Below are 72,089 nucleotides of genomic sequence, written 5' to 3' on the forward strand. Positions count from 1 at the left end.
TGCCCAACTGACTGATGCCGCTTTGGGTTTTTCTTTTCTTTTTTTTTTTTTAGAGGAAATTATTCCATATGTAGTTGTAGATTTGGTGTGTCTGTGGAAGGAGGTGGAGTTTTCTTCTTCTTTCTATTGATGAGGTGAATTATATCAATTGATTTTCCAATTTTAAGCAATCTCGTGTTCTCAGGATAAATTCCACTTTGCTATGATGTATTATCATTTCAAAATATTGCTGGATTTCTTTTGTTGCTATATTTTTGAGAACTTTTTCTGTGTTGATGGGGCATACTGGCCTGTAGTTTTCTTGAAATATTTTTGTCTAATTTTGGTGTCAGAGTAATGCTGGCCTCATAAAATAAGTTTGGAGTGTTTCTTCCTATTCTGTCTTGTGTGCGAATTTGTGTAGAATTGGCATGAAAACTTTTCTTATATGTTTGGTAGATTTTCCAGTGAAGTATTTGGGCCTGGAATTTTTGGGGGAAGATTTTAAACTGAAAAATCAAATACACATAATTTTTTTAAAATTAAAATGAAATGTTTACTAAAAATATATCTCAGAATTTATCATTGCACATCACTGGGTGTTGGCAGCATGGTTGATAAATAAGATGTCCTAAAATATTCTGCACTCTATTTCCAATTGTTAAAAACAATTTTGATCATGTCAATCTTTTTTAAAATTTAAATTCAATTAATTAACATATAATTATTATTTGTTTCAGGGTTACAGGTCTGTGATTTATCAGTCTTATATAACACCCAGTGCTCATTACAACACATACCCTCCCCAATGTCCATCGCCCAGTTGCCCCATCCCCTCACCCTCCTACCCCCCTCTCCTCCAGCAACCTTTAGTTTGTTTCCTGAGATTAAGAGTCTCTTATGGCTTGTCACCCTCTCTGGTTACATCTTGTTTCATATAATTTTGAATATATAGACGTCAAATATATATCTATATAGATCACAAACTTAATGGCTTAAAGTAACACAAATTGTTGTATTGTTCTTGAGGTCAGAAGTCTAAAATAAGTCTCATTGGTTTAAAATAAAGGTGTTGGCAAGGCTGTGTTCCCTTCTGGAAGCTCTAGGGGAGAATCCCATTTCCTTGTCTATTTCAGCTTCTAGAGGACCCTTGCATTCCTTAGCTCTTGGGTGCTTCCTCCATCTTCAAAGCCATCAATCGATTCACTTTAATTTCTGCTTTCTGTCCTCACATTTCTTTCTCTTACTCTCTTTCCATTTTAAAGGACCCTTGTCAATTACATTGGGCCCACCCGCATAATTCAGGATAATCTCCCCATCTCAGGATCACATCTGCAAATTCCCTTTTGTCATTCGAGGCGAGGTCACAGATTCTGAGGTTTAAGACAAGGACAATATATTTTTTGGCTGGGGGACATTTTACAGATGGTCTCAGGAAATGATTCTGTAGCATACACAGCACTGCCTCTGTTAGGGTAGTAGCGCTGCTGTACGTGCCAGGTGTGAGCAGAACTGCCGAATAGTAGACCCCTAGTTAATTCTGCTGACATAAATGGGGAAAAGCATTTCTTTACTTGATTTTTTGACTTGTATTTAGTTTCAATCATCGAAACCCTCCTGGGACAAGTTTTTCCTTCCTCATATGCCTGTGTGTGTGTTTGTGTGTGTGTGTTTCACATAAGAAGTTAAGAATCAATTTGTCAATTTGTGTGCGCTCACCCTGGAGACTCTCCTGCCAAGCCTGCTGCAGTCTATCTTATGCCCAGTGGGTGGTGCTGTTGGCACAAATTTACTTTCATCACAGTCAAACCGCTTCTATTTAATAGTAGCAAACTTCAAAAATTTTCATCAGACGGCATTCCTATACACTCGTCCTTACTCAAACACACAGACAAAAAGTCAATCTAAATCTTAATCCCCTTTTTGACTACTTATCTGTCACTAGGTTTAGAATCATCCTGTTTTCCTGGGCTTAGGGCATTCTTTTTTTTTTTTTTTTTTCCTTTTTCGTCAAGTACTAGTTTGTCCTTTGCCCCCCATTTTTTTTTTAACGTTCAGTTAGCCAACATACAGTACATCATCAGTGTTTGATGCAGTGTTCAACGATTCATTAGTTGCATATAACACCCAGTGCTCATCCCAACACGTGCCCTCCTTAATACCCATCACCTAGTTGCCCCAAGATATTTTGAAGTCTAATTCCTACCTTCTTTCCAGGTAGTTCCACCCATATTCCTGTGTTATATATAGAAACTACTCTTTCCTTCTTCATTCAAGTTTTCCTATTGGTTTCCTGCTGTAATAGATGACTACTTAAGGTCATTTACTCTATTCCGTCTTCTCTCCTACCTCCTCTCAGCATTCTTAAGTTCCTCTTTTTGGTGCCTTTCGTATTGATCTATGTTAACTTTAAGCAATGTGTTTACATTTTTATTTCTTGTTCCAACAATTATAGAATCTCTGGACTCCTCATTTTGAAAGGCTAGGGTACAAGAGACTCTATGTTTCTTCTCTCCTCTCCCCTTTCCATCTTCCAATTCTGGTGAACTGTAATTTTGCTTTTCAAGTTGTCAGCGTTGATTCTGTTTACATTCTGTTCTATAATCCCAATTAAGTCAGTGTATTTGTTAGTATATTGATTCTACAATTTGGAAATAAAGTTCATATTATCAACTCACAGCTAACCTACCTGCATTCCATGATTTCATTTCCCTTCTTTTATACTTGTATTTCCTGACCTCATGAGAGCAGCCTTTATTGTTTCTTGTTTGTAACATCCAAGCATTGTGTGAAATCTGTGACACCTTCCCCACATTTCTTTTTTATTTTTATTAAAATTTTTTTTATTATGTTATGTGAGTCACCATACAGTACATCATTAGTTTTTATGTAGCGTTCCATGATTCATTATTTGCGTATAATACCCAGTGCTGTTGCAATACGTGCCCTCCTTAACACCCATCACTGGGCTAACCCATCCGCCACCCCCTCCCCTCTGAAAGCCTCGGTTTGTTCTCCTCCTGGGATTTCTTTCTGGCAGCTCCATCCTTTGATTAGACTGTTTTCTTTCTAGGCCTCCTGCCTGCCTGCCTGCCTTCTTTCCTTCCTCCCTTCCTTCCTCCCTCCCTTCCTTCCTCCTTCCTAGTTTCTGTTCTTTCCGGCTGAGGGTAGGGGTAGGAAGTTGGTGAGAGAGGTTCTGAGCTTGAGGGTAGAATGTCTACACGAGCCTTGTTTCATATACAGATTTTCAATTAATTCTTCTGTTTTAGGTCCTGCATGTCAGCCTTACCTCCATGCTACTTGATATCTGTGGCACAGGCTTTTCTGGGGTGCCATAGAGAAGACTGCCTTTCTCTACACTTGCAGCCTCTTTTCTGTGTATTTTCAGTTAGGGCTTCATCACTTTCCATCACTTTTCCTTCAGCATTCCATTTCCTAGAAATTTGGTGACATTTTTCTTGTGCTGGTGGCTTCCCCATCATTCTTTTTATTGTGAAATTTTTAACGCCTTGATTCTCATTTTAATAGTGTCTGGGGGCTCATAATTGCTCAGACTGCCCTCTTGAACTGGATGTCCTGAAATGACTTCTCAAGTGCCCATGCTGTTCATAGTGCCTTCTACCAATCCTGCCTCATCCCCTGTGCCCTTGTCATCCTTCTTTCCCTTTGAGTGACTGCTGTGCCTTCTTCCCACAAGCCCCAGCCCTATTCCTATTGCCAGGTCAGTGAGGTTGACAAGAAGAAGGTATAGTTGACCCTTGAACAACATGGGTGTGAACTACATGGGCCTATTTTTATGTGGATTTTTTCTATAAATACAGTACAGTACTGTTTATGTATTTTCTCTTGTTTATGATTTTCTAAATAAGAAAATTGCTTAACATTTTCTTTTCTCTGGCTTACTTTATTATAAGAATACAATCTATAATTCATGAAACATACAAAATGTATTAATTGACTGTTACGAGTAAGTCTTCCAATCAACAGCAGGGAGTCAGTAGTTAAGTTTTTGGGGAGTCAAAAGTTAAGATGGTGATTTTTGACTGCACAGGGGTCAGAACTGCTAACCCCCACATCATTCAAGTGTCAACTGTAGTACTTAAACCACCTTTGTACCTCACAGGATGATCCTAGCTGCCCTGCTGGGCTATGGACAGGAGTCCTAGTTCTGATCTCTGGGTCCCAGATTTGTCCTGAAGACATGACTTCTCCTGCCCCTTATGCCCCAGATTCCTGGGACTTCACTTCTGCTTGCTTTCTGTTTCTAGCAACTTTGTCTTGTTTTGGCCACTTCTCTTTTCCTGTTGGTAGTCTCATGAGTCAACCAGAGCATAGCACACCTTCCAGATAATCATGGTCAGTGGGCCCCGATCACCATCTCAGATTCCCTGTTACTGTGGACCTTCTGTGTCACTGGACCCTGACTACCTTCTCCTGGAAACCTAGCTGCAAGCTGCTGTCTGCTTGTCCCCTGAGGGGGCCACCTCTCCACCACTTCCTTGTCCTCCTGGTTGCCCTTCCTGCTGTTCATTCAGTCTGCCTCCAGCTGTGCTCTGACCTAACACATTGTCTGTCATTAGGCGCCATCTCCTCCGCTGTTGCCTGCTTGTGCTGCTGCAAGAAAAACAGAGATACTTTGTACTTTCCTCTGTTCGCAGGCACCCTCCAATTCTCACATCCTACAATCTATACGTCCTTAATAGGGGCAATATCATCGCTAAGAAGATAGAAATTGGTTTTGGGGAGCTGAAAAATAATTACTCTTTTTGTGTCTAAAGTGCAGATATATCACATAGTACACGAACAGATAAGTGGCATATCTGTGGCATTAAAATTTCATGGGCAGTGGGCATTAGGGAAAAAAAAGCTTATGAAAATCCGTTGTGTGCTGGGGCGCAGTAATTTTTTAAAAAGTTTAAGGAACACTGCTATGATCTTTGCCAGATCAGAATTGGGCTTGTACTCTCCTCCTGGGTCCTGGGAGGTGCCCTGGAATGTAGTAAGGCCTTTGGTGGGACAGCTAATGGAGGGCAGTAGAGGGTGGGGATTAGGTAAGTGCTGGAATTGCTCCTTCAAATGAACCACCTAAACAGCATCATTCAGGAGAATTGGGATGAACCGATCACCACGGAAGTCCTTAAAACTTATTTATTTATTTATTTATTTATTTATTTATTTATTTATTTATTTTTGGTGTTGTGTAAGCCCTGCCAGTTCTTGTGTGATATCAAGGGAAGGGGAGTAATTTACAAAGCATGATGAAATTTGAAATTCTTATCAATATGAAAGATGGGGAATTTAAATTAATATTTAACTTGATTTAGGAAAAAGGAAAAAGACAGAATTGAAATTTCTGTCCGTTAGTGTTGTGAGGCACATTTGAAGCATCTACGGTATTCAGTTCAGCTGCTGATTAACTGAAGGTGGACATAAATGAAAGATTTTAAAACTATTTTTATAATAGACATTGCTTTGTAAATTTGCAGTTTTAAGGTGTATGTTCACAGATTATTTTCTCCTTAGAGGGAAGGTTGCTATTTGTGTAAGTTATTATAAGGCAGGCAGAAAGTCTGGAACATGCCATAGTGATTTAACAGAGTGCTGTAATGTTTGCTAGGTGGTTGATTTGAAGGGGCATCTCTGGAACATTCCCCATCCCCTATTGTCCCCATCAGCTGCTATATCAAAGACCTTGCCACATTCCAGGGTACCTCATGGGAACTGAAAGTAGGGCACAGTCTCAAGGCTGTCAAGAAGGGTGCTCTCTATCCCTGCCCTTCTATGTCCTCACCTCATCTTCCTCTCCCTAAGGCGTGAAAATATATGGCATTCATACTTCAAATATAAAAGTACAATTTAGCATCAAATTAGCTAGATATAAAAATGACTTATTTTCAATTATATATTTATAAGAGAGATATAATCTGGAAAAGATGTAACATGACTCACTGATGTATGTGCCAGAAACAGAGCCTGGTCTGTAGTGGGCACCCAATGACTGCTTGTTGAATTAATAAACCATAATACCTATGTATTTTATAGAGTCCCTGCATAGATACTTATAGGAGGCAGCATGAGAAAATGCAGTGAGCATGGGTTTTGTTGTCAGAGGAAAGAGATTTAAATTCTGACTCTTCCTGGACAAATCACTTATCTTTAAGATGATATTAATAAGACCTACTGTATAGAATTGCTATAAGGATTAAATAAGAAAACATAAGTAACACATTTAACGAAGTGACTAGAATGTAGTTATTGCTCAAATATTTTGTGATGGTTAGGGTAAATAATCCTAGCTGCTGTAACATACAAACCCACTACTCTCAGATACTTAACTCTATAACATTCATTCCTTTCTCATTTCCATATGAGTATTTCTGGGTGGATGGTATTCGATGTGATCATTTTGGAATTAAGGCTTCTTCCATTTGGTGACTCGGTGCTACTCTATGTCCTTGGAGTTATCTCCATTCAGCCAATGGATGGGGAAAGAAGAGGCAGGATGGAGCGTGGGAGGCTTTAGTGACATACATCACCATCTCCACATTCCAGTGGCTAACAGTCTGTTATGGATCCAGCTATAATGAAGACTAGTTAATATAATCTTGTGTGCTCAGAAGAGGAAATGTATTTGGTGAGCTTCTGGTCAGTCTCTGCTACAACTTTATTCCCCTCTCCTCTTCTATTTTTCTCTCCTCTTAAAATACAGTGGTATTTTAATTTTTATTTATTATTAATTACTACTAAGTCTAATGTTCTTTCTTTTTGAAGATCTAATTCACTTAGTCATTTCTTGTACATGATAAGCCTTTTTTTGTACTTGACTAGGCTCTAGGACAAAGTTTGCATCAAAACCCTTGAAGAAGATTGAAAGGAGGTAGGGCTAGAGGGATTGAGGGAGAGAGGGAAAGAGTAAGGAAGGGAGAGAGGGTAGGAGGGAGGAAGGGAGGGAGGGAAGGAGTGAGGCAGAGAGAGAGAGAACAAGTTAGAGTGCAAGTGTGCATGAGAGCGTGAGCACATATTTAATGCTGGAAGGAGGGGTGAAATATGCACTCTCATTCACTCCTGATTAATACCACCCTTCTGGAGAGAACTTTCACTTTAAAATATTTATACTATTTGATATAGTGTTTCTATTTTGGGGAAATGACCTAAGGAAATGCTTTGAAATACAGATAAAAATTCTTATGTGTAAAATGTTAACCATAACATTACCTGTAGTAACAAATAATTGGAAACAATCTAAGTGAGAACCCTAGAGGGATGGTTGAAAAATTACAGTACATACATATAATGAAATATGGTATAGAAATTAGATATAATATTTCTAAATAACTTCTAATCACAAGAGAAAATACACTACAATGTTAAATGATGAAAGTAGAATATACAATTCTAGAGTTAGTATAATTCCACTATAGAAAGAAAATATTCAAGAAATATACTGGATATAACCAATATGTCTATATAGAGTAGAATGGATATATTAAATTTTTATATATCATGCAATGGATTATTATACAGCAATGAAAATAAATGAACGCCAGCTACATTCAATAATGTGGATTAATCTGGCATACATATCGTTGAGTGAAAAAATCAAGACATAAAATACATAAAGTATGATTTAATTTATATAAAGTTTAAAAACAGACAAAATTAAAATCAAATTTTTGGTAACATACTTAGGTTATAAAATTATAATAAAAAGCAACAGAAATAATCACAAAAGATAAGTTGGTCATTACTTATGGAAGAGGAAGAAGGTTATAATTGGGGTTATAATGTTTGGGAGCTTCTGAAGTGATGGTAATTTTCTATTTCTTTCTATTTCTTGGCCTGTGATGTTAAGGAACTATATATTTTGTGACCACACTTAATCCTTCCGCCAGGCAGTGAGCTTGGCTGAGGATGGAGTCCAGACATGACTTCCAAGCAATGTTAGTCAACACCCTTTTTAAATTTTAATATGGATCCTGGGGAAAACAGGTTTTTATCTTTTCTCTGAATTTGTATGCTGAGACCACCATTTAAACCAGGACCTGCTGGTGGCTATCATTGCCAGTGAATGGAAGAAAGCCTGCTGAGAATGAAGCCAACACAAAAAAGAGCAGAGCAGAGAGATGGGAAAGATGAACTCCTGATGAAGCATTCTAAGCAATTTGATCCATCCCCGCCTAAAGCTACATCAACCCTGCACAAGCTAGTTTCTTTCATAGTAACCATGAGTGCTGATCAACGTACGTCTTCTGTTTCATTCTGTGTCAGTGCAAAAGAAAATGGAGAGAGTATGAAGTGGGTGTGATGCCAGTTTATGCATGAAAGTCCCAACAAGAAAGCAGTTTGTTTTCCCTGTTGCTAGCTCTATTAAGGTAATAGCATCATACAATATTTAGCTAATGCAAATATAACCGAGAGAAGGAAAAATATTGAGGGGAAGGGCTTTGGGTGATTCCACATAACATTATCTGTAAGACTTCTTTACCTATAATGGGAAAGGGTGGGGAAGATCCATTCCCTTGTGTTCGCATAGCCTGAGCACCTCGCCACAATGAATCTGATTCTAACATTTAATAACACATGCTTTTCATAAAACATGGTTCTACATGAAGAAATAACATTTGTTTCAAAGCTCAGAAAAATTGCCTGCTTGAAAGAAAGAACTTTATCAAACCTTGATATCAAGGTAAAAATGCTAAGCTGAATAACAAGTGTTGAATAAGATGTTAGTGAGGACTTTTGGTTGCAAAATTAAATCACAAAGATGAATTGATTGAAAACAGCATATTTCTACAAAGGCCTCTTGCTTTCAGATCTCTTGCTTAACGAGGTAAACAGGAATTCCAAGGCAACTAAGGTAGGCACAAATGTTTCAAAATTTGCTTCAACCTCAGGATACATAACACTTTATTTTTTAAAGATTTATTTATTTATTTCAGAGAAAGAAAACACATGCGTGTGCATGCAAGAATGGGGGGAGGGGTACGGGGAGAGGGAGAGAGAGAAACTCAAGCAGACTCTCTGCTGAGCATGGAGCCCAACGTGGGGCTCGATCTCACAACCCTGAGATCATGACCTGAGTCAAAATCAAGAGTTGGACCCTTAACCAACTGAGCCACCCAGGCATCCTGCATAAAGCTTTATAATTTAGTTATCCATCTAAGCACATATATCCTATATCTTATGTGATTATGATTTAATGAGTATTCAGTGTTATTCTTGTGATTTTTGCCCTGTTTACTGAAGATTAGCTATAGTTCCTCTCTGATTTTAAAGACACCAGGAACTTTTTCTGAGCATAAAATTTTCATTTACTTATTATGAAAATAATATTTCATGATTATAAGATAATAGGATCATATTTTTGAGGATTAAGGATATAAAGAAAGGAAAAAAATACCACTCTAACAGCTAATGTGTACCATTTTCAAAATAATCTTTCCTTCTCTTTGTTGAGGTCTCCCAGGGGATTCTAACGTACAGAAACCCTCTTCTCTACTTGGTTCTGATCAAGTTAGTAAATTACAACAAAAAATAAGGCAGAAGAGGCCCAAAAGTTACCTGTGTTGCTGAGATAAGGACTCTAGACCTATCACGAGTTTGCTAATATTGAACCCCAGAATGAGGCAGAGAAACCAGCAGTATTGGATGGAGGAGGCCTCCCCAGGAAGCGGACATATTCCTTGATATGCTCCTCAGAGAAGCATCATGAGCCTGAAGCCAATTTAGGGTGGTCCAAGCCAAGCAAGCCCAGTTATTTTTCCTAAACTAGCAATCAGTTAACTCACTCTACCTCTCCTAGACCAGTATGGGTAAAGGGAAAAGGGGAGAAGTTAACAGGGGAGCTTAGAGAAAAATCTTCCTTATGGAAAATGTGAGTAGAAAAGGTGTTTCCTTTTTACAAGTAAAAAAACAAACAAACATACAACAAGAACAATAAAACCCCAAAACCCCAGTGGAGTGTAATATTCCAAAACTCAAAGAGAACAATTCATTGGTTGTAATGGAGTCATGATTATTGTTGTATCAAGAAATACGCACAGAAAGCAGTTAACATAGTAGCACTGAGACTGCCCTCCTTAAAAAGGCCTGCTTGCAAGACTGGCCTCTGGTTACCCTCTGGCAACCTGGGTTTTGAGGGGTTCCTGTCATGCCTACAAATGATAAGAATTGTTCACTGTGCCTAAACTGTCCAATGTGGTTTATGTCGAACACCTCCTTCCTTCTGGGAGCCTGCATTTTGGTATATGCTAGGCAGAGAGTGCCTACATGACCAATCCCCCATAAGAACCCAGAGCAGTGAGCCCTTAATGAGTTTCCCTGGCACACAATACCTCACGTGTTGATAAAACTTATTGCTGGGATAATTAAATGCATTCTGTGGGACTTCACTGGAAGAGGACTCTTGGACATTTGTACCTGTTTTTTCCACATCTTCCCATACTTTTCCTTTGCTGATTTTGCTTTGTATCCTTTCACTATAATCAATTTTTAGCTGTGACTATGACGATGCTGCGACCTGTGAGCCCTCCTAGAGAATCACCGAACCTGGGGGTGCTCCTAGGGACCCCTGAAATAACATGGCTAGTGGTTTCAATTGTCCTTTGATCCTCAGCCATTCCTCCATGAAACAAGAATGATAGGAATTGCCCAAAGGTGGACCGTGAGACGTAACAGACTCAGAAGGAAGATAACATGGAGGCCATTTGTCTATGGCCTGTGTAGATTGTATTAGGTTAATTTAGCTAATCTGAAATTGTGTGTTCTAGAATTCCTTTTCCTGTATGGTTTTGGGTTAGCATGAGTCAGGAGAGAGATTTTGTATAAGGTTTGGAAGGCAAAAGTGGGACAACAGGTATCTTGCTTTTTATGCTCTGCTGTTGCAGATCATGTGTGTTGTCACTTGTCCACTGGTTCATCTGGTCTGCAACAGGTCAGCATCTGGGCTGGCATCAGCTGCAGCTCCTGCCTCAGCCTCCCTGACTCCTGGGCCAAATGCATGGTTAGCTTTATGATGAAAGGCACCAGTGTCTCCTGGAGGACACATTTATCATCAAAGCTGAAGACTTGGAGGTAGTGAAAGACCAAGGCAGGTTCAAGTTCATCTAATGGGTTCCAGCTCAGCCTCAAAAATGTTGAAAGAGGCAATCCCCCATGGTCTCTGAGTGTCCCTTGATGTTCTTGCTGGGTATGCCGAGAATACAAGTCTCTTCCTACCTGGGCACTTCTCAGGGTTGTGTTTATTTACTGTGAGCAACCTTGAGTATTAGATAATATTTTACTCTGGGATAAAGAACAGACTTGCTTACTGCTTACTGTATGTGCTTACTTTGGTGAATCTCTCAACTCAGGGTTTCTTAACTGTGATGCAAATTCCCGGTAGGTGCAGTGTCTGAGTACCTCTGCGTTGCACCCATGGGACTTGGGGGCGAGAGGAACTGAGACAAGCATGATGTTTCTGCTGCTTGCTGTACTGTGAGTAAAGAGTTTTTTCTCTCTGACCCTGGAATATAGTGTTTCCACCAGGATTTATGGAGCAGTAAAAGGCGAACTTTTTAGCTTGAATGTTGGTTAAAATCTTAGACTCTGACAGCAGGTTCTAGTTTGTCCTTGCTTACCCCACTTGATGTTCATCTTCCCTTCCCAGCTGCCTGCCCTGTGAACTTCAGGCACCAGACATAGAAGCAACAGATTCACATAGAGTGAATTTTGTCCACTCCCCAACCCTCTTCTCCTCCAGTAACCATCAACCTGATCTGTTCTCTGTATCTGTGAGGGGTTTTTTTTTTTTAGTATTGTTTTGTTTGTTTGTTTTTAGATGACACATATAAGTGAAATCATATGATATTTGTCTTTGTCTGACTTATTTCACTTAGCATGATACCCTCTATGTCCATCCATGTTGTCGCAAATGGCAAGATTTCATTCTTATTTATGGCTGAGTAGTATTCCTCTGTGTGTGTGTGTGTATGTGTGTGTGTGTGTGTGTGTGTGTGTGTAGAAATAATCCTCTTTATCCATTCATCCATCAGTGGACACTTACATTATTTCTATGTGTTGGCTATTGTAAATAATGTTGCTATGAACATGGGGGTGCAGATATCTCTTCAACATAGTGTTTTCATTTCCTTTGGATATATTGCCAGAAGTGGAATTGCTGGATCATGTAGTTTTATTTTTAATTTTTTGAGGAAACTCCATACTATTTTCCATAGTGACTGTACCAATTTACCATCCTACCAACGGTGCACAAGAGTTCCCTTTTCTCCACATCCTCACCAGCATTTGTTATCTCGTCTTTTTTTTTTAAGATTTTATTTATTTGAGAGAGATAGCTAGAGAGAGCATGAGGAGGGAGGTGAGGAAGAAGCAGATTCCCCACTGAGCAGAGAGCTCTCAGCTGGGCTCGACCCGAGGACCCCGGGATCATGACCTGAACCTAAGGCAGGTGTTTAACTGACTGAGCCACCCCGGCGCCCCTCTATTGTCTTTTGGTTTGATTTGTGGCTCCCTAATGATCTGTGGTGTTGAGTACCTTCTCATGTACCTGTTGGTTATTTGTATAACTTCTTTGGAAAAATGTCTATTCACATCCTTTGTGTTTTAATCAGATTTTTTTTTTTTTTTTTGCTCTCGAGTCGTATGAGTTCTTCATATATCTTGGGTGATACTAACCACTTATCAGATATATGGTTTGCAAATATTTTTCCCATTTCATATGTTATCTTTTTATTCTGTTCATTTCTTTTGCTATGCGGATGCTTTTTAGTTTGATGTAGTCCCGTATGTTTATTTTTTATGTTGTTGCTTGTGCTTTAGGTGTTACATACAAAATATCATTGCCAAGGCCTATGTCAAAACACTTTTTATTCTTCTGCGTTTTCATCTAGAAGTTTTGTGGTTTTCAGTCTTACATTTAAGTCTTTTTGAGTTAATCCATTTTGAGGTAATCTTTGCGAGTGGTGTAAGGTAGGGCGACTGTATCATATTAAGGGAAGACTGTGTATCCCAGCAGGTGTATGCAGGCCATGGATATGGAGTCTAGAAATAGGTGGTCATTAAAAGTTGGGAAAGATGAATGTAGGTAGTAGAGACTTCTTTTTATAATCTTGAATTGAGGTGGCAAAGTAGCTGGGAAGGAGAATCTAATGGTAGTAGCTAGGTGGACCACCTGTTTTAGAGAGCTAGGTCAGTCATCAGGGAGGTTCCTAAAATAGGACAGATAAGAGATAGAGACCAATGACTAGAATTGGGGATAAAAGGAACTGGGCTTGGCTTGATACTGAATGCCAAAGTTCAGCTTGCCCCAGAGTGCCAAGGTCTGGATTGTCCTTTGAGATGGGAAGGGGAGAGCCAGCAAGTAGTTCAAGTGGTTCTGGGTGTGGTGAAGTGAAGCCTCCGGATTAGATGCAGAAGTGTTATACACAAGTAATGAACCATGGAACTTTACATCAAAAACTAGGGATGTACTGTATGGTGACTAACGTAATATAATAAAAAATTATTATAAAAAAAAGATGCAGAGACCCCAGTCTGAAAATGCAACGCACCTGCCATTAGTCATGCTAACGTAAATAATATTATGTTGTTGCTGCAGCTTTATTCTAGAAAGTCTATTGTACATCAGAGATCTGGATTTTATAGTTTTCTTTCTTCCTTCCCTTCCCTTTCTCTCTCTTTTTCTTTCTTCCTTCCTTTTCTTCCTTCCTCCCTCCCTCCTTCCTTTCTTCCTTTCCTTATTTCCTTCTTTCTTTCCTTTCCCTCTTTACTTTTCTCCCCTTCTGTGTCCTTCTCTTTTTTTCCTGTTTTTTGGTGTGACTATATGTCCAAGCTGAATAAGAAAGGTAGAACTGCTTAGGATCTCTAATTCGTGCTTGTGGTGATAAGAAAGGCCCTGGGCCTTCTACCCACCTAGACTATCTCAAGTAGTCCTATTACATTAACTACTCCACAGATGCAGGTTATATTTCTACTCTGACTTTTCCAGTGAGGTTGGAGGCAGATCCACCTGTCCACCCATCATTCCCACTACCCTTTCACTTGAAACCTGCTCCTTTTTCAGTATTTTCCAACTCAGTAAATACCATTCATCCTGGTCTATAATCGTTCTCCACAGAGCAGCTGAAGTGATCTTTTAAAGCACAATTACATTATGGCACTTTGCTATTTTAAAACCTTCCAGTGGCTTCTCCAACAATTAATAATAAAATAGTCCTGCTGAAATGCTTGTTTTGAAAAAGTGATAGATCTATTTGGGCACAGGAAGTTTCACATATGCTAATGTTTGAAAAACACCAGACAGATGCAGAAACTGCACCCAGTGAATGGAGCACACATGCACACACCTCAACCCCCTCCCCCCTCCCCGTGCAGCTGCCTCATGTGGGTTATGGGCCACACCTGTCCACATCAGGTGTTATTCTTTTTATTTTTTATTTTTTTATTTAAAAAATTTTTTTTATTATGTTATGTTAGTCACCATACAGTACATCATTAGTTTTTGATGTAGTGTTCCATGATTCATTGTTTGCGTATAACACCCAGTGCTCCATGCAATACATGCCCTCCTTAATACCCATCACCAGGCTAGCCCATCCCCCACACCCCTCCCCTCTGAAACCCTCAGTTTGAGTTCATAGTCTCTCATGGTTCATTCCCCCTTCTGTTTACCCCCCTTCATTCTTCCCTTCCTTCTCCTACCGATCTCCCTGCTATTCCTTATGTTCCACAAATGAGTGAAACCATATGATAATTGTCTTTCTCTGCTTGACTTATTTCACTTAACATAATCTCCTCCAGTCCTGTCCATGTTGCTGCAGATGTTGGGTAGTTGTTCTTTCTGATGGCTGAGTAATATTCCATTGTATATATGGACCACATCTTCTTTATCCATTCATCTGTTGAAGGGCATCTCAGCTCCTTCCACAGTTTACTTGTTGTGACAATGCTGCTATGAACATTGGGGTGCATATGGCCCTTCTCTTCACTACGTCTGTCTCTTTGGGGTAAACACCCAGTAGTGCAATTGCTGGGTTATAGGGTAGCTCTATTTTTAACTTTTTGAGGGAACTCCACCCTGTTTTCCAGAGTGGGTGTACCAACTTGTATTCCCACCAACAGTGTAAGAGGGTTCCCCTTTCTCCACATCCTCTCCAACATTTGTTGTTTCTTGCCTTGTCAATTTTTGCCATTCTAACTGGCATAAGGTGGTATCTCAATGTGGTTTTGATTTGAATTTCCCTGATGGCTAATGATTTTGAACATTTTTTCATGTGTCTGTTAGCCATTTGGATGTCTTCATTGGAAAAGTGTCTGTTCATATCTTCTGCCCATTTTATGATTTGTTTATTTGTTTCTCACATATTGAGTTTGAGAAGTTCTTTGTAGGTCTTGGATACCAGCCTTTTATCTGTAGTTTTATTTGCAAATATCTTCTCCCATTCCGTGGGTTGCCTCTTTGTTTTGTTGACTGTTTCCTTTGCTGTGCAGAAGCTTTTTATCTTGATGAAGTAACAAAAGTTCATTTTTTCTGTTATTTCCCTTGCCTTTGGAGACATGTCATGAAAGAAGTTGCTGTGGCCGATGTCGAAGAGGTTACAGCCTATGTTCTCTTCTAGGATTTTGATGGATTCCTGTCTCACATCGAGGTCTTTCATCCATTTGGAGTTTATCTTTGTGTATGGTGTGAGAGAGTGGTCAAGTTTCATTCTTTTGCATGTAGCTGTCCAATTTCCCCAGCACCATTTATTGAAGAGACTGTCTTTTCTCCACTGGATGTTTTTTCCTGCTTTGTCAAAGATTAGTTGACCATAGATTCTAGGGTCCATTTCTGGAGTCTTTATTCTATTCCATTGGTCCTTGTGTCTGTTTTTGTGCCAGTACCATGCTGTCTTTGTGATCACAGTTCTGTAGTATAGCTTGAAATCAGGCAATGTGATGCCCCCAGCTTTGTTTTTCCTTTTCAACATTTCCTTGGCGATTCGGGGTCTTTTCTGGTTCCACACAAATTTTAGGTTTGTTTGTTCCAGCTCTTTGAAAAACGTCATTGGTATTTTGATCGGGATGGCATTGAAAGTGTAGATTGCTCTGGGTAGCATAGGGCAATGTGATGCCTTAATTCTTCCAATCCATGAGCATGGAATATTTTTCCATCTTTTGTGTCTTCTTCAATGTCTTTCAAGAGTGATTTGTAGTTTCTAGAGTATAGAGCCTTTACCTCTCTGGTTAAGTTTATTCTGGGATATCTTATGGTTTTTGGTGCTATTGTAAATGGAATTGATTCCCTAATTTCTCTTCCTTCAGTCTCATTGTTCATGTATAGAAATGCAGCTGATTTCTGAGCATGGATTTTGTATCCCACCACATTACTGAATTGTTGTATGAGTTCTAATAATTTGGGGGTGGAATCTTTTGAGTTTTCCATATAAAGTATCATGTCATCTGTGAAGAGAGAGAGTTTGACTTCTTCTTTGCCAATTTGAATTCCTTTTGTTCTTTTTTGTTTTCTGGTTGCTGTTGCTAGGACTTTTAGTGCTATATTGAACAATAATGGTGACAGTAGGCATCCTTGTCATGTTCCTGATCTTAAGGGAAAGGCTTCCAGCTTTTCCCCATTGAGAATGATATTTGCTGTAGGCTGGATAACCCTTTTATTTATGAGATTGAGGAATGTACCCTCTATCCCTACACTCTGAAGGGTTTTAATCAGGAAAGGATGCTGTATTTGGTCAAATGCTTTTTCTGCATCTAGAGGATCATATGGTGCTTGTCTCTTCTCTTATTAATGTGATCTATCACACTGATCGATTTGTGAAGGTTGAGCTACCCTTGCATCCCAGGGATGAATCCCCCTTGGTCGTAATGGATAACCCTTTTAATGTACTGTTGGATCCTATTATCTAGGATCTTGTTGAGAATTTTGGCATCCATATTCATCAGAGATATTGGTCTGTAATTCTCCTTTTTGATGGGGTCTTTGCCTGGTTTGGGGATCAAGGTAAAACTGGCCTCATAGAATGAGTTTGGTAGTTTTCCTTCTGTTTCTATTTTTTGAAACAGCTTCAGGAGAATAGGTATTATTTCTTCTTTGAATGTTTGGTAGAATTCCCCGGGGAATCCATCAGGCCCTGGCCTCTTGTTTTTTGGGAGGTTTTTGATCACTGCTTCCATCTCTTCATGATTAATTGGTCTGTTTAGATAATCAATTTCTTCCTGTTTCAGTCTTGGTAGTTTATAGGTTTCCAGGAAGGCATCCATTTCTTCCGGGTTGTTTAATTTATTGGCATATAGTTGTTGATAATATTTTCTAATGATTGTTTCTATTTCCTTGGTGTTGGTGGTGACCTCTCCCCTTTCATTCAAATTTTATTAATTTGGGTCCTTTCTCTATTGACTTATTGATCATATTTATTCTTTCAAAGAGCCAACTTCTAGTTTTGTTGATCTGCTCTACTGTGTTCCTGGTTTCTAATTCATTGATCTCTGCTCTAATCTTGATCAATTACCTTCTTGTGTGTGGGTTAGACCTATTCTTCTGTTCCAAACAGCTTCTTAAGGTGAGGATATAAGGACTGCATTTTAGATTGTTCTATTCTTTTGAGTGAGGTTTGGATGGCTATGTATTTTCGCCTTAGGACCACGTTTGCAGTGTACCATAGGTTTTGAACCAATGTGTTTTTTTTCTCATTGGTTTCTGTAAATTGCTAAAGTTCTTCTTTAATTTCCTGGTTTACCCAATCATTCTTAAGCAGGATGTTTCTTAGTTTCCAAGTGTTTGAGTTTCTTCCAAATTTTTAACTTGTGATTGGATTCCAGTTTCAAAGTGTTGTGGTCTGAGAAAATGTAGGGAATAATCTCAGTCTTTTGGTATCGTTTGAGACCTGTTTTGTGACCCAGCATATGGTCTATTCTGGAGAAAGTTCCACCTGCATTCGAAAAGAATGAGTATTCTGTTGTTCTAGGGTGCAGTGTTCTGAATATATCTATGAGGTCCATCTGGTATGTCATTCAAAGCTCTTGTTTCTTTGTTGATTTGCTGCTTAGATGATCTGTCTGTTGCTGAGAGTGGAGTGTTGAGGTCCCCTACTATTAAAGTATTATTATCTATATGTCTCTTTATTCTGGTTAAGAGTTGGCTTGTGTATCTACCTGCTCCCCTGTTGGAGGCATAGATATTTATAATTATTAGATCTTCTTGTTGGATACACCCTTTAAGAATAATATAGTGTCCTTCTGTATCTCTAACTACAGTCTTTAGCTTAAAATCTAATCTCTGATATGAGAATTGCTACCCCAGCTTTCTTTTGAGGTCTGTTGGCATTAAGAATGGTTCTCCATCCCTTCACTTTCAGTCTGGATGTATCTTTAGGTTCAAAATGAGTCTGTCGTAGACAGCATATGGATGGGTCATGTCTTTTTATCCAATCTGCAACCCTGTGGTGTTTTATGCGAGCATTTAGGCCATTCACATTGAGAGTGATTATTGAGAGATATGATTTTAATGATGTCATGTTGCCTGTGAAGTCTTTGTTTCTATAGATTGTAAATTTCTGTTCTGTATCACTCTTGGGGTCTTTTACTTTTACAGAACCCCCCTTAATATATCTTGTAGGGCTGGCTTGGTGGTCACATATTCTTTCAGTTTCTGCCAGTCTTAGAAGGTCCTTGTCTCTCCATCAAATCTGAATGACAGCCTTGCTGGATAAAGAATCCTTGGCTGCATGTTCTTCTCAGTTAGAGCTTTGAAAGTACCCTCCCAACCCTTCCTGGCCTGCCAGGGCTCTGTAGACAGGTCTGACGTTATTTTGATATTCCTCCCTCCGTACATGAGGTTTATCCCCCCCTGGCCGCTTTCAAGATTGTTTCCTTGGATCTAAGATTTGAGAATTGTACTATTATGTGACGTGGAGTTGGTCTGTTCTCATTGATCTTGGGAGGGGTCCTCTCTGCCTCTTGGACACAAATGCTTGTTTCCTATGCCAGATTAAGGGAAGTTCTCAGCTACAATTTGTTCAAATATCTCTTCTAGACCTCTCTCTTTCTCCACCCCCTCGGGGATGCCGATGGTTCTGACATTGGAATGTTTCATTGAGTCAGTAATCTCCCGTAGTCTAATATCTTGAAATTGGAGTTTTTTAAGCCATGTTCCCTCTTTTTCCTTCTTTTCTATCATCTCATCTTTGAACTCACTAATTCGTTCTTCTGCCTTGTTTACCCTGGCCGTCAGAGCATCCAGCTTAGACTGCATTTGATTCATAGCAGTCTTAATATCTGCCAGATTCATTCTCATTTCCGCCCTTAGAGAGTCTATATTCTCAATATTTTCGTTAATATTTTTTTCAAGCCTACACATCATCTTGATCATTTTTACTCTGAAATCCATTCTGGCAATTTGGTTATATCCATATCCATTAGTTCTGTGGAAGAGGCCACAGTCTCTGTTTCTTTCCTTTGTTGGGGGTTTCTTGTTCTTGTCATTCTGATGAGGTGTGGTTGCAGGGATGTCCAGAGACCAAATTATTGACCAGGACCCAAGCAAGGTGCACTTGTTTCATAGGGACCTTAGGGATGTGGGCTTATTGATTTTTTAGCCTGCCTTCTGGGGGAGAGGGGCCTGTTGCGCTGATACTCAGGCAACCCTGTTTGGGTAGAGTTGCCCCGTCCCCTGTGGGGGTGGTGGGGATGAGCACAATGTGAACCGGTTTTTCTGGGCTTTTGTTCTCTGGCAGCTTTCCGTGGTGGCTTTCTGTTACTCTTCTGAGAGCCAGAGCAGCAATGACCATATCCAAACCTCTGTCTCAGAACAGAGAGATCACAGTCTGATCTTCACTGAGCTCTCCTGGCCACTCTGTTTCTGTTGGTGCTGCTAAAAACCCACAGTGTCCCGGGTTGTGTGCCCCACAGCTGCCCTCCCAGTCCTCACTCCCAGGGCCATCATGTCTCTGCCCTTTGTGCTTCTAACACCGCCAGCCGCCCCCAGTTCACCCGTGGTTTGCGCATGTGCTCCTGAGCTCCTGGTTTCAGTCTGGTTTCTGTCTGATTTCTCCATGGCTACCGGTCCATGAGTCCGGCCCGCTCCCCAGTGAAGGTGGCTCCTGCTTCCCGGCGCCCGGCGCCCGAGCGTGGCGGCTCCCTCCGTCTTCCGTTTATCTTCCGATATCTGCACAGATTCATGGCTCCCCGCTTTGTACCTCAATACTCAGCTCTGGAGATGTTCGTTTGTAGAGATCCAGATGTATCTTCCTGCGTCTCAGGCTGATTTTGTGGGTGTTCAGCATGGTCTGGTATATCCAGCACGATTCAGAAGACTGGCTGAGATAGAGTCCTCTGCTCGTCTGCCATCATTCCCCCCCGCCACTCCATCAGGTATTTCTCCTTCCACTGGATTTCATTTAACCCTCCTTCTGCCTCCCAGAGCTCAGAGCTGCAACCCTTCTGATGTCCACTTCCATGAGCAAGCTTCAGGTATATAGGTTCAGGTTATTGTAGTATTTATGTTGTTAATCATTAAAAATGTGTTTTATTAGGTTTTAATCAGTTTTTAAAGTGCCACAAAATTTTTAAGTGTTTTACCTGTAGCTCTGTATTTTCCGTTAAAACGTGTGGTTTTTGTTGTGTGATTTGGCATAGCAGAGTGGTTTTTAGAAATGTATATGTTTTGGGGCTCCTGTGTGGCTCAGTCAGTTAAGCATCTGCCCTTGGCTCAGGTCATGATCTCAGGGTCCTGGGATTGAACCCCAAATCAGGCTCCATGCTCAGTAGGGAGTCTGCTTTTCCCTCTGTCCCTCCACTGCTTGTACTTTCTCTTTCTCTGTTTCTCAAGTAAATAAATAAAATCTTTTAAAAATTCACGTCTTAATTATAGCAGAAATAACTACACAAATATCTGGCTTCTAAGGACCTCCTGTTGGCCTCTGCTTGTCTCTCTAACCTCATCTCATACCACCATTTTGGCTCACAGTGCTTCAAGCACCCAGGCACTTCTGAACTCAGGGTCTCCGAGAGAGAGACCCTTGTTTTTTCTGCCTGGAAACTTATTCTTTCAGTTCTTGTCATGACTTGGTTCCATTGCTTCCTTCACATTTTAACCTCAGTTTTACATTTTCAGATTGGCCTTTGCCAACCCTTTTACCTGACGTGACTCCCCCCAGATCTCCCTTTGATAGCTCTAATAAATCAGCTTGTTTATTCCTTTTGGTAAACCTATCATAATCTAAAAATACCAGAAGTATTTTATTATTTTTCTTCTTACTAAAATGCAAGATCATTGAGGATATTTCTTTATATCCATCAACTTTAACAAGGCCTGGTACACAGTGGGCACTCACTACATATTTTTTGAATGAAAGAAAATGAACATTTTGTTATCTTTTTGCACTTATGGTAGACATCAATGCATCTACCAAAAAACCCCTCATATTTATGAGCTATAAAATATGTCAGAAAAATTTTCAGAATGTGAATCTTCCTCTAGCTTTCTCTGAAGGGAATTGTAGCATTTTACTAGAGTGAATGAACACTAGGAAAAAGGAAATACTGAGACTTTGAAGAGATTGTTACGTGCTGGGTCTGAATTGAATCAAAATCCAAGGGAACCAAAATGTCGTTATGGTCCGCTCATCAAAGTAGGGCTCATGGTAGTCAAGTGATATCTTTGTCTCTATAATTGTGGCCTAAATTTGAATTACTGTCTGCTCAATAGATCCACAGACTCCTATGGTTCTTTCCTAAGCTACTGAATGTACTGAATGGACACATTTGTCAGCTGGAAGAATCATTACAAAGGTTCTCTGACTTGTAAAGATATTATAGGAAGAATCAAATGGATGCCCGTAGAAGTTCCCCTTCCTGACAGACTGGTAAACAAAAGCAATACTACATCTCTGCAGAAATTGCAGGGATTATTGCCACTATCAAAGACTCAGAAGATGCAGGTTTGAAGATACAAATAAGATCCCTAATTTGCTTCTTTGGACTCTGTAGAATTGGGGTGGATCTTGGAGAATGGCTGTGGAATATCATGCATTTAATCAGGTGTTGACTTCAACTGCAGCTATTGCTTGATATGTGGTGCCTTTAACTGAAACAAATCAACATTGGTGTGCTGTGCAGCTATTGACCTGGAAAATGCTTTTTTCCTTCCATATTAATTCGCAAGAACCACACAAAAAGTAGTTTGCTTTTGGGTGGACCAACAATATACTTTCCTACCTCAGGGCTATGTTAATTTTCTTGCTTTCTATTACAGTGATTGTCTTGACATTTCAAACAACCTCACATTTCTCCACTACATTGGTTGAGATTATGTTCATTGCCTCTGATGAGCAGGAAATAACAAGTTCTTTAGATGCCTTAGTAAGACATCTGAGAAACAAAGAATGGGTTATAAACCCCACGAAAATTCAGAGGCCCACCAGCTCAGTGAAATTTTTGAAACACCATCTCAAGGGTAAAAGACAAGTTGCTGCATCTTGTATGACCAACCAACAAAAAGAGGCACAATGCTGGGTAGGCTTTTTTGGATTCTGGAGGCACCATATATTTGAGTATTTATGATAACTCCTACTGAATAAGCTGTAGGTTGTGGATTTTGAATGGGGACTGCACAAGAAGGCTGTGCTGCAAGTCCAAGCTGCAATGAGAACTTCTTTTCCTCTTAGGCTTTATGGCCTAGCAGATCTGATGATACTTGAAGAGCCTGTGGAATAGAGGGATTTACTACAGAGCCTTTGGCAAATACTATTAGGGTATTAGCAGAATTATAGGGCAGAGTCTAGAGTGTTTAGCAAATGCTTTTCCTTTCTTTCCTTCTTTTTCCTTCCATATGTATTTGAGAGAGAGAGAGAAAGAGAGAGAGAGAGCATCTGAGATTGCGAGTGAGCAGGGGGAGGAACAGAGTGGGAGGAGAGGGTGGGAGAAAGGATCTCAAGCAGACTCCCTGCTGAGTGTGGAGCCCATCACAGGGCTCAATCTCATGACCCTGAGATCATGACCTGAGCCGAAACCCAGAGTTGGATGCTTAATTGACTGAGCCACCAAGGTCCCCTCCATGCTTTTTTTTTAATGGAAACTATTCTTTAGAGGAAACTATTCTTTAGCTCTAGGTTGCTATTAGGCCTCAATATCTAATCATTGGACTAAGTACTTCTTCCTTTCTGATTTGGATGCCTTTTTCTTTTTCTTACCTAATTGCTGTGGCTAGGACTTCTAATACTATATTGAATAGAAGTGTTGAGAATGGGCATCTTAGTGTTGTTACTGATCTTAGAGGAAAACCTTTCCACTTTCACCATTGAATATGATGGTAGCTGTGGGCTTGTCATATATGGCCTTTATTATGTTGAGGTATGTTCTCTGTAACCCTACTTTGTTGGGAATTTTTATTATCAAAGGATGTTGACTTTGTCAAATGCTTTTTCTGCATCTATTGAGATTATCATAAGGTTTTTATCCTTTCTTTTATTAATGTGATGTTTCACATTGATTGATTTGTGATTATCAAACCACCGTGGCATCCCTGGAATAAATCCTACTTGATCATGCTGAATAATATATTTTAATGTATTGCTGCATTCAGTTTGCTAATATTTTGTTGAGGATTTTTGCATCTATGTTCATTAGAGATACTGGCCTGTAGTTTTTTTTTCTTTTTTTTTTTTTGGTAGTGTCTTGTCTGTTTTTGGTATTGGGATAATGCTAGCCTTGTAAGAATGAATTTGGAAATTTTCCTTCCTTTTCTGTTTTTGGCAATAATTTGAAAATAAATTATTAACTCTTTTAAATGTTTGGTAGAATTCACCTGCGAGGCCATCTGGTCCTGGACTTGTTTGTTGGGAGTTTTTTTTTTTTTTATTGATTCCATTTTTTTTGCTAGTACTTGGTCTTTTCAAATTTTCTATCTCTTCTTGATTCAGTTTTGGATGGTTATAGGTTTCTAGGAATTTATCCATTTCTCAGGTTGTCCAATTTGATGGCATATAATTTTTCCTAATATTCTCCTATAATCCTTTATATTTCTGTGATGTCAGTTGTTATTTCTCCTTCATTTCTGATTTTATTTGAGTGCTTTCTCTCTCTCTCTTTTTTCTGGATGAGACTGGTTTATTAATTTTGCTTATCTTTTTTGTTTATCTTTTTAAAGAACTAGCTCCTGGTTTCACTGGTCTCTCTCTCTTTTTTTTAAAGTCTCTATTTCTATAATTTCCACTCTACTCTTCATTATTTCCTTTCTTCTACTAGCTTTGGGCTTTGTTCTTTTTCTAGGTCCTTTAGGTATAAGGTTAGGTTGTTTATTCGAAATTTTTTTTCTTCTTGAGGTAGGCCTGTATTGCTATAAACTTCCTTTTTAAAATTGCTTTTGCTGCATCTCAAAGATTTTGGACCCAAAGATTTTGTGTTTTCCTTTTCATTTGTCTCCATGTTTTTTTTTTTATTTCTTCTTTGATTTCTTGGTTGGCTCATTCACTGTGTAGTAGCATGTTACTTAGCCTCCATGTTTTTGTGTGATTTTCAGATTTTTTTTTTATAATTGATTTCTAGTTCATATTGTTTTCAGAAAGGATGCATGATATGAGTTCAATCTTTTTTAATTTATTGAGACTTGTGGCTTAACAGCTGCTCCACCTTGCAGAATGTTTCACATGCACTGAAAAGAGTGTGCATTCAATTGTTTTAGATGCAATATTATATGTGTATCTGTTATGTCCATTTGATCTAATGTGTCAGAGTCATTGTTTCCTTGTTAATTTTCCATCTGGATAATCTACCGAGTGATGTAAATGGATTGTTAAAGTCCCCTACTATTGTTGTATTACTGTCAGTTTCTTCCTTTATATTTATTAATAGTTGCTTTATGTATTTAATGCTCCCATGTTGGATGCATGGATATTTACAATTGTTATATCCTCTTGTTGGATTTTTCCCTTTATCAATATGAAGTGCCCTTCTTTGTCTCTTGCTATGGTCCATCTTTTAAAGACTCTTCTGTCTGATATAAATATTGCTACTCCAGTTTTCTTTTTGTTTCCATTTGCATGTTAAATGTTTTTTTATCCTTTCACTTTCAATCTGTGTGTGTCTTTAGGTCTGATATGAGTCTCTTATAGGCAGCATATACATTGGTCTCATTTTTTTTTTATCCATTCAGTTACTCTATGTCCTTTGATTGGAAAATTTCCTCTGTTTGCATTTAAAGTAATTTTTGATAATTACGTACTTAATGACTTTTAATTTTTTTACTTGTTTTATGGTTTTTTTGGTAGTTTTGTTGCTTCTCTCGTCTATTATCTCATAGTTGGTTGACTTTCTTTAGTGATATACTTGGATTCCTTCCTTTTTTTAATATCTATTATTGGTTTTTGATTTGTGGTTACTATTTCATTTATATATAACATCTTCTGCATATGGCAGTCTATCAAATTGATGGTTGCTTATGTTTGAACCCATCTTTACTCCTCTCCTCCCCATGTTTTAGGTATATGGTGTCATACCTTTTACCCTTCTATTTTGAGAGTCCCTTGACTATTTTTATAGATATATTAATATTTAGTGCTTTTGTGGATCCTACTTTTCTTACTCCTACTAATGATCTTTCCTTTCCACTGAAAGAATTCTCTTTAATATTTCTTGTAAAGCTGGTTTAGTGGTGATAAATTCTTTTAACTTTTGTTTGTCTGGGAAACTCTCTATCTCTCTTTGTATTATAAATGATAAAGTTGCTGGATGGAGTATTCTTGGTTGCAAGCTTTTTCCTTTCACCGCTTTGAATATATCATGTCACTGTCTTCTAGCCTGCAAAGTTTCTGCTCAAAAATCGGTTTATAACCTTACGGGTTTTCCTTTGTGTGAAGCCATTTTCTTTCCTCTTGCTATTCCAAAAATTCTGTCTTTACCACTACTTTTTGCCATTTTAATTACTGTGTATCTTGGTTTGGACCTCCTTGGGTTAATCTTATTAGGATCTCTCTTTGCCTCCTGGATCTGGATGTGTTTCCTCCCCCAGATTAGGGAATTTTTCAACTATTATTTCTTCAAATAAATTTTCTGTCCCCTTCTCTCCTTTTTTTTTTCTTCTGGTATCCCTATAATAGTAATGTTATTATGCTTGATGATGTTGCTGAGTTTCCTTAACCTATTCTAAGTTTTTATCCTTTTTCTTTTTGTTGTTCAGCTTGATTGCTTTCCATTACCCTGTCTTCTAAGCCATTGATCTGTCCTTCTGCCTACTCTATTCTTCTATTGATTCCCTCTAAGTGTATTTTTATTTCAGTTTTTGATGTCTCCATCTCTAACTGGTTCTTTTTTGTATTTTCTGTCTCTTTGTTGAAGGTCTCACTGAGATCCTTCACTTTTTTCTCGTCTAGTGAGTATCTTTATGACCATTACTTTGAATTCTTTATCAGGTATATTACTTATCTCCTTTTCATTTAGCTCTTTTGTTGTGGTTTTGTCCTGTTGTTTCATTTGGGACATATTCCTCTGTCTCATCATTCTTTGTAAATGTTTGTGTTTGTTTATATATATATAGAAGTTCAGCTACATCTCTTGATCTTGAAAATAGAGGCCTTATTGAAGAAGAGATCCTGGGGCGCCCTGTAGTGCAATGCCCCCTCTTCATCAGAACCAGGAGCTTCAGGGGTGACTCCTGTGTGGGCTGTATGCTCCCTATTGTTGTGGCTGAGCTGTGTTTGCCTTCAGTCTAGTCAGCTGCAATGGTTCACTTTGTCTGTTGTGGGTGCCCAGGCAGGGTTTGGTCCCTTTGATGTTAAGGGGCCAGTCTGGGGCTATCTCAGGCTTGTAGCTGGGTGGTTTCAGCAGTCAGACTAGATACCTGCCCTCAGCCCATTTTCTTGCAGGTTGCTCTCCCTGTATTGCCCCTGAGAGATTTTTGTTGGTGGGTGGGGTTAGCAGTCAGATCAGATACCTGCTATCAGTCCATCTTCTGGGGCTACAGTCACACTGATAGGCAGGGCACTCTCCCTGCCCCGCTAGCTATAAAATTTGGCTGGTGGGACTAGAAGCACGCAGATACGTGTGGTTATTTTCCCCTTTCCCAAGGGCAGGAGTCATTTTGGACTGGTACCCATCTCTGTCAGGGAGACTTGCTGGTTATTTTGAGGTAGGAGCTACTTTGAAGGGACAACTAACAATTGGGGCAGATTGGCCATGGTGGATCCACAGGAGAACATGGAGGTTGGGTGCACAGTGTTTGTTTGTTTTTTTAAGATTTTATTTATTTATTTGACAGAGAGAGAGAGGCAGCCAGCGAGAGAGGGAACACAAGCAGGGGGAGTGGGAGAGGAAGAAGCAGGCTCTCCAGCAGATCAGGGAGCCCAATGTGGGGCTTGATCCCAGGACCCTGGGATCTCGCCCTGAGCCAAAGGCAGATGCTTAACAACTGAGCCACCCAGATGCCCCAGGGTGCACAGTGTTAACAAGATAGATGGAGAGTGTTTGGGCTGGTCCCTGCAAGTGTCCTGCTATTTAGGCTGTGGAGGGTGGGGGGGGCAAGAAATGGTGCCCACCAGAGAAGTTTCCTAAAGATCCCTGACCCTTCAGTACATGTTCTGAGATTAGTAAATAAATCTTTCCCATGTACCCCAGGCATGTTTCAAACTGCTCTTCCTAGTGTCTTGGTGAGGTCATTATGCTTTCTCTTTAAGGGTGGGAACTCAGTTTCTTACCAGCTCTTCTGGAGCTAAGCCTGATGCTTTTTAAAGTATCCCTCCTGTTTGTGGTTGGTTTTACTGGGAGTTTGGTTCCCAACGTCAGCAAAGGTAAGCTCTCCTTACCCTTTTCAGTGTGGCCTCTTCTCTATGATTAATGGTGGAAAGGCTGTTCTGCCAACGTTAGGTCATTTTCAGAGTTAGTTGTACTGATGTGGTTGTTATCTCGGTGCTTCCACGGGATAAGGTGAGCTTGGGATCCTCCTATCCGACCATCTTCAAGAACCCCCACCATATGGCCTTTTTTCTTTTTAAGTTTTTATTTAAATTACAGTAGTTAGCATACAGTATAATATTAGTTTCAGGTGTACAACAGTAGTGATTCAACACTTCATGCATCACCCAGTGCTCATCACAAGTACAATCCTTAATCCCCATCACCTGTTTAACTCATCCCACCTCCCTCTGGTAATCATCAGTTTGTTTCCTATAGTTAAAAGCCTGTCTCTTGGCTTTTCTCTCTCTCTCTTCCTTTCTTCTTCCCCCTTTGCTCATTTGCTTTGTTTCTTAAATTCCACATGAGTGAAATCATATGGTATTTGTCTTTCTCTGACTGACTTATTTCACGTAGTTATAAAGTCTAAAACTATAAAAGTTCAAGAAGAAAACATAGGAAAAATTCTTTGTGAGCTTGGGTTAGGTAAAGAATTCTTTGTCTTTTTAGGCAGAAAGACATGAACCATAAAAGAAAAAAGTTCATAAATTAGACTTTATTGAAAGACACTGTCCTTATTAACAGATATTTTAATTAAAAGATAATTTAATTAAACATTTCACTGACCATATAGTGCTTAGTTATTATGCTTTTTTTGAGTGAAATATCTGTTCAGCTATTTTGCCCATTAAAAAAAAAAAGTTCTTGTTGTTGAGATTCGAGAGTTTTTAATATATATTTTGTGTAACAGTCCTTTCTCAGGTATGTGTTTTTCAAATATTTTCTTGGTTTGTATTCAACTTTTTAATTAAAATATCTTTTATGGTTCATGTCCCTTTGCCTAAAAAGGCAAAGGACTCTGCCATAGAATTTCTCCTATGTTTTCTTGTAGAAGTTTTATAGTTTTAGTCTTTATATTTAGATCTATAATTCATTTAGAATTTTACTCATGATACATATGGGTGTCCAATTTCACTCTTAATTTTAGTCATTATATATAATCCTGAACTCCTGATATTTGATTCTTCCTGACCACATTTCTTGCACAAACAAATGAAGTAAATTATAAAATGTTTATAAACTAGCAGAGTGGATTTTTCGAGATCACTGAAATCACTTTATAATTATTCTGCAAGACTTACNCAAATGAAGTAAATTATAAGATGTTTATAAACTAGCAGAGTGGATTTTTCGAGATCACTGAAATCACTTTATAATTATTCTGCAAGACTTACATTTGCATAAAAATATAACACTCAGGAAGTATGCAAAAAAGAGCAACAAATCTTGCTGACTAGTGTTTCTTCTGTTAACAAGAACCTAGTCATAATTACATTTATTTTATAATTCTGTGACAGTTTGAGGATCCTCTAGTCTTGTTTAGAAATGTTACCCAATCTTAGAAATTCCAAAACATTGCTGTCCAAACTGTGGCGCTTGAAAACGATTGCAAGAATATCTCAAAATGTTAAAAGAGTGCCCAGAGAATATAGAGTTATTTCATTGATTTTGTAACTTCTTTTATTGTTTTTCTTTCTGTTTTACCATTTAATTTCTTATATTTGGAAATATTTCTCAACTCATCTGCTCTGTACCTTCTTTATTCCCTTCAAGTTTTTATAATACTCATTTCCTTCTTAAATAGAAATGGACTTTTTTCCTGAATAAAAATGTAATATATTCTAGTTAAAAGAAATTCCCCATAAAAAAGCCAAAAAAAAAGGAACTGTTAAATAACAAAAATTCAACTGAGTACAATTTTAAGACCTAATTGTTTTTATTAATTGATTGTAAATTGGGCAGCATTCCATCTACCACGTAGAAGCGAGCTCCAGAGGACTACAGAAAAGGAAAGGATTTTAAAGGTAGAGAGGAGGTGGAAAAAAGGAAATTATTAGCAAAGAATCCATTGTTTCAGGCAGGGTAGTCCTCCTAAGGGGAGCAAAAGTCTCTATCAGTAAATTCCCTGGTGCTCACTGGGGAAATTCCTATGTTGACTGGAGGAATACTTAAAATTCTACATGTTAATGACAGCTTAAGCAATTACCCTTTTTAAAAGAAAAATCTAAATGTTAGCACAAATAGCTGTGCAACTCATATTCAAAATAGTTAACAACTATTAACAATAGTTAACAGAATTATATGATGGATAAGTGAATACCGACTGGCTAAATATCAGATCTACATTAAAAAAAATCTAATGCTTTCCCTTGGAAAGGAGATAAATTTGAGGCACTTACCAAATACTGTGAAATGATTCCATGCCTTAGAGATATAGCCAGGGCATTCAAAATCCAAATACATAAACCAAATATGAGTTAGTGTGTTGGCCAATTTTATGCGTCAATTTGCCTAGGCTACAGTGTTCAAATGTTTGGTCAAACACCAGTGGAGGTGCTACTGTGAAGGTATTTTTTAGATGTGATTAACATTTACTTTTTACTTTTTTAAAAAAGATGTATTTATTTATTAGAGAGGGGTGGGGGAAGGGCAGAGGGAGAGAAAGAATCCTGAAGCAGACTCCTCACTGAGCCTGGAGCCATGTGGGGCCCTATCCCTGAACCCTGAGATCAAGGCCTGGCTGCTCAACCAACTGAGCCACCCAAGTGCCCCTGGATTTGATTAACATTTAAATCAGTAGCTCAAATAAACCAGATTATCCTCCATAAGCCAGGTGGGTGAACCTCTTTCAACCTGTTGAAGGCCTTAAGAACAAACACTGAGATTTCCCAAAATAGAAAAAATTCTCAAGACTGTAACATAGAAATATGTTTGAAAGGTCAAAAGCCTTCTGCTCAGTGGAATTTGGACTCAAGACTGTAATATCAGCTGTTATCTGAATTTACAGTCCACTGACTTGCGGTACAAATTTCAGACTTGCCTACTCCTGCAATTGGATGAGACGATTCCTTAAAATAACTTCCTCTCCCTCTCTCTGTCTTTCTCATTTTTTATGCCTATCTATCTCTTTCTCCCTCCTATTAGTGTTTCTCTGGAGAACCCTGACTAATAGACTTAGTGACTAAGGTTAATGATAATTTTCTCTCAAAATGCCCCCAGAAAAGCCAAACTTGGGCAAATGGGCAGTAGTTGTAGTCAGTCCTCAGCAGACAGGTTCTCCTAGACCCTGACTACCTTGCCATTCTTTCTTATTTCTGAATACTAACTTTGATTTCCTCATTACTGTGTTCAGGAAGTGCTATCATTCCTCATATGTACTATCAGCCCAGCAATTTATCTGAATGACCATCTGTGGTTTTGATACTCTATTTTCAGAGGCTTTCAGAAGGATTTCTTACAGCTTTTCTGTTTTCCTGTCTGGTTTTTATTAACCCCAGGAAGCAAGGCTCCATGGAATTGATAGATAATGATGCATAGCTGTGGATTTGGAGCTCCTCAACAGCAGCTTTGCATATGGACCATGCTCTTATTTTATGCATTTGCAGTAATAGACAAATTCTCTGCTTTTTTTTTCAAATTGTTAAGATGTATAGTTGCCTGGTTATGATCATTTTGAATTTGTGGTTTCCATAAGGAANTCTCAACAGCAGCTTTGCATATGGACCATGCTCTTATTTTATGCATTTGCAGTAATAGACAAATTCCCTGCTTTTTTTTCAAATTGTTAAGATGTATAGTTGCCTGGTTATGATCATTTTGAATTTGTGGTTTCCATAAGGAAATGAAATTTTAAATGCTTTGTCATTCCATTCTATTTTGGAAACACAGCATACTATCAGAAGTTTGTTTTTTTAAAAATGATTTTATTCATTTATTCATGAGAGAGAGAGAGGCAGAAGGAGAAGCAGACTCCTCTGCTGAGCAGGGAGCCCAATGCAGGAATTGATCCCAGGATCCTGGGACCATGACCTGAGCTGGAGGCAGACGCTTAACTGACTGAGCCACCCAGATACCCCAGAAGTATTTATTCCTTAGCCTTGCTCCTTAATTAGCCCATAAGCTCATAGAGGCAGAACAATGATGTGCTCATCTTTGAATTTTTTCTAGAAGTGAACATAGTACCTGCCAATAGTAGACATTTAATATAATTTTGAATGAGTAATTATCAGTAGGATTGAAGATTTTATGATGTATTTTATTGATTGAAAATAAGCAATATTTTAAAATATTGAATCAATGGATAATGTTCTCTCTCTGAAATTAGTTTCCTTCTTAATGTCTATTCAAGGATACTGTACTCAAGGGGTCACAGAGCAGAAAACAAAAGATCACAAGGACTCCAGCTTATTTTCTTCTCTACTCAGCTGCAGATGCCTTCTATCTTATTTGTCATTTCTTTATTTTATGAGTAACCCAATGCACTGAGTGGCAGTCAGGAGAATTTTACCATGTGCTAGTAGTCCAACTGCAATTTTAGTGCTTACTGCAAGGAAATTTACTTAAAAAGTGCTATTTATAGTACTAAATTGTGTTTCCTATGCTATAAAACAGGCCAAGTAAATGTGTATACCACAAACTCAATTTTGTACTACACATGGCTTTTTATTTGAGGGAATTCCAGGGAGAAATATGGTGCTGTAGCATGATTTCAGATTATAAATAATGAGGTAAAAACAAACTACTGTGTGGGCAAAATGCTATGGTTCAATTACGCTGCCAGAAAAATGAGAATTTGAAGGGAAGTAATCACTTTGAACAAAAGCATTCCTTTAAATTATTATTATTATTATTATTATTATTATTATTATTATTGTTAATTTTGTAGGTAAGTGAATGGAACTGGAGAATAGGCAATGATCAGGAGAGACAGATAAGAATCTGATGCAGTCACACTAAGTTGTATACCTTCTCCAATTGGCAACCTCTCATAACCACTGTCCAGGTGTAATTAGAGGCAGAAGATGTTTTGGACTTGAGAAAAGTTATTAATTGCTAGCAATAAATAATCTATGAAAAATAAACTNTGCTAGCAATAAATAATCTATGAAAAATAAACTAGGAGAAAGTATATACTAAAGCAGCCAGGATAAGAAAGTTGTAGAATATAAGAAAGTGATTTGGAAACTAACTCTAAGTGGGCGAAATAAAATAGTGAGCATGCTACACTCGAACAGTAGTATAAAAGCAAATGTCATACTTATAGTCAGTTTGCTATATGGTTCAATAGCTAGAGACCAGCAAGACCCTGCAGGTCTTTGGGCTTGCCTAGTCCACCCAAAACCTTTGGGAATGTCCTGGTGATGAGTCCAGAATCTTGGCAGAGTAAATGGGGACACATTTTTTTTCATAATGCCTGTAATCTTCATGGAACCCTAGAAGGATGGACTTTCTTATTGATCCACTATATTGCATACCAGACTGAATCCAAGGAAAGTTCTTGGAGATGGTATCACCCAAATTGGTGCAAAAGAGACAGAGAGAGACAGAAAGACTTGAGTTAACCAATGAATGTTAAGTTAAAATAAAAATAAAAATACCTCAAACCCATTGTTTTTATAGATGTGTTCTACTGATTTTTTTCAAGAGTAATTCCTTTCTTATTTAAGTTATTCTAGAAAACAAAAAAGGACCTAAGTTGCTTACCTTATAATATGAGGCAAATGAAATCATAATCCAAAAATGCAAGAAAATTATAGACCCTTTTCACTTCTATAGAGAGACAAAATCTTAAATATTAGCTAATGAAATTCAATTGTGTGTACCAAAAAACATGATCAAATGTGCTCTTAGTTATACAAAGATAATTTTACATCAGAAATTTATCAATGTAATTTATCACATTAAAATGTTGACATACAAAAATAATTACTGATATGGAAAATGCACTTGATATGGTACAATAGTTATTTAAAATAAAATTTTAAAGGACATTAGAAATAGAAGGTAGATTCCTTGATGTGGTGAAAGTTATTTATCAAAATCTTACAGCCAATATTATACTTAATGGAGAAACTTAGATGCTTCCTCTTTAGGATCAAGGATTAGAAAAATCTGCTTGTTCTTATAACAGTCTAATACTGAGTGATAGGTTCTGGCTAATGCTACAAAGGAAAAAATAAGTAAATATTGGCAGAAGTAAAACTTCTGATTTGCAGACTATAATGTTACATAGAAAAGCATTAGAATGAACAACAAACTATTATTGCTAACAACAGAATTCAGTAAGTTTGCCAGATGTATATGATTGACTTAAAAAGCCAATAGGCAATTGGACATTCATAGGCAAATAAAAACAAAAACAAAAACAAAAAACAAAACAAAACAAAAACACNTAGATGTGTTCTACTGATTTTTTTCAAGAGTAATTCCTTTCTTATTTAAGTTATTCTAGAAAACAAAAAAGGACCTAAGTTGCTTACCTTATAATATGAGGCAAATGAAATCATAATCCAAAAATGCAAGAAAATTATAGACCCTTTTCACTTCTATAGAGAGACAAAATCTTAAATATTAGCTAATGAAATTCAATTGTGTGTACCAAAAAACATGATCAAATGTGCTCTTAGTTATACAAGGATAAATTTACATCAGAAATTTATCAGNAAGATAATTTTACATCAGAAATTTATCAATGTAATTTATCACATTAAAATGTTGACATACAAAAATAATTACTGATATGGAAAATGCACTTGATATGGTACAATAGTTATTTAAAATAAAATTTTAAAGGACATTAGAAATAGAAGGTAGATTCCTTGATGTGGTGAAAGTTATTTATCAAAATCTTACAGCCAATATTATACTTAATGGAGAAACTTAGATGCTTCCTCTTTAGGATCAAGGATTAGAAAAATCTGCTTGTTCTTATAACAGTCTAATACTGAGTGATAGGTTCTGGCTAATGCTACAAAGGAAAAAATAAGTAAATATTGGCAGAAGTAAAACTTCTGATTTGCAGACTATAATGTTACATAGAAAAGCATTAGAATGAACAACAAACTATTATTGCTAACAACAGAATTCAGTAAGTTTGCCAGATGTATATGATTGACTTAAAAAGCCAATAGGCAATTGGACATTCATAGGCAAATAAAAACAAAAACAAAAAACAAAACAAAACAAAAACATACCTCAATCTAAACTTCACACCTTCCACAAAAGTTAACTCAAGATAGATCATGGTAGCATTGTCCACAATAGCTAAATCGTGGAAGGAGCGAGATGCCCTTCAACAGATGACTGGATTAAGAAGATGTGGTCCATATGTACAATGGAATATTACTCAGCCATCAGAAAGAATGATTACACAACATTTGCAGCAACATGGACGGGACTGGAGGAGATAATGCTAAGTGAAATAAATCAAGCAGAGAAAGACAATATCATATATAGTTTCACTCATTTATGGAACATAAGAAGTAGGAAGATGGGTAGGAGAAGAAAGGGAAGAAGAAAGGGGGGTTAAACAGAAGGGGGAAAGAACCATGACAGACTGTGGACTCTGGAAAACAAACTGAGGGCTTCAGAGGGGAGGGGGTGGGGGAATGGGATAGACTGGTGATGGGTATTAAGGAGGGCATGTATTGCATGGTGCACTGGGTGTTATACGCAACTAGGAATCATGGAACTTTATATCAAAAACTAGGGATGTATTTTATGGTGACTAGCATAATATAATAAAAAACATTATTATTAAAAAAAGATAGATCATGGACTCAAAATATAAAATGTAAATTATAAACATTCTAGAAAAGACTATAGGAAAAAAATATTCAAGTTCTAGAGCTAAGCAGAGTTTTTAGACTTGACACTAAAAGCATGATCCATAAGAGGAAAAACTGATTAATTGTATGTAATAAAAAAAAAAAAAAGCTCTGCTCTGTGAATTACCCTGTTAAAAGAATAAAAAGACAAATTGCAGATTGGGAGGAAATATTTCTAAGTCACATACGCAGCAGAGATCTAATATCTAGAATATATTACACTCTCAAAACCCAATATTAAGAAGACAAACAATCCANCAGAACGCCGGGATCACGCCCTGAGCCGAAGGCAGACGCTTAACCGCTGTGCCACCCAGGCGCCCCGGGAGGAAATATTTCTAAGTCACATACGCAGCAGAGATCTAATATCTATAATATATTACACTCTCAAAACCCAATATTAAGAAGACAAACAATCCGATTAGAAAATTGGGCACAAGACCATAAACAGTTTTTTTCACCACAGAGCATATATACAGATGACAAAAAAACAAGTGAAAAGATGTTTGACATCATTAGCCATTAGAGAAATGAAAATTAAAACTATAATGATATATCACTAGACATGTATCAGGATGGCTCGAATAAAAAGTAGTGATAATACCAAATGCTGTCAAGCATGTAGAGACACTGCATCCCTCATACATTGCAGGGGAGAATGTAAAATGGTATAGCCATGCTGGAAAGTAGTTTGGCAATCATTTTCAAAACTAAGAATGGATTTACCATAAGAACCAGCAATTGTACTCTTGAATGTTTATTTCATAGAAATGAAGACTTATTTTCATGCAGGACCATGTACACAAATGTTTATAGCAGTTTTATTCATAAGATCCCCAAACTAGAAACTGTCCACAATTTACTAGAAAAAACAACTACAAATAGTTAAAAATGAGCTGTGGTACATCGTTACCACAGAATACTACTCCGCAATGTAAAGGAATAAACTACTAACACATGTAAAAAATTTGGATGGCTCTAAAGGGTATTATGCTGTGTGAAAAAGATTAAAAAGTCACATACTATAGGATTCCATTTATATAGCCTACTGACAAAATTATAGAAATGGAGAACATCTTAGTGGTTTTCAGTGGGAGGGAATGTTTGTGGCTTAAAAGGGTAACGTGAGGGAGTCTTGTGGTATTGAATCCAACTGTGTGAACCAGAATACATCATCAAGTAGGCTCTATTTTAGTTATGCAAGGATGATTTTTCCTCAAAGGCTATCAGTGTAATTTACCACATTAAAATATTAATATAGAAAGCATCTCAGCTGATACAGAAAAATGCACTCGAATGGAATGACAATTTAAAATAAATTCTTAGGGTTGCCTGGGGCCTCAGCTGGTTAAGTGTCTGACTTGATTTCAGCTCAGCTCATGTTCTCAGGGTTGTGAGATGGAGCCCCGTGTTGGGCACTGCACTGTGTGTGGAGCCTGCTTAGGATTCTCTCTCTCCCTCTGCTTCTCCTCTCCCCTTCCCCACCCTCTCTCTCTCTCACATTCATAGGCAAATGAAAACAAAACAAAAAAACAAAACAAAACAAGAAACACCGTTTTTCTCTCATTTCTCACATTTTCTCTCTCCCTCTCTAAAATAAACAACATTTTAAAAGTAAGTTAGGAATAGAAGGGGACTTCCTCAACGTGGTAAAATTATATATAAAGATCTTTTTATTTTATTTTTATTTATTTGTCAGAGAGAGAGAGAGAGTGAGAGCAAGCACAAGCAGGGGGAGCAGCAGGCAGAGGGAGAAGCAGGCTCCCTACTGAGCCAACAATTTCTCTATACCAACAGGAACCAAATAACAATACAATAAAGCTGAAATAGCATTCATAAGTGAAAAATAATTTAATATATCAAAGAATTTATTTAACCAAGAACATGTAAAACTCAATAAAATGTTAAAGCACCAATAAAAGACATAAAAGTTGATCTGAATAAATAAAAGGATGATTTAATAGCATAAAGAAATTCTCCACAGTCAGAATTCCACCTGGATTTAATAAATTCTCCACAGTCAGAATTCCACCTGGATTTAATAAATTCTCCACAGTCAGAATTCCACTTGGATTTATTTGAGGTCTTGATACCTATTAGCTATTGTGACTAAAAAAACTATAAAGCCAAAATAATAGCAACAGTGAGGTATTGGCTCAACAGCTGACCATTAGACAAAAAAAAAAACCCTTCTTAAAACAAAAGTGCATTTTTTTTTACAGTAAGTGAAGGCACAAAAATATGGCACCACAAATAAATGGGGAAAGGAGAGATACATTAAGTAATTGATAAAGGACACTATTTGGAATAAAATATCTGACACCACATATAGCAGTCAACCTCAAGATGAGTTAAAGACTTAAATGTAAATACAAAATTAGTAGAAGAATATGTTGGAGATTCTTTGTAAACTAGGGACAAATCAGAGAGGTTAAAGAAACCCTTAAAACCAAATTGTGCAACAAATTTATGATTTTAATTGAATAAAAATCAAGAGTTTTTCCCTGATAGGTAGTTGTTAAGCAGTTGCAGAATGGAATGGTTATTAATAAATAGTAAAGGAACAGATTATGGAATGGGAGTACTATTTTGGATATATCAAATTGATTAGGAATTAATACCTAAAATATTCAAGAAGCTGAAAAATAAGCTCCCCAAAAAACAAATGAAAAATGAACAAAAGACACCAATAGTCAATTTACAGAGAAGGAGATGAAAAGGCCACCATGTGTATGAAGACATACTCAAGCTCATTTTAGTTTGAAAAATGTGAATTGAAATGACATGTCATTATGCTCCCATGAACCATAAAAATGGGATTTCTGCTTCCAACTGGATGGGGTAGCAGGGACTGGATTTACCCTTTTCTCTAAACAACTAACAGTTGGGAAAAAATATATGAGAAAATGATGTTCAAAAGTTGGTTTCAATACCCTTTGAAACATATACAGTAAGTTAAGATACAAAACTTTGAAACAAGAAACAGTAATCCTCAAGAGGCAGAAAACAAGAGACAAACCCCCGTTTCCTCATCCTACTTGATGGAGAGTTTCCAGGCCACCATGCAGGGAAAGTTCCCCCAGGTGGAACCCTGAGTTAAGATTCTAGATGCTCAACCCCCAGCACAAGAATCATAAAGGAAACCACACCGAGACACATTAGAATCAGATTGCTTAAAAATGATGATAAAGAGAAAAAACTTTAAAAACAACCAGAAAGACTCCTTATGTACAGAGAAATATAAAGTTCATAGCAGATTCTTCATCAGAAACAACACAATGTAGAAGTGAAGCAAAACTTTAGAGACTGAAAGAAAATACTGCCAACCAAATTTAGATACTTGTGAAACTACCTTTAAAAAATGAGAACAAAGACCTTTCCAAACATACAAAAACTGAAATAATTTATCAGTAGTAGATCTGCAGTATAAAAATGTTAAAGACACAAACTGAAGGCTTCAGAGGGGAGGGGGGTGGGGGAAGGGGATAGCCTGGTGATGGGTAGTAGGGAGGACACGTATTGCATGCTGCACTGGGTGTTATACGCAACTAAGGAATCATCGAACTTTACATCAAAATAAAAATAAATAAATAAATAAAAAATAAAAGTCACATTCAATATCCAAAAAAAAAAAAAAAAGTTAAAGAGGGGCACCTGGGTGGCTCAGCCGTTAAGCATCTGCCTTTGGTTCAGGGTGTGATCCCGGAGTTCTGGGATTGAGCCCCATGTCAGGCTCTCTTCCTCTCCCACTCCCCCTGCTTGTGTCCCCTCTCTCACTGGCTGTCTCTCTCTCTCTGTCAAATAAATAAATAAAATCTTAAAAAAAAGTTAAAGAAAATCTTTGAAGCAGAAGGAAAATGATATCAGATGGAAATCTGGAGCTACACGAATAAATGAAGGGCACTAGAGATAGTAACCATGTGGGTAAACATAAACTTTTTTCTTGTTATTTAAATCTCTTTAAAGGATAATTGTTTAAAGCAAAAGCGATATAATGTATTTTCGAGTTTATTACATATGTAGAAAGAAAGTGTGTGGCAACAAAGACAAAACCCAAGAACAGAGAATAGCAGTGTATTATTATAAGATTCTCATAGCATGTATGAAGTGGTATAGTCTCTCTTGGAGGCAGACTTGATGAAATAAATAGAAAAATAAATTGTAAGGTGATAGATTTTAAATCCAACCAAAGTGATAATCACTTTAAATATAAGTGGCCTGAGCCCACCAATTAAAGGCAAAATCGTCAGTCTGGAAAAATAGAAGACCTGACTACATGCCGTCTATAAAAACCCATTTGAAACATATAGACAAACACAGATTAAGACTAAAGGATGAGTTAGAGAAACCATGCTAATTCTAATCCAAAGAAAGTTGGACTGTTATATTCCTATCAGATAGAGTAGATTTTAGATTAAACTATTATCAGGGATAAAGAGGGCCTTTTCAGAATGATAAAGGTGTCAATTCATCAAGAGGATGTAACAATCTTAAATGTTTTTGCAGCAATTAACAGAGCTTCAAAATATATGAAGCAAGAAACTGACAAAAATCCAAGGAGAAATAGACAACAAAATCATTATAGTTGTAGATTTCGGTATTTCTATTTGGCTAGAATAGAAAAGCAGTAAGGATATAAACTAGTTAAACCATTTTATCAACTAACTTGACCTAATGGACATTTATAGAACACTCAAACTAACATTAGAAAACACATCCTTTTCAAGTGCACAGGGAAGAGTTATCAAGATAGATTATATACTGGGCCATAATACAAGTCTCAATAAATTTAAAAAGATCCAAGTCATCCCAAGTATGTTCTCTAACCACAGCGGAATTAATCAGTAGTCAATCACAGAAAGATATCTGAAAAATCTCCAAATATTGGAAACTAAATAACACACTTTCGATGGAAACTCAATATATAATCATTAGTGGGCAGTATTTAAAGTCATACTTTGGACAGAATTTAATGTTCTAAATGCTGACATCAGAAAAAAAGGACTCCAAGCAAAAACCTCAGCTTTTGACTTAAACTATAAACATAGCAAATGAAAACAACCTCATACCTTTGTGAAGAACACACAGTTATACTTTAAGCTTAAAAGAATGATTGGGAGTAGCTGGGTGGCTCAGTTGGTTAAGTGTCTGCTTTCGGCTCAGGTCATGATCCCGAGGTCCTGGAATTGAGCCTTGCGTTGGACTCCCTGCTCAGTGGGGAGCCTGCTTCTCCCTCTCTCTTTCTCAAATAAATAAATACAAATCTTTAAAAAAAATGATTCTCTATGGGTGGGGCTGAAGGATTGGATTGTGAAATAGTCTTAGAAAGAAAAATTAGGTGTTTTTTGGTTCTAATCTACATCCTAGGACTGTTCAGGGAACTCAGAACTGTTTTTTTGTATTCTATGATGTGTTTCAAATCTCTTAAGCTATAAATTGATGTGACAAGTGATATTAAATTGTTTGCATATGAAGATTCAACACCCTTTTACTTACTCACCATCCTTATTGATGGATGTGTGTCAGAAAGAACTCCTTAACGCCCATAACTCTGGAATGAGGTCTTAAAAACCCAGAGTCTTTTAAAACTTTGCTCTAAATCTTACTAAATTCATGTTCTCTGCCATAGTAGATTTAATTTAAGCATGTTAGATTTTCAGTTGAATAGTATTCTGAGAGCCAGTTCATGAATTCAAGAAACCTTTGCTGAACATATCTATGTCTGGGATATATTAGGTGATATGGACACTGTGCTCCATGGTCATGGCTGCAAAAATGAGTCAGAGGTGCCTGCTAACTATTACTTTAACACTTGAATGACCTGGGGACAAAGCAAGTATAAAAATAAGTCCCATAGGTATAATAAAGTGGCTGTGACAATAATGTGTGGAGAGTAGTGTGTGGGCACAGAAGGAACAGTTGTGCGTTCCAGCAAGGGGAGACGAGAAATGTGGGGGTTTAGAAAAAGCTTCAGAAAGCCAAGTGGAGTCAGAATTTAAAGTCAATGTTTGTTAGGTAGCTAAGAGCGGGGAATACATGCAATGAAGAGGGGCCGCTTGACATCAAAGAGCATAACAAGTTTGGGAAAATGAAATTCCTTAGGTAGATTTGGAACATAAAATGCCCTTGGTGGAAAGAGAAATGAGGCAAGAGATGAGGTGACCATGGGCTCTCACAGTGCTAGAATCCTGGTATCTTCTGTTTTAGTCTCATTTCTTCCTCTTTCACGCTGTTTTCTAGACTCTTCTAGGAGAAGAATCTCCTTGTACCTAGCAATGTTCTGAAAGCCTTTTTTTTTATTTTAGCTGTAGAATGTGATTAAGTTCTCTTTTATAATATTGCATACCAAAACTGTCATTCTTCAAATTTATTTTTAATGTTAGAGTGACTGGGTAATGTGTAATTAGATAATCTGAGTCTGATGGTCAATGCCATTATAATACATACAGCTACTTAAATTGCTAATCTATACATTTTGAAATTAGTTCTGAAATATAAAAATGCAGTGAAAATTGCTTCCACTTTTACATTGATTTTCACACCATCCAACTTTTCTGTTTTCTTGACTATCATTATAAAGGCTTTTGGTAGATTAATTTCTCCACAGTCACTGATTTTCAGTCATTAGGTAAGGCTTAATTTTGCTGCTACAGGGGAGGGTGCTGAAGATCTGGGGCTGCTCAGCAGGCCTCCTCCAGGGCCGGGGGATACAGCGCAGGGACCATGGCCCCCAGCAGAGCCAGCCCTCGGCCACTGAGGAAGACCAAGCATGCCCTGTGCCCCAGGAAGACGAGGAGGAGGTGCGGGTACTGACACTTCCCCTGCAAGCCCACCATGCCATGGGAAGGTGGAGGAGTTTGTGTAGAAGGTCTTGGAGGGGATGCTGGAGGGTCGTCCCATATGACGTACTCTCCCACTGGCTGAAGGAAAATGACTACTTGCTACACGGCTGTAGACCACCTCTGTCCTCCTTCCTGTCTTGCTTTAAGAGCATTTTCTGCAGCCATACAGAAACTGGCAACATCTGGACCCATCTACTTGGTTTTGTGCTCTTTCTCTTTTGGGGAATCTTGACCATGATCAGACCAAATACATACTTCATGGTCCCTCTCTAGGAAAAGGTGGTTTCAGGGATGTTCTTTTGGGTGCAATGCTCTACCTCAGCTTCTCCTGGCTCTTTCAAACCATCTATTGTCATTCAGAGAGAGTCTCTTGGACTTTTTGCCAAACTAAATTATTCAGGGATTGCCCTACTGATGATGGGAAGCTTTGTCCCCTGGCTCTGTTATTCCTTCTACTGCTCCCCCACAGCCATGGTTCATCTACCTCTCCATCATCTGCGTCCTGGGCATTTCTGCCATCATTGTGGCACAGTGGGACCAGTTTTCCTCTCCTAAGCACTGGCAGACAAGAGCAGGAGTGTTCCTGGGACTTGGCTTGGGCGGTGTTTGCCTACCATGCCCTTTACTATTGCTGAGGGCTTTGTCAAGGCTACCACAGTGGGCCAGATGGACTGGTTCTTCCTCAAGGCTGTGATGGACCTCACTGGAGCTGGCTTGTATGTTGCTCGAATTCCTGAGCACTTCTTTCCTGGAAAATTTGGCCTATGGTTCCAGTCTCATCAGATTTTCCCTGTCCTAGTGGTCGCCACAACCTTTGTCCACTTCTACAGGGTCTGCAACCTTCAAGAATTCCATTATGGCTTAGAGGGTGGCTGGAGTGATGATTCCCTTCTCTGAGCCTTCCCATCTGAGGGATGGAGGAGGAACTTCCCAAGTACTTTAAACATAACTTCCTTGTTGACTTGAGGGGGAAAAAATTTCACTGCTGCAGATGTCCCCAGGTATTTGTGTCACGTTTTGAGAAATCGTTCAAGTAGCATCTGTTGTTTCTCACTTATGATTGAGCATTGTATCACCTTACGTTAGAAAATTTGTTTAGGTTATTTAAAATGATGGTTTTATTTTTATGAATTTTATTGAAGTATAAAATGCACGTGGGAAAATACAGGTTTTAAGTTTACATATTAATGATTTCTCAGGAAAAGAACACATCTGTGGAACCAGCTCTCAGGTCAAGAAACAGAATATAATCAGCAGCCCTGAAACTTCCCTCATAACCTTTGTTGTTACTGCCCCTGCCCCGCTGTGGGTAGCCACTATTCTGACTTCTAATACCGTAGATGAGTTCTGTCAATATTTGAACTTTATGTAAAGGGAATCATTACGGTATATACTCTTTTTGGCTCTGACTTCTGTTGCTCAACATTTTGTGTGTGAATTGATCCATATTGTGGAGTATGCTTGTAGTTTGCCCTCTCTCATCGCTGGATGGTATTCTGTTGTATAAATCCACAATTTATTCATGCATCTACGGCAGACAGACAGTTGGGCTGTTTTCTTTTCTTTTCTTTTTCTTTTTTTTTTTTTTTTTGTCGGTTTAAAGTGGTACCAAACTATTGGTAGTTTGATTTTAAGAGTAGTCCCTCTTCAAAGATGTGTGCTGCCTTTTACGTGGAAGTGTAAATCAAAATGTCCTAAGCCTTAACAAATGAGAGAAATTGTGTGTTTTTATTACCTGGCCGTATTGTTGATGGCAAAATAGCAAGGAGTAGATATCTTGTAAAATTCTCCCTTCCCTCACTCCAAATCTATATTCCAATTCAAGCATCGCCAACCCTAACTATATGAAGATGGAGAGATGACTAAATCATGGGGATTGCTACCATTCTGTAAATTAGGGCAAGACTGCCTTATCCATGTAGTGAAATTTGATCATTTAAATTTGGAATCTCTACTAGAACTGTAGATTACAAACCTCTAAATCCCTGCTAAAAAGAGTTTAAATCCAGTCACCTTTCTACAGTGACAGGGATTTGTGCAGGAAGGAATTTAGCTGGGAAAGAGAGTGCAGACATAGGACAGGTTTAGGGAAGATTTTGAAAGCAGCAATAATGTGGGAAGCAAGAAGCATCTATTTTTCCGAACATATTGGATGAAAGATAGGCCCATCTGCTTAGTTTACTGGTCTATCCTTATTGTCTAGAACAGGCATGTAGTAGGCAATAAATACTTTTGAATGTGGAGTGATTGGCATCCAAAGACTTCTGCGGAAAATCAATCAGTTAGTGCTGGCTACCCAGATACTTTGCAAATGGGTAAAACCAAATACTAAAATTGTAGTAATAGAGAAAGTGAAGGAAGAAATGCATTTCTCTCTCAGTGCAGACAGCAGGATCTGTAGAATGGAGGTCAGTGTTCCTCTAATCATGCTGATTAAGTATTGTTACTAGTCCAGAGTGAAGAGAAACGACCTTCACGTGAATCTTTTTTCTAGCTCACTGCTATTCATTGACTGCTATGGAGAGAATCAGTGCATCCAGCAATACCGTAGCTGTGTCTAGAATCACAGGGCAGCATCTTCTCGTATTTTTGCTTGTGCTTGAGGTGGCCAGGCTTTCAAAGTCTATGATGGCCTGGGAAATCTCAGTGTTCCTAAATAAGTGGCATACAGCATTTAAAATAGGTAATCTGGTGTTTTCTAATAAACCATGTAGAAGGAATTTTTTTTTCTGGCATTTCAGATACTCTCAGGCATGCTGGAACAATGACAATGGGAAATGAGAGTTTTAGAAATAGATATCTATAAATTGACACCGAGTGAAATGTAAAATAATGAAGAGGTTGATTAGCTGTATCTCGGGGGCAAGTGGTGGAATTAGGGACAGTGGTTCTTGACCCAGTGGGACTATGAGTGAGGCGGATCAAAGGGGGAGCCAGGTGTCAAAAGATGCACATAATAACTCCAGAGAAATAAAAGAGGGAACTGAAAATAATATTTCTTGGTATGTGATTCTGAAAATATATTCTTCATAACACACGCAGGCACAGGAGATAAAATGTCAAAATACTCCGCTGTAGGAACCCTATACTTGTTTTCCTTCCCTTGAGAAAGTGCTCCTTCATTTGAATTGGCAGGATTTTAATGAAATAGCGGAGTGTAACCACTCAGATTTAAATCTGGCCTGGACTGTGGGGGAAATATGCTACATCTCACTTGTACATAAAAGACAGTATAGAGAAGGTCAAGCGTGAATGTTTCCTTTGGGATTAGTTTTGGGGAACTACTATCCCTTTGAAAACACTCCTTAATGACTAATGTTGTTTTCTGATTGGCAAAGTATAATTCAGAGACCACAGAAATGATTGATACAACAGTTTTCCAATGTAAATGGAACTGTAATTTCATTTGAAAAGAAGCATGTCCAAGGCTTAAAAGTAGCATTTGCTAAAATTTCGTAACATACATGTGCCAGGAAATTCAATCATTAGAAATGATTTACTTGATCAATTTTTACTGAACAGAATTATCCTAATTTCAATAATTTATTTTCTGGTGCTTTTAGTATCTTTTTTTCTTCCCCTACTCTCTGGCTTCTGATGAGGTGCTGTCAGAGTGGCCCAACAGTGGGAGTGAACTAATTATGTCATGCAGTGTCATTTCCCTGTTCGTGCATTTCCAGGTTAGAGATTCATGTGCAAACTGAAAGGCTATTTTTTTTTTTTAACTTCAGTCCTCTGATATTGGAATGGGCAGGTCGGTTGTTAAAGAACAATGAACTTTGGGAATGAGGGTTAAATTTGTAAATTTCTCAAGGGCATTTTAAATTTTTTTATTTTTATTTTTAATTAAAAATTTTTTTTTATTATGTTATGTTAGTCACCATACAGTACATCATTAGTTTTTGATGTGGTGTTCCATGATTCATTCTTTGCATATAACACCCAGTGCTCCATGCAATACGTGCCCTCCTTAATACCCATCAAGTGCATTTTTAAAATCCATTATTTTATCTGTTGTTTTTCTCTCCCTTTTGGCATTATGTCTTTTTGTTTTGTTTTGTTTATAATTGACATAACATTGTATTAGTGTCAGGTGTACAACATAATGGTTTCATATTTGTATATATTGCCATATGATCACCACAGTTAAGTCTTAGTTGACATCAGTTATCATACATAGTAACACTTTTTTCCTTATGAGAACTTTCAATATCCACTGTCCTTGTTATTTGCAAATATGCAACACAGTATTATTAACTACAGTTACTATGCTGTAATTACATCCCCACTGCTTATTATTTTATAATAGAAATTTGTGCCTTTTGAGCTTCTTCACCCATTTTGCCCACCCCCAATCCCCACCTCAGGCAACCACCAATCTGTTTTCTGTATCCATGAGCTCATTTTTTGTTTGTTTTCTAGATTCTGCATATAACTGAGGCCTTATGGTATTTATTTTTTCTGTATGACTTATTTATTTAGACTAATACTCTCAAAGTCCATCTATGTTGTCATAAATGACGAGATTTGATTCTTTTTATGGCTGAATAATATTAGACACATACCCATCTCATTTTATCTGTTCATCTATTGATGGGCATTTAGGTTGTTTCCAGATCTTGGCTAATGTAAATAAAACTGCAATGAATGTGAAAAGCATATACCTTTTTGAATTAGTGTTTTCATTTTCTTCAGATAAATACCCAGTAGTGGAATTGCTGGATCATATGGTAGTTCTATTTTTAATTTTTATGAGGAACCTCCATATTGTTTTCCATAGTGGCGGTACCATATTGCATTCCCACCAACAGTGCATGAGGGTTCCATTTTCTCCAACACTTATTTCTTGTCTTTTTGATGATAACCATTCCAATAGGTGTGAGATAATATCTCATTGTGTTTTTGATTTGCATTTCCCTGATGGTTAGTTATGTTGATTGAGCACCTTTTTGTGTATCTGTTGGCCATTTGTATGTCTTCTTGGAAATGTCTATTTAGATCCTCTGCCCATTTTTAGTCCGATTGTTTGTTTGTTTTTGCTATTGAGCTGTATGAGTCCTTGATATATTTTGTGCACGAATCCCTTATCAAATATATGATTTGCAAATCTTTTCTCCCATTCAATATGTTGCCTTTTCATTTTGTTGGTGGTTTCTTTTGCTGTGCAGAAGCTTTTTAGTTGGATGTAGTCCCATGTGTTTATTTTTGCTTTTGTTTTTGCACTTTGGTGTCAAATCCAAAAGTCTTTGCTCAGATTTGTGTCAAGGAGCTTATTGCCTCATAGATTTTGTGTTTTCAGATCTTACATTCACATCTTTAAGTTTCTTCCTAATGCTTTTCTAAGAGGTAAGTGGGGAAAGGGCAAGGGTGTGTTATTTGTGTGAGTTTTGTTACCTGAGTACATTGTGTTTTAGAGGATGAGATGAGGATCATGAGAAAGCAGTTTACTATTCAAAGGCTTTTATAGTTTATAAATAATACTTTTTGATTATGGTCTGTGGTTATTCATAATATCTTTGTTCTCATGATATTCAATGACAAATTCACTGATTTATCCACTGTCCCATCAGAAATGGGGAAAGTCTTAGATAGGTTGTTGTAATGATTTGACTTCAAGACTCTGTTTACTGTTGTTGTTATCATTATTATTATCATTATTATTATTGCTACTCAATATACATTTAAAAAATTAATTAAAAAAATAATAGCAATTTTAGGTTTAGGTTTACAGAAAAATTGAACAAAAAGTACAGAGAGTTCCTGTATATATACATATATTATCCTCCCCTGCTCTCCCCCAGCTGTTTCCCCTATTAGTAAATCTTGCATTGGTGTGCAAGTTACAACTGATGAACCAATATTAATATTATCATTATTAACTGAAGTTCAGAGTTTACCCTAGGGTTTACTCTGTGTTGTACTATTCAGTGAGGTTTTGTTTGTTTGTCGTTTTGAGGGAGAGAGAGGGCAAGTTGTGGGGAGGGGTAGAGGAAGAGGGAGAGAGAGAATCTTAAGCAGCCTCCATGCCCAATGTGGAGCCACCACAGGGTTCGATCTCACAACTTTGAGATAGTGACCTGAGCTGAAATGAAGAGTCGGACACTAGACCAACTGAGTCATCCAGGTGCCCCTCACTGAGTTTTGATAAATGTATAATATTATGTATCCACCAATATTGTGTCATACAGAATAGTTTTACTGCCCTAAAAATCTTTTGTGCTTTAACTAATTCCTCTCTCCAACTCCCACCCTCCTCCCACTGAGCCCCTGGCAGCCAGTGACTATTTTACCATCTATATAGTTTTGTCTTTTCTAGAATGTCCAACTGTTAGAATTATGTACCATGTAGCCTTTTCAGACCGGCTTCTTTCACTTAGGAATTTACCTTTAGGTTTCTCAGTGTCTTTTTGTGGCTTAAGAGCTCATTTCTTTTTATTGTGGATAACATTCCACTGTAAGGATATACTACAGTTTATCCATTGTCCTATTGAAGGACATCTTGATTCTTTCCAGTTTTTGGCTATTCTAGTCTTTTGATGCCAACAGCCACTCTTTTTCCCTGTGGTAGGCTGAAAAACGTCCCTCCAAAGATACCCAGGTTCTAATCTCTGGATGTTGTGAATGTTACCTTATGGCAAAAAAGGACTTTGCCCATTGGAATAAATTAAGGATCTTGAGATGGCAATTTAGCCTGGATTATCCTAAATGAAGTCACATATTTCCTTATAAGAAGGAGGCAAGGAGAGATTTAATAAGAGAAGGTGATGTGACAATGGAGGCAGAGATTGAAGTACGGTGATTATAAGCCCAGGAATGCCAGCAAGCCACCAGACACTGGGAGAGGCAGGGACCGATTCTCCCCAGAGGGAGTGTGACTCTGCCTAGATCTTGTTTTCAGCCCATTGAAACTGATGTTGGACTTCTGGCCTCCAGAACTGTGAGAGGATGGATTTATGCTGTGTTCACCCACCCCATCCGTGGTGATTTGTTACAGCAGCTGCAGGGAATGGATACTCTCCCTGTGCCACGTTGGAATCAGTCTGGTGAACATTATTACTTAAGGAACTCTGTTGAAGCAGTTTGTGTTCCCCACGACCCAACCCTACCCCAAACATGAATTATGAGCAGAGGCAAAAAGGTCTAAGTGTAGCTGGAGCTGATTCATCTTAGCAGGTGACTGTCAGTTCTTTCCTGCTGCTGTGACTCTCTTAAGCTGCCTAGTTTCTGATTTTTTTCTGAGACTGGTTCTTCAGCTTTTGCCTGGATCCTATGAGTATATGCATATCCTTATAACAGATTCATTTATTAATGTAGGCAGAGTTGTTTTCTGTTTTTTTTTTAATTCTATATAGTTGCCTAGAAATGCTGCTCTTGATTTTCTTGTTTCCATGAGTTATCATCTAATGTTACTCTTGATTCAACTTTCAAAATTCAAAATGAGAGTTTAGTTGTTGCTACTGAGTTGCTTTCGTAAGGCAGATGAGAACCCCTATGGCATTCTTAATCACATGAATATGTGAGGGCCTCTAGAATGAAAGGGGGGGTAAAATAACTTTTTGTTGTGATATATCAGTAGGATTTTTCTCTTTAATAATAATAATAATAATAGAAAATTCACAAAAACAATAAAGAGCTGGGAATGGGAAATGATGAAAGGTAGAATAAACACTACAAAATTATCAAATTCATTTTTAACAGTTTTAGTTTAGACCGTACGAGTATATCTATAACGAAGCAAATAATAGCACACAGAACTCAGCTTGTGTTCCTTTTTTCTGAATTTCATTTTAACAAATATCAGGCTATGCCAGTTTCTGGAGCACTGAACAAATAAAGACTTTGGGCATGACCCTTGCACAGAGCATGATGCATAGCAGGTTATCAATTGAATGAATGATTGAATGAGCAAACATGAATCTAATGAGCAGGTGAAGCACAAAGGTGAAGGTTAACTTCTTTAGAATGAGGTCATTCCTAAGATACCACCTGATGTAAACTCCTGTAGGAAATTTGTGAGCCATAATCATTCATTATATTGATCTGAAAGTGGTAGAAAAAATTGAGAGAAAATAAGTAGAAAAATATTTCCAGCCTTATCTTATAAAAGCAAAACAGTGAGATGAAATCTTTCCTCTTTGTAGCATCATGAAGCAATGGTGACCTGCTTGTGTAATCTACAAAGGAAATGTTTGTTTATGTGACCCCTTACCTATGCCTTTAACGTTCAGAAGGGAATGAAGCATGAGAGACTATGGACTCTGGGAAACAAACTGATGGCTTCAGAGGGGTGGGGGGTGGGGGAATGGGGTAGACCGGTGATGGGTATTAAGGAGGGCACGTATTGCATGGTGCAGTGGGGGTTATATGCAAATAATGAATCATGGAACTTTACATCGAAAACTAGGGATGTACTGTATGGTGAGTAACGTAATATAATAAAAAATTATTATTAAAAAAAAGAAAAAAAATTAGTCCATTATCGAAAACTCTCACTATTAAATAATCAGGGACATCAGGGCGAAGCAGGGAGTGGTGTGAGAGAGTTCTTTGTTTCTTTCCTAGCTACGCAGCCATCCCTACCACGGGCAGGTGCTCTCCTCCCCGCCACCACCAGCAGCCGTGGGTGTTTTCATTCACCTGCCCCACCCTGCCCTGTATGCACACACCCTCATACAGTTCTGCTTCTTCATCCTGTGACGTTTTAGCTGGAGCTGTCAGTTGTTCAGTGCATTGTGGTTTTTCCCTGGCGCATCTGGGATGAGGGTGCTTCAAATATGACAGGTAGAAGGGGAGAACAAAGGAACAGCTTCCTGGTCCAACATCAGGGTGACATACAAGGGAAATAAGCTGTTCTCTTGCGAACACAAACTATCTCTTAGCACACGACCCTAGTGTTTTATTATGTTGGCAGAGCCTTTGTCTGCCTTTGTTGATTTACCAAGGTCTCCTAAGATTGCTCAATTTTTAGCATAATGCTTGCACTATCATGCTAAAAATTCTCTGTTGCTTTCTTCTGCTGTACATCTGTTTATCATTCTAGCTAGACAGGCTTTGTAGGAGGGAGAGTAGACAGCTACAGATGTGCTATGGTTTGGGTATGGCAAAAGACCAATTTACTCACACTATTTCTTGGTTCCTTTACTTCCTGTTATTTTTCTATTAGTCTTTTCCTGAATGTTATTTTAAAGAAAACATGCATTAAGGTTATCACAAATTGATTTACACGATTACTTCCCTGTCAGACAAGAGAGCCTTCTGGGTATGAGACACAGAGGGGCTTGTTTGAATAGGGCAGAATGAGAATATAGAAGGAAAATTAAAGAGCCCCTGTAGAAGTGCTCAGAAAAAAGTCACATCCAGGCAGAATGCCACAGTTATTTTTGTGCCAACCAGGGGACCACCTGAGGTCATAGGCAGAAAGCAAGGAGGGCCAGCCCTGCTTATAATTAGAGGCACTGACAAGTTTCAGGGGGCTGACAATTCCTTGCAAATGATGTTCTTCTCTACTAAAAGTGATATTGTTTTTAATTTTCTATTTGAAAATGATTTCAAACTTACAAATGGATAGTATTTTAAGAAGGCATGTATTTTGGTAAAATTCCTGAAGGTCTCAGGGAGTAGGAGTTTGCGGAGACATTAAGATGAATTCCTGTTTCTTATGCCCTAGGTGGATGGGTGCTGAGAAGGAGTATGGTGCAGGGGTTATGGGGAACTGTGCTGCTTTCTCTTGTGCTGCTCTTGGCTTCCTGTAATGCTTCCCCTTTCTTTCTCTTACTTGCCTTCCTTCATCTTCTTCTGTCTCTCTACCTTTATTCCTTTTCTTTTTCCTATCCCTCCCTTCCATTTTTAGATCCTACTGAAAATTTGCTCAGCTATATGAGCCTCAGTTTTTTAGACAATAAAAGGAGAACAAAAATGTCCCCTTTACAGTGTTTAAGGAGGGTTAATATATGTAATGTGGGATAATGTGTAGTGTTCCTGGTTGAATGCCTAGAACAGAACACAGGTTCAATAATCATTTCCCTTCCTGATTCTCATTGTTTTTGTTCATAAGATGCTGATTAATAACTATGTCTTTGTGCTATGGTGATATACCTAACAGAAACACCAGATACAGCACACACACACACAAAAATAAAACAAAAACCTCTCACTATTCCAAAGCTACAGAAATGAATAATTATGGGTTGTACAAAACTTCTGGAGACATCCTACAGAGATACACGGAAAGTGCTCTATCTCAACCTAGAAGGAAGTAAACATGAACCTGGAAATATACATAGAAACTGTGTTTCAAGATGACTTGAAAATGTCCTGATGATAATAAAGACAGTGATATCAAGATCAAATTGACCTTTAAAGCCAGTACAATTCCAGTCCTAACTCCAATAGGTATTCTAAACTTTATGTAGAATAGCAAAGGTCCAAGAATAACAAGACACCTCTAAAGAACCAAGGCAGGACTACTTGCCCTACCAGGTATGGTATTTTATATTCAAGGATGGCCATTAAGATGGTGTAGTGTAGACACAAGGATAGACAAATAAACTAATGAATGGGTGAGAGGGAGAAGATGGCTGGGGAGTAGAAAGGCCAGAAGCAGAACTATTATATATGGAAGTTCAATATATGCAGAACACTGGAGAAATTACCCATAATATTTGGAAAATTGGTTATCTCTACAAAAAGTTTTCATTGATTTTCTACATCTTGCAATACACAATAACAACTTTAAAGTAGAGCAAAACTAAAATATAAAAGGCAAGATGCCACAACTTTTAGAAGGGCAAATGAGGAGAATATCTTTGGGACTTCCGGGTGGGAGGAATTTCTTAACAAAGCATACCAAAATACAGTCTAAAAAGGAAATAATTGATAAATTTAATTATGTTAAAAATAGGAGTATCTGTTTATCAAAATATACCATAAACAGGGGTGCCTGTGTGGCTCAGTCAGTTAAGCATCTGACTCTTGATTTCTGCTCAGGTCATGATAACGGGGTCATGAGATAGAACCCCTCACTGGGTTCCACACTCAGTGCAGAGCCTGCCTTAGATTCTTTGTCTCCCTCTCCCTCTTTCCCTACCCCTGCTTGTGCATGCTCTCTCTCTCTAAATAAATACATAGATAAAATTGTTTAAAAAATAACAGAAACAGAGTAAAAAGCAATTGGTACAGTGGAAAAAGAGATATACAACACATAAAACCATCAAAGGATATTTAGAATATATATTTGCAAAAAAAATCTTGCCAGAGACATGTATAGACATTTCACAGAGGAGAAAATGCAAATAATCATATGAAAAGATGTTTAATTTTGCTAATAACAAAGGATATGAAATATAATGAAATTGTATGCCTGCCATTTTATTTATCCTTATCAAATTGGCTAAAGAGTACAACCATCTCTGGGAATAACTACTGGAGGCAACAGTGACACTCACATTCTGCTGATAGCATTGTAGACTAATGCTTTGGAAAAAGCTGGTGTTATCTAACAAAGTGGAACGAATACCTGCTCTATGACCCAGGCAGTTAATTGCTAGGTGTATACTCTATACGAACATGTGTACCAGGAGGCATAAACAATAGTGTCCATAGTAGTGCTGTATATAATCGTGAATATGACCATATCCACAGCTACATGAATAAATCTTGAAGCTGATATTGATTAAATTAGGCAAAAAATTTATACATATTTTTTATGGAAAAAATGTCTACTCAAGTCCTCTGCCCATTTTTTAAGTTGGTGGTTCTTTTGATATTAAGTTGTGTAAGTTCTTTATATATTTAGGATATTAATCCTTTACCAGATGCATGATTTGCAAATATCTTCTTTCATCCAGCAAGTTCTTTTATAATTTTGTTGCTTGTTTCTTTTGCTGTGTAAAAGCTTTTCTAGTTTGATGTAACTCCATTTGTTTATTTTAGCTTTTGTTGGCCGTGTGTGATGAGAGTAGTTTCCCCCACCCCTGCAAAATTGCTAAGGCTGATGTCTATTTTCTTCTAGTAGTTTTACATTCAAGCCTTTAACCCATTTTGAGTTTATTGTTGTGTATGGTGTAAGATCATGGTCCAGTTTCATGTAGTTGTCCAGTTTCCCCAATACTGTTTATTGTGGAGATTGTCTTTTCCCTTTGTCATAGATAATTGACCATATGTACATGGGTTTATTTCTGGGGAGGAAAGAGAACCCTTGTACACCATTGGTGGGAATGTAAATTGGAGCAACCACTATGGAAAACAGTATGGAGGTTCCTCAAAAAATTAGAAACAGAACTACCATATAACCCAGCAATTCCACATCTGGATATTTATACAAAGAAAATAAAAACAACAATTTGAAGAGATACATGCACCCCTATGTTCATTGCAGCATTATTTTCAATAGCTAAGATAAAGAAGTAACCTAAGGGCCCATCCATAGATGAATGGATAAAGAAAATGTAGTGTACACACACACACACACACACACACACACACACAGGAAAATTACTCAGCCAGAAAAAAGAACAAAATCTTGCCATTTGTGACAACATGGATGAACCCAGAGGGTACTAGTTAGGTGATATAAATCATTCAGAGAAAGACAAATGCCATATGATTTCACTTATATGTGGAATCTAAAACACAAAACAAAACAGGAACAGAGTCATAGATGCAGGAAACAAACTGCAGGTTACCAGAGTGGGGAGGAGTTGGGGGTAGTGAAATAGGCGAAAGGGATTAAAAGGTGCAAACTTCCAGTTATAAAATGAAGAAGTCATGGGGATATCATATACAGGATAGGGAATATAGCAATAGTATTGTAATAACTATATGGTGACAGATGGTAACTGCACTTATGGTGGGGATCACTTCATAATGTATTAAAATATAGAATCACTATGATATACAGCTAAAACTAATAGGATATTGAATGTCCATTATACTTCAATAAAAATCATACAGTACTTTATCAATAGATATGCATGTAGTGTATACAGTAAAACAAGGATATGATTAATTTATAACTGTTCTCTAAGCAGGGAAGGATGGGGAGATAATTGGGAGGGGAATACGGGAGATTTCTGGGATTACTTATAATGTCTTTTTTATTTTAGGTAGTGTGTCCATGAGTGTTGTTTAATTATAACTATTTACTCTGTGTATATATCTTATATATTTTATATATACGTATACGAACATATGTATACGGATATATAGTTCACATACACAAAGCCTGAAACAGTGCTTGGTACAGAAAAATTACTTAATAAACGTTAGTTTTCCTTTCCTCTCCCTCTACCTTCTGTCACATGACTATGACCTGATTAAATCCTTTGAGCTTAAGTAGGTGATGGTGAAATAACAAGGCTAGACCACTGTCAGTTATTCATTAGACTGTTCAAAGGAGACAACATCCCAATGCCATTAGTTAAGCAAATACAACAGATGGAGCCAGTCTGGCTGAGTCTGGGATCGCTGATGAAGGAGCTTGGCAAAACCTCGGTGATGATAGCTACAGCCAGCTGCCTTGTGCCAATTTCTGGCTGAGCCAGTAATAGGAGCAGGTTTCTCTGAGAAATGACTGCCATGCCTGTGTGTACAGATTATTTTATCTCAATGTCTTTCAGTTGGAAAGCAATTGGCAAATTTAAACTTTGTATTTAGATCCATGTCCCATATTTTGTAGCATCGTTGATGTTATTATTTAATGGTACCTTGATGGGCCAGTCTACTTTTTTGACTTCCTGAAACCCTTCTGTTTGCCTCAGAGATGATTTTTGCATTTGTTATCAATTGTTGAAAATTTAGCAAGCAAACCGCTGTAACACATCCTCTTTGAAAACAGGTGTCACCATTAAACAAATCTTGCTCTTTAATATTTTTTAAAAAGAATTTGGGATAACGTGAATCATCATATTTGCTTTTTACCTTTGTATGCTAAATGGTGCTGCCTTAAGTAGTTCTGCCTTTGTAGGTCATTAAAGATTGTTGCTTTGTCTTCAGCGGGTGGCCAATTTCACATATCAAGATAATACTTGGTGGTTTTTTTCAATGTTTAAGTATAGTGCATATAGTAATATATAATAATAGTCTGTTATTATCCCCTTTATCTCAGAAATGAACAGAGATAGGCCAGAGGAATGAATTATGGGCTTGGCTCCTGTGACATTGACCATAAATTATAGCAGCAGAAAAAAATCTACAAGTTTATTTTTGATCTGAGTTTGTATGGCTGCCATGCTTTTAAAGTAACAAAGATCTCTTCTCCTTCCTCTTTGCTGATTCTGCTACTTATATGACATGGTCCAAGTTGTTTCCTCACCGTATCTCCATTTTCAGCAGAGGGAAGGGGAAAAAAGAAAAGGGAGAAAGAGCATACTCCTTTCTCTTAAGGTCATACCATGGAAGCTGTACTCATTTCTACTCATATATCATTGACCAAAACTTAGTCACATGGTTACATCTATTTCTATGACAATTAGAGGAGGACAAATGGCTACTGAGGATAACTTGATCTCTCTGCCCAGAGAAAGTTCCAGGACTTAAAATTAATGGCAGATTAACTTCCTGTGTCATTTTATCTCCTTTATTATTTTCCCATCTTAGAGGAAGTTCCTGTAATGTTGTATGCTTTTTACTGCAAAAGTTCCAAATCCCAGGCAACTCAAAATTGTAGTCTTTGCTCCTGTTCCCCCAACCTTCCTGCTCCATATAGGGATTAGATCAACCAGAAATATCAATTTAATTTTTAGTGATTTCTTTGACATTTACCAGATGTTTCTTTTTTCTTTTCTTTTCTTTCTTTTTTTTTTCCCTTTGGTAATGTCATCTTACTTACAACAGCAATGGCTAGGACACTCAAAAAAAAAATTGGCTTATCCTTTGCAAGCATTTTAAACAGAAGATTTAATAATTAAATTCTTTCTTAGAAAGTGCCTTGGCTTGACATTTTCTTTTGCAATACTCAAAACTGAACAATTTTCAGAAGTGATCTTCAGACTTAAAATAGTGTTATGTATGCATAGAGTGAAATGTTTTTCACCCTTTTATAAAATTAATCCCTTTATTTTAATGTCATTTGAATACTAATGATGTCATGTAGAATGACACAGCCGTTGGAGTCTAATTCTGGATACTGTTCATCCCGGTTTCTATTCCATGCCCTCCCTTGTAAAAATGTTACTTCAAATTTTCCTGATTCAGAATTTTCATTTTAGTCAGGGAATTAACCAGCCAATAGTTAACTAACATGTACTCATCAATACAAAGACACTAGGGGGTTCTTGCTAGGTAAAGAAAAAAGTGTGGGCCAACCCTCAATTTTGTTACAATTATTTTTGTTTCTATAGTGTTTACAAAATATTTTTACCTAACTTATTTTAGTGGGTTCTTATTAAAAGCAATTTAAGGCTTACATAAATGATTAGCAGAGTGCCCTAGCGATTACATTTTATTTTAAAACAAAAACTAAATAATAATTTTCACATTTTAAAGGTGAAGAAATTGAGGTTCAGAGAGGTTAAGTGACTTGCTCCAAAGCACATAAATAAGGATTAGGTCAAGGCTTACAGCCACATGCTTCTGATTCCAGGCCTGGTGTTCTTGCAACTCATCTTGCTGCAATTTATTTATTTTTTAAAATTTATTTATTTATTTTTTTAAAGTTCCATGATTTATTACTTGCACATAACACCCAGTGCACCATGCAATACGTGCCTTCCTTAATACCCATCACCAGCCTATCCCATTCCACCCCCTCCCCTCTGAAGCCCTCAGTTTGTTTCCCAGAGTCCATAGTCTCTCATGGTTCCTTTCCCCTTCTGTTTACCCCCCCTTTCTTCTTCCCTTTCTTCTCCTACTGATCTTCCTACTTCTTATGTTCCATAAATGAGTGAAACCATATGATAATTGTCTTTCTCTGCTTGACTTATGTGAATATTGAACCACCCTTGCAACCCAGGAATAAATCCCACTGGATTGTGGTGAATGATTTTTGTTAACGTATTATTAGATTCATTTGCTAATATTTTGTTGTGTATTTTTGCTTCTATGCTCATCAGAGATATTGGCCAATAATTCCTTCCTTCCTTCCTTCCTTCCTTCCTTCCTTCCTTCCTTCCTTCCTTCCTTTTTCTTTCTCTCTCTTTCTTTCTTTCATTGTTTCTTTCTTTCTTTCATTGTTTCTTTCTTTTTCTTTCTTTCTTTTTCTTCTTTCTTTCTTTCTTTCTTTCTTCTTTCTTTCTTTCTTTCTTTCTTTCTTTCTTTCTTTCTTTCTTTCTTTCTTTCTTTCTGTGTCTTTATCTGGTTTTGTTATCAGGGTAATGCTGGGCTTTAAAAATGAATGTAGAAGTTTTCCTCCTCCCCCTCCCCCTCCTCCTCTTCCTCCCTCCTCCTCCTCCTTCCTCCTCCTTCCTCCTCCTCCTCCTCCTTCTTCTTCTTGAATAGTTTGAGAAGACTAGGTATTAACTCTTTTACACATGTGGTAGAATTCCCCTGTGAAGCCCTCTGATCTGCCATATTTGTTTATTGGGAGTTTTTTGATTACTGATTCGATTTAATTGCTGGTAATGAAATTGTCTGTTCAAATTTTCTATTTCTTCTTGCTCCAGCTTTGGCAGGTTATATTTTTTCTAGGAATTTATCTATTTCTTCTAGGTTGTCCATTTTGTTGGCATATAATTTCTCATAGTATTCTGTTATAATCCTTTGTATTTCTGTGATGTTGGTGATTAATTTTCCTCTTTTATTTATGATCTTATTTATTTGAATCTCTCTCTCTCTCTCTCTTTGATGAATCTGCTTAAAGTTTGTCAATTTTGTTGATCTTTACAAAGAACAGACACCTGGTTTCATTGATCTGTTCTATTGTTCTGTTAGTTTCCATTTATTTCTGCACTACTCTTTATTGTTTCCTTCCTCTACTGGCTTTGGGTTTTCTTAGTTCTTCTTTTTCTAGCTCCTTTAAGTGTAAGGTTTGGCTGTTTATTTGAGATTTTCCTTGCTCTTGAGGTATGTTTGTATTGCTGTAAACTTTCCCCTTAGAACACATTTTGTTGTGTCTCAAAGTTTTTGGACCATTGTGTTTCAATTTTCATTTGTCTCCATGTATTTTTTGATTTCCTCTTTGATTTCTTGGCTGACTCATTTGCTGTTTAGTAGCATGTAATTTAATTTCCATGTATTTGTGTTCTTTCTAGATTATATCTTGTGGCTGATTTCTAGTTTCACAGTGTCATGGTCAGAAAAGTTGCATGGTATTACCTCAGTCTTTTAGAATTTGTTGAGACTTGTTTTGTGACCTAACATGATCTGTTCTGGAGGAGGTTTCATGTGCACTTGAAAAGGATGTGTAGGGGCACCTGGGTGGCTCAGTTGGTTGAACTGAGCTCAGGTCATGATCCCAGGGTCTTGGGATCAAGCCATGTATTAGGCTCCCTGCTCTGTGCTTCTCCCTCTCTCCCCCTCCCACTCATGTGCACGTGCTCACTCTCCCTCTCTCTATATAAATAAAATCGCTTTAAAAAAAAAGAAAAAGTTGTGTTTCTGGTGTTTAAGGATGGAATATTCTCAGTATAGATCCATCTAGTCCAATTTGTCATTTAAGCCAGTTTCCCTGTTGATTTTTCTGTTTGGTTATACATTGATGTAAGTGGGGTGTTAAAGTCCCCTACAATTATTGGATTACTATCCATTATTTCCTTTATGTTTGTTATTAACTACTTTATATATTTGGGTGCTCCCATGTTGGGTGAGTAAACATTTACAATTGTTATATCTTCTTGTTGGAGTCTTTCCTTTGTGATTTATTCTGTTCTTCTTTGTCTTTTATTACAGCCTTTGTTTAAAGTTTATTTTGTCCAATATAAATATTTCTACCCAGCTTTCTTTTCACTTCTATTTGCGTGCTAAATGCTTTTCCATTACTTCACTTTCAATCTGCATGTGCCTTTAGATCCAAAATGAGTCTCTTGTAGACAGCGTATAGATGGGTCTTGCTTTTTTACCCATTCCATCACCCCATGTCTCTTGATTGGAGCATTTAGTCCATTTATATCAAAGTAATTATTGATAGGTATGTATTTATTGCCATTTTGTATTTGTTTTATGGTTGTTTTTGTGCTTCTTCTCTGTTCCTTTCTTTTCTTGCTCTCTTCCCCTGTGGTTTGATGGCTTTCTTTAGTAATATGCTTGGATTCCATTCTCTTTATTTTTTGCATCTCTATTACTGGTTTTTGATTTCTGGTTACCATTAGGTTTATATGTAGCATCTTATACATATAGCAGTCTCTATTAAGTTGATGGTCACTTAAGTTTGAATGAATTGTAAAAGCATTACATTTTTACTTTTCTCTCCCCTGAGTTTTAGGTATATGGTGTCATAGTTTATATCCTTTCATTTTTTGAATCTCTTGACTGACTTTTATTGATATACTTAATTTTACTGTCTCTTATGCTTTTTACTTTTCTTATTTCTGCTTGTGGGCTTTCATTTTCACTGAGTCCTCTTGAACATTTCTTGTAGGGCTGGTTTAGTGGTGATGAATTCTTTTAACTTTTGTTTGTCTGGGAAACTCTTTATCTTTCCTATTTTGAATGGTAGAGTATTCCTGGCTGCAGGTTTTCTTTGAATATACAAAGAGTTAGACATAAAAAAGAAATAACCAGGGTTGAAGAACTCAATAAGGTCAGATGACTGGCCCAAGCTCACTGCTGGGGATATAGTTAGATTGGTATGTGTGGTTATCTTCCCCTCTCCCCAGGGTAGGGGTCACTTTGGAGTGGTGCTGCCGGGATTGTGGAAATGCATTAGATGGTCTTTGGCCAAGGGCATATTGGAGGGGGCAGGTCTACAGGAGAACACAGGGATGGGGTATGTTGGTCTGCTATAGCAAGATGCTTGGAGCTGCCTTAGAAAACTCCTGCTGCAGGGCTAGAGGAGACAAGTCTGCAGGATAGACTGGGGGTGGGGCATAAGGTGCCAGCAAGGTCCATGCAGGTCTGCTGAAGGAGGGGAGCTGGACCTGAGGCATGGCTGGAGGGGGCATGTCTGCAGGAGAATGCAGTGGTGTGCTGGGCTGTTAGCTGGTTAAATGGAGAGTGTTGACACTGCACTGTGTCTAGGTTGGGAGTGAGGGAGAGAAATGGTACCCACTAGCTACTTTGTTTCTGGAGAAGTCTCTCAATGATCTCTGCCCCTCCAGCAGCACATGGTCTGAGAATAGTATACTCCAGGCATTTTTCAAATTGCTGCTTCTATGCTGTATCTCCATGGGGCTGTTTGTTGTACTGTCCCTTTAACGGTGGGCATTCAGGTTCCTATCACTCTCCTGGCTCTCCCTAAGACTGCTGATTTTGAAGTTCCAGGTGTTAAGCCCCGCTGAGTATAAGAACTCACAAAATTATGCTCCTCTGGTTTTCAAAGTCAAATGTTATGGGGACTTATCTTTTCCATGGGAGTTTCTCATGCCTAGGGTGCATGGTGTGAAGGTTTGTTTCTTTACCCTCTCTTTGCCTGTGGACTCCCTCCCATGGACAGTCCCAGTCTCATGGGTCCATTTGGCTTTCAACTAAAGTCTCCACCCCTCCCACCTTCTTTGATATGGCCTCTTCTCTACATTTAGCTGTGAAGTCATTTTCTGGGTTATTTACACGGTTCTGCCAGTTGTTTTCTGGGTTATTTACACTGATGTGGGTATTATCTAATTGTAGCCATAGGACAAGTTGTGCTTAGGATTCTCCTGCTCCACTCTCTTACCCTGAAGTCCAGAGCCCCCACCCTTAATCCCAGCTCTACCAACCTATGGGTGACCTTGGGAAAGTCTCTTAAACTTTTGGAGTTTAGTTTTCTTTGTCTATAAAATTGGTGATATTGAAATGTCAACTTCTATATACCTTTTTAGGGGATAGCTAGGCTTCTGCAATAACCTGTATTTTTTTATGGACATGTTTTGTGATTTAGAGTTTGAGGTAGAGTGGTAGAAATATATTCATGGTTTCCTTTCACATATATCAGGGAAAATGGGATTGCTGAGTGAGGAACCATCTTTTCTGTNGATTGTTTATATCAGCTCTATTCATAATTGCAACAAACATGTCCTTCAGTAGGGAAATGAATAAACTGTGGTACAGACAATGGGATATTATGCATCACTAAAAAGAAATGAGTTATCAAACTATGAAAAAACATGGAGAAATCTTAAATGCATAATACTAACTGAAAGAGGCCAATCTGAAGTGCTACATATTGTATGATTCCTATTATGTGATGTTCTGGATAAAGCAAAACTATGGAGACAGTAAAAAGATCAGTGTTGCCAGGGATTAGACAGAGCACAGGGGATTTTTAGTGCAGTCAAACTATTCTGTATGATACTATAAAGGTAGATACATGACAGTATAACATTTGTCAAACCCATCAGAGTGAGCATCAGGAGTGAGCTCTAATGTACAGTATGGACTTTGGGTGAGAATGATGTGTCAATTCAGGTTCACTGATTTTAACAAATGTCCCTCTGTGGTGCAGGATGTTGATAGTGGGGGAAGCAATGCATGTGGGCATTAGAGAATATTTGGGAAATCTATATATTTTCTGTTTTTTTGCTGAGAATCTAAAAATGCTCTAAGAAATATCTGTTTAAAAAGAAAAGTGGAGTCATATTATTTTTTTGTGATTTGCTTTTTTATGCAGCATATTTTGAAGATTTACCTGTGTTGATGCTTATACCTTTAGTTTTTTCATATTCACTGCTACATAATATTCAATTGTATGATATACAATTTTTTATTACGTTGGTGGACATTTTGGTAATATATACAATGTATGTGTTTCCTTACTCACATCTACTAGAGTTTTCCTAGAAAACAGGAAATTACTTAAGAATTATCATTAGGGTCATTAGGCTAAGCACCCATTCAGCTTTAAAGATAATGCTGGATGGTTTTCCAAATTGTTTTATCAATTTTGCACTCACCATCTGCATGTGACAATTACTATTGCTCCACATCGTAGCTAATACTTCATGTTTAGCTAATCTGGTAAGTGTAATTTGCACTTTCCTGATTACTAATGCAGTTGAGGGTGTTTTCATGTTTATAGGCCATTTGTGTTTCCTCTTATGTGAAATGCTTATCCATTTCTTTCCTCTGTTTTTGTTTCTTGATAATACTTCTCTGTAGATAATTCATGCTTTAAAAGTTGTCTCTATGCTTATTTTAAAAACTCTTTTTATGTTGTCTTTTAATAAAACAAGTTCTTGATTTTAATATAGTCACATTTAACAATTATTTCTTTTTGGTAGACTTTTCTTTAAGCTGCTTTATTGAATAATGATTTATATAGAAAAAACTGTCGGTTTTTAATGAATACAAATTGATGCATTTGGAAGTAAGTATACACCTGTGAAACCATCATCACTATCAATGCCATAAATTTATCCATTAACTCCACAAGTTTCTTCTCACGTCCCCCCCTTTTTTTTCCCTTTTGTGGTAAGAGTGCTTAGCATAAGATCTACCCTCTTAGCAAATTTTAAATTATAAAATAGAATATTGTTAATCAAAGGCCTAGTGTTGCATGGTAGGTCTCTAGAACCTACTTATTTTGTATAACTGAAACTATGTACCCTTTGAATACCTCTCCATTTCTCCCTCCTCCTAGTCCCTTGAAACCACCATTCTATTCTTTTTATGTTTTTCACTGTTTTAGATTTCACATATAAGTGAGATCATGCAGCATGTGTCTTCCTGTGTCTGGCTTATTTCACTTAGCATGTCTACCCATGTTGCAAATGGCAACAACTTCTTTTTAGAGGCTGAATAATAATTCTTTGTGTGTGTGTGGGTGTATGTGTGTGTGCGTATGTATAGATAGATATGGATAAATAGACATTTATATACACACACCACATTTTCTTTATCCCTTTGTTTGATGATGGACATTTAGGTTGTTTTAACATCCTGGCTGTTGTGAATAAAGCTGCAGTGAACATGGGAGTACAGAAAATTATTTGAGATCCAGATTTCAATTCCTTTGGATATATGTTCAGAAATAAAATTGTTGGATCAAATGATAATTCTATTTTTAATTTTTTGAGGAAACTCCATATTATTTTCTACAATGGATACACCAGTTTACATTTCCACTACCAACGTATAAGAGGGGAGAAGGAAGGGGGAGGGTAAAGAGAAGGGGGAATGAACCGTGAGAGACTATGGACTCTGGGAAACAAACTGAGGGCTTCAGAGAGGAGGAGGGTGGAGGATTGGGATAGACCGGTGATGGGTATTAAGGAGGTCACGTGTTGCATGGTGCACTGGGTGTTATACGCAAGTAATGAATCATGGAACTTACATAAAAAGCTAGGGATGTACTTTATGGTGACTAACATAACATAATAAAAAATTATTATAAAAAAAAATTCTCTTTTCTCTGCATCCTCACCAGTTGTCCTTTGTTTTTTGATTGTAGCCATCCAAATAGGTGTGAGGTGACATTTCATTGTTGTTTCAATTTGCATTTCCTTAATTAGTGACTTTGAGCATTTTTTTCAGGTACATATTGGTCATTTTTATGTCTTCTTTGGATGAATATTTATTTAGGTCCTTTGCCTGTGTTTTAATTAGATTGGCTTTTTTTTTTTTTTTGCTATTAAGTGGTAGGAATTCCTTATATAATTTGGATACTAAACCCCTTATCAGATATATGGTGTGCAAATATTTTCTCCCATTATGTAGGTTGCCTTTTCATTTTGTTAATTATTTCTTCCACTGTGTAGAAGTTTTTAGTTTTATGTAATCCCATTTGTCTGTTTTTGTTTTCGTTTTTTGGTGTCATAACTAAGAAGTTATTTCCCAGCACAATATCTAGAAGATTTTCCCCTATGTTTTCTTCTAAGAAATTTATTGTTCCAGTTTTTATTTTTAAATCTTTAATCTATTTTGGGTTGATTCTTGTATATATTGTGAGATAAGGCCCAATTCCATTCTTTTGCATATGAATACCCAATTTTCACAACACAATTTATTGAAGAGACTGTTTTATCCCCATTGTGTATTCTTGGCCTCCCTTGTGAAAGGTCCATTGACCATATATGCATGGGTTTATTTCTGGGCTTTCTGTTTTGTTCCATTGGTCGGTCCATATATCTATTTTTATGCTCATGCTGTACTGTTTTGATTACTGTGGCTTTGTAATATATTTGAAAACAGTAAGTGTGATGCTTCCAGATTTGTTTTTCTTGCTCAAAATTGCTCTGGCTATTCAGGTTCCAAGCACAAATAGCTCTGGCTATTTGTGGTTCCAAGTTAATTTTAGGATTGTTTTTTCTATGTCTTTAAAAAATGCCATTAGGCTGTTGATGGGGATTGCATTGAATCTGTACACCACTTTGGGAAGCATGAATATTTTGACATTACTAATTCTTCCAATCTATGATCATGGTATATCTTTCCATTTATTTGTGTCTTTTGAAATTTCTTTTGTTAAAGTTTTGTAGATTTTGGTGTACAAGTTTTTTACCTCTTTGGTTAAGTTTAAGGTTTTTTTTGTTTTTGTTTTTGTTTTTTTGTGTGTGTTTTTTTATGCTATTGTAGATGGGATTTTAAAAAGATGCAAAAAAATAAAATAAAATAAAAACAAAGAGAACCTGAATAATAATTTAAAAAAATGCCTGATAGCCAAAGCAACCTTGAAACAGAAAAGCAAAAGCTGGAGGCATCATAATTCCAGACTTCATGTTGTATTACAAAGCTGTCTGGAAGTGTTAGAAATCAATTATACCAGAGAGATGGTGGGTGATGTGGGGAAATTGAATGACTAGAATTTACTTCCTTCAGTGATGTAGGTTCAAGGAGAAATAAGGTTAGTTTTCTTCAGGTTTTACCTGGAGAGGGAAAAAAAGGTAGTGGGAGGGGGATTGGGGTTCCTAGTTGTGAACAACAGAAACCAAATCTGGATAGCTCTGAGAGAAAAGGTAGGTATTAGGAACATGTTGGGTAGCTTGTAGAAGAATCAGGCTTGGAAAATAGTCTTAAGCCAAGGAAGTCTGGGAATTGGAGGATGGGCAAATTCACATCTCAAAGTCTCGTAGAATGCCACTGGTGCTGCCACTGGACAACACTTGCCACCACCCATGGACACGCAAATCTGAAGTTACCCTTATGTATAGTTGGATGCCTCTGCACTTTACATCATTCCCTCAGGATTCCAAGTCCTGTATGGAAGCTCCTACTGGCAGAGTTGAGGCTATGTGCTCTGCCAGTAACTGCTAAGGACTTTTTGGTTTCAGTGGGAGATGAGGCCTTGTCTTCTGCCAAGATCTGCAAAGGAAGATTCCTTCCCCCAGACAAGAAAGATAATCAGACACTACATAATTAAAAATAATAGCATCAGCTTTGACAAATATCTACCACTTGGGGATTAATAGCTGCCCTCTGTCGTGGGGAAAGATATCACGTACTTAGGCTTCCCACAGTCTTCATGTATTCAGCTTGGCCTGGGGTGGAGAAGGGGCATCTTTATTAGGGCCTATGTAGCAGGGAGAGGCATACTGTCTAAAGCAATGTGTGTGGTCAAAGGGCCTGGAGAAATCAGTCAGAATCAGCTGTTGGGGTGGTGACTGGGGGAAGTATAAGGATGATATCAGCAGGGAAAGAGTAGCCAAGGGGCATTGATGGTAGCCATGGGCTTATGGAGCAGATTCTCCTCTGAGATGAGCTGTAGACATCTCCATGGTATTTATTGGGTATTAATAGCAGTGCATTAGGTAACAGAATGGGACAAAAAGGATGTAGGGATTTCAGAATGATGCTGCCTATGGTTTTTTTTCCCCCCGATTATTGAATTACCCAAACCCCATTGATTATCCTTCCCAAGGCCAGTTGTTAATCATGTTACCAATATAGTTTTATTCATTTTTCTTGAAGAATAATGGCTGTATGTTATTTGTTAAAATGATATATACCATTACAAAAAGCTCAATATAGAAATGTCCATGATAAAAAATAAGCTATCCTCTCAATTCTACTTTCTGGAAAAAATCATTAGGATTTAGTGAATAGTTTGTGAATATTACCTGGACATATCTCTTTCTTTCAATCGCTCTCTTTCCCTCTCTTCCTCTATACTCTGTGTGTGTGTGTGGTGTGTAATATCTAGATAAGACATCTGTATCTATCCATCTATCATCTATCATCTATTTTGTTCAGCTTTAGCAGATGCTGCCAAACAGTTTTACAAGGAGGCTGTACCACTTTATGTTCTTATTAGCAGTAGTTACAATTACGCTACCTCTTTGCCAATGCTTGGTGGTTAAAAAAAAGTCATCCTGGTTGGTTATAGTATTATCACATTGCTGCTCCAATTTGCATTTCTTATGACCCAAAATGAACATCTTTTCATATACTTATTGGCTATTTGAGTGTCTTTTCTTTTTAATGAAGTGTCTTTTCAAGTCTCTTGCCTATTGTTAAAACACTGAGTTGTTTCTCCTTTTTATTGGTTTTTAGGAGGTTTATGTATTCTGAATATAAGTCTTTCGACAAATTCAAATATCTTTTTCACGTAACTTTTTACTTATTTATTTTTTTAAAGATTTTAGTTATTTGAGGGGCGCCTGGGTGGCACAGCGGTTAAGCGTCTGCCTTCGGCTCAGGGCGTGATCCTGGCGTTATGATATCGAGCCCCACGTCAGGCTGCTCTGCTATGAGCCTGCTTCTTCCTCTCCCACTCCCTCTCCCCCTGCTTGTGTTTCCTCTCTCGCTGGCTGTCTCTATCTCTGTCGAATAAATAATAAAATCTTTTAAAAAAAGATTTTAGTTATTTGAGAGAGAGAGAGCATGAAGGGGCAGAGGGAGAAGCGGACTCCCTGCTAAGCAAGGAGCCCGATGTAGGACTCAATCTCAGGACCCTGGGATCACAATCTGAGTTGAAAGCAGACGCCAACTGACAGAGCCATCCAGGCACCCTCACACAACTTTTTAAAAATGTCACCTTCATAGAACGTAAGAGGAACCTGGGACTTGACTGTCTCATTTTACAGTTAAAGAAATAAACCTAGCAACTTTAAATGATCTGCCCAAGGTGACATATTGGGCTAGAGATAAGAGTTAGGATTATTTTGTCTCATAGTTTTTTGACTCTAATGCTCTGCCTGTCCTAAAAATGAAAAGTAGATAATTTAATCAACATAGAAAGTTTTTACAATGCAGTCTTAAGTCCATAGGTATTTGGATCTGTTTTTTTTAAATTTATATATTCATTCAGTCCAAATCTTGAGGCTCTCATCAAATTTACTTTCAATCTTCTTAAAGCGAAAGCAGGGAGATCTTATATTTTCTCAAAAAAAGTATAATAAGAAATAATTTTGAATTTCATTTATTTGGTACACTGCATGAAGCAAGGATTTCATAAATGGGAAAATTTGCAAGCTGTGGCTTTGCAGTTTGTAGTTGTCCTTGATAGTGCTTTATATACATAACCTTTGGGGAGAGAAGTGGTCTGAAAACTTGCTCTGTGCTCTGGAAGATCTTTGCAACAATATTTTTCCAGTCCCTGCCACCCCCCCACTTCCTCTCAAACTAAAGTGGACTGATACCTTCTCAGTCATTATTGGGATTACACGGTGTGTACCACTGGATCTTTAGTTTCACTCACCAGAGAATGAAAATCTAAAAACCCAGAAAAATAACTGTCAATGAAGATAAACTCACATAGAGACCACCAAGCTCAGAGAGGGCCAAATATGAACCACCTGCTCCTTCCTAAATGTGCAGCCAGAGGATCCGAAACATTAAAACAGTTTTGAATAACTAAGGTCCGAGAAAAGAATCTAACTACCTTCGACAGATCTGTTGGTTTCAGATCAAGGCATGGCTCAACTTGTTGTGACACCTGGAGTGTGATCACAGGGCTATCTTATTAGTGGATGGATGGTAGGTGCCCGTGGATCTTGGTTGGTAATTGTGTTGGTTGGTGGTTTTATTGGTATTTGGGTCATCGCTTTTGCAAAACCATCTCTTCAGGGGGTTGAATTTCATTTTGGAAGTTCATACTTGCATGATCAAGGGCACAGATGCACTACTCCACAGCCAAAGAATGAAAGGCTGTACTGAATCTGAGTGTCAGCCTTCTGCATGGCACTGGCATCACTGCTTTCTTAGTATCAGCTTGAGGCTGAGTTATTTAACTCCATGTCCAGAGATGATGTGAGGTCACTTATGGATTGGATTAAAAAGGAAGCAATGACATTAAAAGATTTAGTACTCCTGGTTATCTAATCTTACAATTTTAAGGTCACTTTAAAAAACAATGCAGTAAAATTTTCCATAAAAAATACTCAACTACAGTATAAATTAAAACAAATAAAACAAAAACCACTATCTCAGTTTATGGGAATGACTAATTCTGTTTTGTACAAGAGGTCTGGAGCTGGTATTTTACAGAGATTCAAAGAAAATGTGGAATCTCCAATCATATAGAAAGAAATAAAAATGATATGCTCTAGGAACTGTGTTCAGTAGTTGCGGCGATGATGAAGACAGTGATATCAAGACTGCATGTAAAAAGCTTGAATAGTTTCATGCAGTGTAAGGGTGAGGGAAAAATCAATGCTTTAAAATTGCCATCTTAATTTTCATTTTATGTGATTTTTAAATAACACACAATTATAAATATGTATATAACAAAATGGTTAAATTCTATATTTTATAGACTGGTTTAACTATTTCATCTATATCCCTAAAAGATTATATAGTCAATGTGCCCAAAACCTTTTATTTGGAGGGTCTTCTCATTCGGAAAATGGAGATCATTTTATATTTGGTATACTCTTCTCCATGGGCATATTTGCCCCTTTCAGCTCTTTTGTGCTTTTTCAAGTCCAGGGAAGAGTATTCTACCACTGACACTATTTTGAATTGCCATCCCAGGTGCAGTAAGGTTGTGTGTTGTCTTGAGTTGAAAAATCATAATAAGACTGACCAAAATATGGTCTTGTTTCTACTATTACCGTATGCTGACAATTCTAAACAATATTAGTGGTAAATACTCTTCTTCACTGGGGCTTACCTCTCTCAGCAGCCCTCCCTTTCACCCACACCATGACACTGGTCCCTTTTTAGTTTTCGAAGGAATAGCATCAGAAATTTCTGGGAACAAAAAGAGAAGAGGACAACAACCATAGTTTTTCATAGAATCAAGTTTTGCCAAACTAGAACCTAGAGTAACAAATATTCAATTGCAGAAAAACATTGGCGTGAGAGGCAGGAGACCTAAGAAACCTGTTTCTGTCACTAATAAGGCAATTAAGCCATCTCACCTTTTATACCTTACTGACTTACGTATTTTTAAAAAATGGAATGAGGGGGGAAGTGCACTTGATTTCTAAGATTGCTTCCAGTTCTCAGTTTCTGGACTCTGATATAGGATTCATTGGACTTAATATAAGAACATTGGACTTAATATAAGAAGACTGTGATTAAAGTTCTGCTCTGTTCCTAATCAATGTGATCTTAAAGAAGTAACAATTGGCCTCAATTTTGTAAGAGTCCAAGCTACTTGGTATACCTTAGAAGGTACTCTTTCTGTTTCCTCTCTCTTGCTACATGTTTTGTACTTGACACTCCAGTAAAATCTAATTTTATTTTATTTATTTTATTTTATTTTTTTTAAAGATTTTATTTATTTACCTGACAGAGATAAACAGCCAGCGAGAGAGGGAACACAAGCAGGGGGAGTGGGAGAGGAAGAAGCAGGCTCATAGCAGAAGAGCCTGATGTGGGGCTCGATCCCAGAACGCCGGGATCACGCCCTGAGCCGAAGGCAGACGCCCAACCGCTGTGCCACCCAGGCGCCCCTCCAGTAAAATCTAATTTTAATCTTGTGATTTTTCTAGCCATCATATTTGCTTTTTTTTGTTTTTTTAAATTATATTCTGTTAGTCACTATACAGTACATCCCTGGTTTTTGATGTAAAGTTCGATGATTCATTAGTTGCGTATAACACCCAGTGCACCATGCAATATGTGCCCTCCTTACTACCCATCAAAAAAATTTTTTTATTTTTAAGTAATCCCTACACCGGATGTGGTATTCAAACTTACAACCCAAAGATCAAGAGTCACAAGCTCTACCAACTGAGTCAGCCAGGCACCCCACTCTTTTTGTGTTTTATTTATTTATTTTTTTACTTGTTTGCATCTCTATTGTCATCTTGGTTCTAACCTTCACTTGAAGGTAAGCTATCTTTTGAACTTCCCTTATTTATCCTTAGGCACTGCCATAGAAGGGCAGCCTGTTTTGGAAGATTTCTTCTCAATTCTGAAACCTCAGTTTATGGGACTTCACAACACTCATCTGGCCACTGCCTTCCTAGTGCAGTAGTTCCTAACCAGGGAAGCACAACAGAAAAGCCTGTTTAGCTTTTGCAAGATCTAGATGGTCTGGTCTTCTTCCCCGGGAATTTTTGATACAATAGGTCTAGGGTAAAACCCAGCATGTGGGGTGGAGCCACAACTGGGTATCAGGTTGCCCCCTTGATATTAGAAGTTCATTTTCTGGGCCAACAGAGATGTTGCCACATCTTAAAAATTAGAATGTGTTTAAGAGTTTCTTTATTCCAGTGCCCTTCATTTAAAGTTGCAAAAATTGAAGTTCAGAAAAATTAATGAACCAGCCCAAGGTGGTATATTTATTAAATGAAAAACCCAGGATTCAAGCCCAAGCTTATTGACCCCAAAT

The 72,089-nt window shown here is 37.6% G+C and overlaps 1 pseudogene; it reads left to right on the forward strand.

Annotated features, from left to right (window-relative positions):
- The first annotated feature begins 8,203 nt into the window (after positions 1-8,203).
- On the forward strand, positions 8,204-43,261 carry LOC100474252 (annotated as a pseudogene).
- The last annotated feature ends 28,828 nt before the right edge of the window (positions 43,262-72,089 follow it).

This window comes from Ailuropoda melanoleuca, chromosome 5 (genome assembly GCF_002007445.2).
Source record: "Ailuropoda melanoleuca isolate Jingjing chromosome 5, ASM200744v2, whole genome shotgun sequence".
Classification (NCBI taxonomy): Eukaryota; Metazoa; Chordata; class Mammalia; order Carnivora; family Ursidae; genus Ailuropoda; species Ailuropoda melanoleuca.